Raw genomic sequence first — 72,089 nt, forward strand, 5'->3', positions numbered from 1 at the left:
GCTGCTTGATTTCCTGTATTCACTTGGGCAGAAGTAAGTCGTGGTGACGCAATATTGCCTTGACATGTTTCAGCCAATCAGCAGGCCATCATCAGGAAGGTCTAAGACCCCATTAACACCTGAGCGTTTTGTCGCTTGAAGCCTGAAGCTACAAAACGCTGGAGGGGAAAAAATCCATTATTCTCAATGGAGATGGTTCACATCTCCACTCCAAGTCGCCTGAAGCTCAAACAAGTTCCGGACCCTTTTTTGCGTGAATCGGGCTGATTTGGGCGTTTTTATTCCCATAGAAACTAATGGGGGGGCGTGGCCTGGAGCCGTTCCAAGATGGACGCATAAGAACAGAGCTCCCGCTCCACGAGGTCCGGCATTACTGATATACAGCAGCTCCGAGGGTCAGTGATGGTGAGAACCGCCCGTAATACCTCCGCCGCCCGTTCCCGATTATCGCTGGGTCCCGAATCCGCTCAAGGTAGCCGTATCCCCGCGCTCTTCGGACCGCGGCCCAGAGACAGCACGCCAGCCTCTCTGCCACAGGCCTCTCAGTCGGATCCACCTCAAAGCACACGCGCTCTCAGCCGCAGCCCATCCCGCTCAGGCGCTTGTAGATCCCTGGGAGCAGAGATGGAAGCTCCTAATCCCCCACCTGTTAGCATAGAAGATCTCTGCAGCGTAGCGGCAGACATTAAGTCCACCCTGATGGCAGCTATTACAGACATGAGAGCTGATATGGAAGCCATAGCCATCAGGGTGGAAGAGGTGGAGGACGCACAATACCGCCATGATACCGCACTGTGTCAGGTACAACAATTGACTGAATCTCATTCCATCCATCTGAGAGAGATCAATCGCCACATGGAGGATCTTGACAACCGTGGGAGAAGATGAAATCTGAGGGTAAGAGGCATCCCAGAAACCATTGATCCCACTCAATTGTCACAGTCAGTCACTGCCATATTTAGTGAGTTGCTAGAAAGACCCCTTGAAACGCCAATCTCATTTGAACGTCTCCACAGAGCCTTGCGCCCGCGTGGCAGAGACACTGACCCACCTAGAGATGCGGTCTGTTGCCTCATAGATTACCACATCAAGGAGGAAATACTCCGTAAAGCAAGAAGCCGCAACCAGATATCCTTTCAAGGGGCTTCCATTAAAATCGACCAGGATCTCTCCAGCATTACCTTGCAGCGCAGAAGAGAACTGAAGCCTCTTCTGGAAGTTCTGCGGGCCAGATCTATTGTCTATCACTGGAAATTCCCCTTTTGCTTGTCCGCAACTCATCAAGGCCGCACGGCGAACCTGAAAGTACCAGAAGATATTGACCACTTTTGCGAGCTAATGGGCATACCACCGGTTGAACTACCAGACTGGTATAGCGATTTCCGCCTACCTATACCCAGAAGAGCAGCCTCTATGGAAGGTATCCATGAGGAGGGCATCATCAATGGCGGGCGTAGAAGAACCCACCCGCCATTACCTCATACTCCACCGAAGGATCTGAGTGCGCCGAGAAATGGCAGTCCCTTTGCCTCACCAGCGCATCCCAGAGCACGTCTCCACTAACTGAACACTAGGAATCTCCTAATCCAGGGAAGTACCCACTATATGCAATATGACACTTGCCTATTGATTTCCTCTCCACCGTCTAATAGAGCAGAATCGATCTGTTTTGCCCCATATTTTATCTTTGCCCTATGACACACCGAGGCCGTATGCTGTTTTCTCCCTAGGTGGGCTTTGACTCAATTTGCCTCAGGAGTAACGACTTTGAGCTTCTCCCCCTATGGACATATCTGGGCCCTAGGGACCCGCTTTTGTTGCCCTGACAGGCTTGTTCTGCTTACCCTGAGTCCTGTAATAGGCTTCCCCTAGGCACTGGCTAACGATTAAGTCACTGGTAATTAATTAGCCCATCAGATGTATACCATTCATGCCACACTAATTTGTGGTCTCTGGTTCTCTCCTGACCAGATTCCCCTGCCAGGAACGTTTCTTTTGCTACCTGGGTTCCTCCATCATCTCTGCTCTATCTCTTCTTTTTTCTTCCACTACCTGTGCTCTTACTCTCCTGATTCCCACTTGCTTTCTACACTCAAACCCTTCTGCTCTTCCTACTTGTAAGTATGATAACGTTACCTTAAACAAGATATCTCTAGGCTCCCCTAGTCTTTGAGCCTCATTTATATATGTTTCCACATTAGTAGAGGTAACAAAACATATGATGTACTGTTGCAGTTTGTTCTGGTTTTTCTTTTGTTATTTTCCCGGTCTGGACTCGGCTGCTGGGAGGGGATTTTCTAAGCCAGTAATATCTGCCCTTTTACTTAGACAGGTCCTCTTCATTATGGAGTGAACCTCTCTACTCTATCCCGCAAGGCCCTCCCATCACCCGACTCTGCCGTCATTGAGGCTGACCGCCTAATGTTCCTGTTGTCATATTTGACACACCTCTCCACAGGTTCACACACCCTTCGGTTGCAACTTAAAATGTTATAATTATTGTTTCACCATTTATATGCCTGACCTTTTCCGTTATATACCCTAGTTTACAGGTATTTACATGGTTTCATAAATGTGCACATTATACCATTGCCCTTACTGGTTTGTGACATACTCTTATTTTTTTTTTTACTACATGACTTCAATAGTTCCTCACTGTCACGGATGTCCTTATTTGAGATCCCATGCGAGCTATCCGATCCCCTCAAACGGGATCCTGATAGATCCATATGGTTGAATTGAAAATTGCATTACCATACTAAGACCATACACGTTCTCCTAAACTGTTGCCTCCACCCTGTTATATAATCTCCCGCTATTCCCTTCCCACCCCCACCTTGTCCACTTGATTTCTCGCCATGACTGTACCCTCGAAACATACCTCTTAATAAGCTAGCCTTGGGCGCAACTCTTGGCTGGCTATTAATCAGACCAGTATATCATCCCATTCCATGAACACCTTGACCTCACAGGAACATGGAACTCACCCGTCTTGTAGGGCGTATCCTACCACTCTCCCACGAAGCGGTTTCTACGGGAACCGCTGCCTTCATCGGTACCCCAGTAATATATAGTGGGGTTACAGGCTAACCCCCACTTCCGTTTTCTCCCGTGCTTCCCATATCTGGGAAGGACTCCTTACCACTTTCCCTGTGCACCTCTTACCTCCCCTAATCCACCTCATCCTCTCCCCCCCCCCTCTTTTTTTTTTTTTGTTGGTGTGTTTGTCTCTGACTCCCTCCAGCTCCACTGCCTACAAACAACGTAATACACTCCCCGTAAGCATGACGCCTCAGGCGAATAAGACTCTAAACCAATCTCTGAAAGTACTTTCACTTAACGCCAATGGGCTGAATACACCGGAGAAACGCTCGCAGTTGTTTTCACTTTTACGCTGTAAAAAAGCTGACGTGGTTTTCCTACAAGAAACCCACTTCAGCTCCAGAAAAATTCCTAATTTAACCAACAATCTTTACCCTCACGGTTTTCATGCAACCTCTCCCATTTCTAAATCTAAAGGAGTTTCCATCCTCATTTCCAAACGAATTCCGGTGCGGATATCTGATACGCTGATTGATGAGCAAGGCAGGTTCCTTTTCCTTAAAGGCCATATTGGAAATAAACCAATTACGTTGGCAAATGTATACAGCCCAAATTCTGGCCAAGTTCCTTTCTTTCGCGATGTCTCAAGTAAATTGCTCTCCTTTCAAGAAGGAATCCTGATTTTTGGTGGAGACCTGAACGTCCCTCTTGACCCTTTACTAGACACATCTTCTGGCAGCTCCCACCTACCTTACAGGGCACTCAAACAAATCAAGAAATGCCTATGGGAATTACTGCTACATGACTCCTGGCGAACCATTAACCCTACTGTAAAGGACTACACCTACTTTTCTATTCCCCACAACAAATACTCACGGCTAGACTACCTTTTCGTAACCCAACAAGACTTACCATCTTTGTCGACAGCTACCATCGATCCAATGACTTTTTCTGACCATCACCCCGTTACTATGACACTCACATTCCCTGAAAAACTAGAAAAATCATACATCTGGAGACTCGACCCAACTATTCTCACAAATCCCGCGTTTGAACAACAAATTCGGGACTGCCTCACTAATTACTTCAAAGACAATGACACTCCTGACACGTCCAAACTTATCCAATGGGAAGCCCACAAATGTGTGATTAGGGGCAAAATGATCTCCCTATCTGCCTCCCTCAAAAAAGAAAAAAAAGCGAAACTTGTGGCCTTAGTCAAGAAATTAGCCAAACTTGAATCTTCCCATAAACACTCCCTAGCTCAGGCAACCCTTCTAGACTTGACCGAAACACGCCAACTCATACAAGATGAATTAAACAGCTCCATTAAGAAAAACTATGCACTCTCTCAAAAATTATTTTATGAGTTCGGCAATAAAAGTAGCCATCTCCTAGCACAAGCACTACGTAAAAAAAGAGCCAACAACACAATTCACCATCTACAATCCTCTACAGGTACCCAATTGACCCATAATAAAGATATAGCTACAGAATTTGAAAGATATTACTCCTCGCTGTATAACCTAAACTGTTCTGAACCTAACAAGCATCCAAATTCTCGACCGACCTTCCGCTGTAAAATCGTTCCTAGAACTCTTTGCCCCGGACAAAATCCCTGCTGAGGCGGCCACCAATCTTGATTCGCCGATCACAGAACAAGAATGGAATGACGCCCTAAAACAATCAAAAGCAGGAAAGAGCCCAGGCCCAGACGGCCTCCCTACCACTTATTATAAAACCTTCTCAGAAATTTTAAAAAATCCATTTTTACGAGCATTCAACTCCATCTCCCCCTCTAGCCCTTTCACGCAAGGTATGCTAGAAGCCCACGTTGTTGTTATCCCTAAAGAAGACAAAGACCCTACCCTTCCATGTAACTACCGCCCGATTTCGCTCCTGAATGTAGATTTAAAACTATTCTCCAAAATATTAGCCAACAGATTGCTACCTTATCTTCCCTCCCTAATATCACATGACCAAGTAGGCTTTGTCCCTGGTAGAGAGGCCAGGGTTAATACCCTTAAAGCTGTCAACCTGCACCAACTTATTTCTCGAACCAAACAGAAAAGCTTCTTCCTTTCGCTGGATGCAGAGAAGGCATTCGACAGGGTAGCATGGGACTATATGGCAGCAGTGCTAGCAGCGATAGGTCTTGGACCACGTATGACAGAAATGATTCTTTCCCTATACACGAACCCAACAGCTAAGGTAAGAGTCAACCGTACCCTGTCGAGTGCCTTCCGCATCGGTAACGGAACGAGACAAGGTTGCCCACTATCTCCCATTCTTTTTATCCTCACACTTGAGCCTCTCCTCAGACAAATAACTCTCAATTCTGACATTCAGGGCATCCAGACACCCACCAGGGAATACAAATATGCTGCTTTCGCAGATGACATTTTGCTTTTCCTAACGAATCCAATCATCTCCCTCCCTGTCCTTTTACAAACGTTTCAAAAATTCCAAGACCTGTCCAATCTCAAAATTAACTTTTCGAAGTAATTTGCCCTTAACATATCCCTCCCACAACACATTGTAGAACAATGCAAGGCTAATTTCCCCTTCCTATGGAAAAAGGAAACTATCACCTATTTAGCGATTCAACTTCCCGCGCAACTCTCAGACTTATATGCCAAAAATCACCTCCCCCTCCTATCCAAATTGGAATCTGACTTTAAATTATGGAATAAGTCCACAATCTCTTGGTTTGGTAGGGCCGCTGTTCTAAAAATGAATGCGTTACCTAGATTGTTATATATCTTGCAAACTATCCCTATAAAGATTCCCCCTTCATATTTCCGAACATACAACAACATCTGCTCCAAATTTCTCTGGGGTGGTCGTTCACCTAGAATAAAATTTCTTACGCTCACTCGTCCGAAACATCTCGGAGGCATTGGCCTTCCTAATCTCTCTAACTATAACATAGCAGTACATCTCACGAGAATTCTGGATTGGAACCTTCACTCAGCTCGAAAAGACTGGGTCAATTTGGAGGCCTCTTTTACTGACCTACACTTGAACGCCCTCCCTTGGATACCCCTGAATCGCATCCCAAGAGATATACTAGTACACCCCTTGATTGGTCCGACCTTGCAGTATTTCCACCAAACATGTCGAAAAACATTCCTGTCCTCGACCCCAGGCCCAATGACTCCAATAAAACTAAACCCTGACTTTCCTCCGGGCATGCACAATCGCTACTTGACTAACAGCTGGCCGGAAAAGTGCCCCAGAGCACATCAACTGTACCGTCGTAGCAAACTCCTTTCAGCTCATCAATTTTCTTTGACGATTGAACGCCCGCCCATCCCCCCATGGGACTATCTCCTCCTTACACAATATCTTAAATCCACAGACAAAGATGCACAATACTCAAGACCACTGACTTCTTTCGAAAGACTATGTATGCAGAGAACACCCCAAGCTCATCTTATCTCTTTCACCCACAATCTCTTATATGAAAATTTAAAAGCTAATGACGGCAAGGCCTGCAAGCAATGGGAAAGAGATCTAGCGATCCCAATCTCAGAAGAGAACTGGGAGAAGATTTTCCTGAACATCCACAAAGGCTCGAGAAATGTGTATGCACAGGAAAATGGATATAAAATCCAATCCAGGTGGTATCCCACACCGTTTCTCCTTCACAAATTTAACGTTGCCATCAGTCAAAAGGCACCCTGCTTCACATATGGTGGGAGTGCCCAGCCCTTCAGACGTTTTGGAAAGCGGTTCATCAAATTATCTCCACCGTTACCTGTCTTGACATCCCGTTCACACCGGCACAATTTCTCCTTCACCTCTCGACACTCCCTCACAAGCAGTATCATAAATCCCTAACGATGCATTTAATTAACGCGGCGAAACAATGTATACCCCTACACTGGAAATCCTCGAACCACACCATCACTCAAAGAATGGTTCACCAGGATTCAGAAAATTGCAGACATGGAAAAACTTATACACACTGCCAACGATACCCCTACCAAATTTAGCAAACAATGGGCTGGCTGGATATCCTTCCAGGCAACGACAGCATTTAACGCCCTCAGCAACCCCACCACCTAGCTCTAATAGGTCACTCAGGATAAAATAGACAGTCCACCGAACACTCGTTTATTTGGTTCCATCAGCTCCAACCAAAATATATTGATATCCTTCTCTCTGTACCCACCCCATTTTAATAGAACTCCAGACATCTGGTTCAGTCTTGTTTTCCCTTAAATTTACCGAACAAAGAATTTATCAGCTAAGAGCACTTGCAGGAGAGTCAGAGACAAACACTCCCATCTTCCCCCACTGGTCCCCTTTCCCCCTTATATATTTTTTTTTTTTCTACCACCCTCCCCTCTTCCCCCTCTTCTCACTCCTCCCCCCCCCCATTCCAACTGAACTGTCGACTCACCACTTTCCCCCCTATCCACTTTACCAAATTACTTACACACCATTTTATATGTAGAGCTTGTCACACGAGCCTTCAACGTAGCCATCTCCACTTACAACAAAACACTTTACTTCTCCAACTAGCTCTGCAGAACGCATACTCGAGGCTCTACATCACGATTATCCACAATATGAGAGACCATTTGTTTCTCGAGTCCACACCCTTCAGTTATAGGAGGTGGGCTTACTGATCAGTTTGTGCTATGTTTTATTAATTGTACTTATATAAGGCTGAACAAAACTTTTAGTCTATGTACTCGTGTCACTTTTCCACATCTGTTGTCTTTTGTATTAACTGTTTATATAAATAAAATACATTTTCTGGAAAAAAAAAAAAAGAAACTAATGGAAATGCTCGATTCAAGCGACAACGAGCGTTTCTATGGGCGTTTTGTCGCTGTATCTGCACAGGAGAAAATATCATTTACATAATTTACATAAGGAAATGACAGATGAAAAGCAGAAGCAGAAAAGGAAGCAGATGAAAAAAGAGATGAATATTTTTCCTATTGGCTGAAAAAAACCCACAGAAGTTAAAAAACGCTGCAAAACGCTGTATGCAAACGCGCGAATACGCGTGACAAAACACCGGTAAAAACGCTCAAAAATGCTACGCTGAGGTGTGAATGCAGCCTAATTCTGCCATTTTGAGTGATTTAAATATTGCAATCAGCTGTTAATACCTCCGAAGTGAGTGCAATCTAATAATTACACACGTACAACCATATATACCAATAATACTTTGATATTAAGTTAATTTGAAGAAACATTTATTTTATAATGATCTGTGTAAAGTGCATTTAAAATATTATAAGAGGACTTCTAGTGTTAATGGTTAGATTTGTGTTTTAAGGTTCCATAAACAATGGCCATCTAGTGAACAAGGGTGATTAAATGTGATAGATGACCATCTAGTGGTCAAAAATGATAATTAGATTACAATTATTGTTTATTACCTAAATAGTATTCCTAATAAAGTGAATAAATGTAATGTGCTAATAAGTGAATTAGAGATTACTATTAATTAGAGATTACAGTAGATATCGACTAACGAACGTTAAAGGTTGGCATTGACCTAAAATTGGAAGGTCAATGGATAACTAATAATCTGTTAGGAAACAGTTGAGGTCCAGTTCAACGTTCATTCCCAACAGGGTTAAAGTTTGGAGTTCAAATATCCATTTAGTTTTGTTTAGTGCTTTTTGTCTTATCATATTGGCCCCTCTCCAGTGTTTGTTGATGGTATCAATAGCATAAAAAGATTGTGCGGCTGGATCTTTATTATGTGCCAATCTGAAATGACACCATCATTTCACCCACTTACCCCACATAGCTTTCTCCTCCTAAACTCAATATACACTAAATACCAGACCTTGAATCATTCATGTATTAGGGCATACCCTTAAAGCTTGGACCTCCCTATTGTCTTTTAAATCTCCAGTACTCAGATCAATAGCTCTACCTGTGGATATCATTGAAGCCATGACACCTGATCTGAATTTAACTCCCTTACCTTACAGGACCTCGTTAAAGACGATAAACAACTACCCTTCCGTACCTTGCAAAATACATTAGCTTTGCCAGTGTATAACACGCACCCCAAGTTTAGTAGGGAATCTAAAAGACAACAACTTTTAGGAAGGAAGTTTAAGGAAAAAAACTTACATTTAAATGCCCATCAATGTAGCCTTATTGGTGTCATTTGCAGCCTTGCATTGCAGCCTTGTCAGTCATTTGCAGCCTTGTCAGTGATTTGCAGCCTTGCATTGCAGCCTTCCATTGCAGCCTTCCATTGTAGCCTTCCATTGCAGCCTTGCATTGCAGCCTTGCATTGCAGCCTTCCATTGCAGCCTTGTCAGTCATTTGCAGCCTTGTCAGTTATTTGCACGCTTGTCAGTGTCTTTGCCATTTTAAAAATGGCGCCGCCGAGATATAGAGCGGATGTCCTGTGTATCGCAGCGGTGCTCATTCTCGGGCATTCTCGGGGGTTATTGGGTATTTTCAGCCGCACTCACCGTTCTCGGCTACTTTCGGCCCTTCTCGCCTATTTTCGACCATACTCGGCCGTTCTCGGTGGCTTTCGGCTTTCCGAAAGCCACCGAGAACGGCCGTATGTGGCAAAAATAGCCAAGAACAGGTGAAAATAGCAGAGAACAGCGGAATATGCCCAAGAACGGACTAAAATACCTGAAAGCCACCGAGAGCGGAATGATATTTTGCGCAATGAGGATTTCTTTGGTTTGTTTATCTGTATGAGGCACTGCACTGCATGAGACGCCAACAACGGATCTCTGCAGGGGTATCCCCACATGCGCAAACGACCATACTAGCTATAGTTGGTCAACACTAGGGGGTGAGTTTACAACTATGTGGAGCATGCAAGTATGAGCACATCGGAGCACGGATATAACAACTTTGAGCATGAGCACTTTATATCACTAAATACTGGGACTGTTTCATATTTGTGTATATAATCTGTACCAAACCTAGCGCAGTCGACTGTTTGTGGGAGAAGGGTAGCAGCGATTAGTGCCCAGTGGAAGAAGGACAGTGGCGATCAGTCACGCTCCTGTGGAAAACTTATGGCAGCGATCAGTGGCCTTATCTTAGGAGGCTGATGCTGATGGTGCTCCTTGCTCTAGGGAAGAGCCGTGGCCATTACTTCTCCTCCCTGGCCAATCAGGTCTCAGGACCCACTTCCTGATTGGTCAGGAGGAGAATTAGGATGACAATAGCGAATATTAATTTGCTTCTGTCACACAACTGGGTGGGCTTAGGGCATAGTGCTCTGCTTCCCGAGCCCATCTTTTTTTGTTTTTTGAAGACAATTAGAGCCTCAGGCTCTAATCATGTGCTTAACCACTTTAGCCCCGGACCAATTTTCAGCCTAAGGACCAGAGGTCTTTTTACAATTTCGCACTGCACTGCCTTAACTGGTAATTGCGCGGTCATGCAATGTTGTACCCAAACGAAATTTGCGTCCTTTTCTTCCCACAAATAGAGCTTTCTTTTGATGGTATTTGATTGCCTCTGCAATTTTTATTTTTTGCGATATAAATGGAAAAAGACCGAAAATTTTGAGAAAAAAAAAGATATTTTCTACTTTTTGTTATAAGGAAAATCGAATAAACTCAATTTTAGTCATACATTTAGGGCAAATTTTATTCAGCCACATGTCTTTAGTAAAAAAAATGTCAGTAAGCGTATATTTATTGGTTTGCGCAAAAGTTATAGCGTCTACAAACTAGAGTACATTTTCTGGAATTTACACAGCTTTTAATTTATGACTGCCTATCTCATTTCCTGAGGTGCTAAAATGGCAGGGCAGTACAAACCCCCCCAAATGACCCCATTTTGGAAAGTAGACACCCCAAGGAAATTGTTGAGGGGCATGTTGAGCCCATTGAATATTTTTTTTTGTCCCAAGTGATTGAATAATGACACAAAAAAAAAGTTTACAAAGAGTTGTCACTAAATGATATATTGCTCACACATGCCATAGTTATATGTGGAATTGCACCCCAAAATATATTCTGCTGCTTCTCCTGAGTACGGGGATACCACATATGTGGGACTTTTTGGGAGTCTAGCTGCGTACGGCACTCCGAAAACCAATCACTGTCTTCCGGATTTAAATATAAAACGCTACCAAAAAAACTGTTAGCGATCGCAGGGATTAGGCCTGACTCTGCGATCACTGTATTTATGTGTTTAGTGTTTTGTAAGTGACAGTGATCGATCGATACTGCACTTGGGTGGGCTGGGCGGAGGGGCAAAAACGCAGGTGCTAGCAGGTATCTGGGCTGATCCCGCTAACAATGCGTTTTTTGGAACCCTAAACTGCTGGGGATGCTAGTATAGATCTGATAAGATCAGGTATTGATCTGTTCAGATTCTATACCACTACGGGAGGTTTATGCTTTGTGCGTGGGTGTTAGCGGTACTGGCACTAACCTAGCGCTGCCTGGGGCGACGCAGACCCTGACCCTAAAACCTAATTGATATCACCCGCCGGGTGATCAGGGGGTTAAACCTTTATTGTGTAATAAATGGTGGGTGCCCTGATGCTATAAAAAGCAAACTAACTAACCAGAGTCACCCGTAACACTTATACGGTGATCACTGGTGAAAGGGTTAACTAGGGGCAATCGGGGGGTTCAAATTTTTATCAGGTAGTATATGGGGTCCCTGGCGCTATATAAAAACCTGACAGGGAACCTAAATAACTAACTGGCTAATCAGCGTCACCAGTGACACTTATACGGTGATCGCTGGTGAAAGGGTTAACTAGGGGCAATCAGGGGGTTAAAACCATTATTGGACAGTATATGGGGGTACCTAGCGCTATAAAAACCTGGCGGTGAACCTAAAAAAATATCTAGCTACCTAGCAACACTAGTGACACTAATGCAGCGATCAGAAAAATGATCGCTTAGTAACATTGGCAAAAGGGGATGAAAGGGTTAACTAGGGGCAATCAGGGGGTTAAAACCATTATTGGGTAGTATATCGGGGTACCTAGCGCTATAAAAACCTGGCGGTGAACCTAAAAAAATAACTAGCTACCTAGCGGCATCAGTGACACTAATGCAGCGATCAGAAAAATGGGGGGGGGGGGGGTTTGTGTGCCTATGTGTGCCTACATGTCAGTGTAGTGTTGGTGCACACTTACTTTCAGTCTTCTCCTCGTAGTCCGGTCAAAAAGACCGCCCCGAGGAGAATTACATCACTTCCTCCCTGCCTGTGTTTACTAAACACAGCGGGAGGAAGCTTCTCATTCGCGAGGAGCGATCGAGAGGGGGTGGCCAGAAACCAACGGCTGTCCCCTCATTCCACCGCTCCTGAAGCGAACTGGACCGCTGCATCCAGCGGGAGGGGGTCCGATCGGACCCCCCCACCCGCTGGAAGGCAAGCACGTACATGTACGTGCTTGTGCCTGTACATGCCATTGTGATGACGTACATTGGCATGCGGCGGTCCTTAAGTGGTTAATAAAAACCCTACTGAAAACAATGCATCTAATGCCCTGTATGTAGATTAGGGGCAGGGCACATGGATTAGGGGATCGGCGTCCATGTGCCCCTAATGGATGGGTCACCGCTGACCCAGACCCTAATCTGGCATTACTCCATATAGGCATAGAGGAACTCCCCTCCAATTCTAGATCTATCACTATCCACATACTCTTTGTAGAGAAGTTAACTATTGTAAAACAACCAAAAGCCCTGGAGGACGCTGGGATTGTGGCATCATAAGGGCGGGGCCACCGTGTGACATCAACCGGTGACCCCGCCCCCTGTCCCTATATAAGTTGCCGCACACCGTGTCCCTGGCATTGCGGCCAGAGAGAGTGTCGAGTCAACATCTCAAGAAGGAAGAAGCAGAAGAATAGAAGAAGGGAAGGCGGCGGCAGAAGACCAGGCCACCGCTAGTAAAAGAGCTGGAAGAAGAAGTGGTGGCCTGCCAAGAAGAACCGAAGAGGGGGACAAGACCCCCAAAGTTGGAAGAAGGGGCAGCGGCGACGGAAGACCGGGCCTCCTCTAGTAAAAGAGCTAAAGAAAGAAAGCGGAGGCCCGGCAAGAAGAACCGAAGAGGGGGACAAGACCCCCAAAGTCGGAAGAAGACCCCCGGGTGGCGGCGAGAAGACCCCCCAAGACAGAAGACCACCGGAGCTGTGCAATAAACTATTTTTAACCCATGTGTGTTGTGTTTTATTTATTTATTTATTTATTGCACCAGGTGAATGGGTAGGGGCACATAGTACCCCAATACTCATTCACATAGGGTGGGGGGCTGGTATCTAGGGGCCCCTTCTTAAAGGGGGCTCCCGGATTCCGATAAGCCCCCCGCCCGCAGACCCCGACAACCAACGGCCAGGGTTGTTGGGAAGAGGCCCTTGTCCTCATCAACATGGGGACAAGGTGATTTGGGGTGAGGGGGCTGCAGGGCGCCCCTCTTCCCCCAAAGCCCCCCCATGTTGAGGGCATGGGGCCTGGTATGGCTCATCCCCACCCCCTTTCCTGACCGGCCAGGCTGCATGCTCAGATAGGGGTCTGGTCTGGGATTCTGGCTTTGATCGTATTGGTGAGGCTCTAGAAGCACCGGAGGGCGGCGGGAGGGGGGGTCCCCTCTTGCCTCCTGTAAGAATGATCAAGCAGTGGAAAAGCCACTATGATCATTCTTATGGTGTAGGGAATCGCTGGCTGAAAAAGCTGATATCTGAATGATTTCTGTAGCTACAGGCATCATTCAGATATCCCCGCACAAAGTCAAGGACGTCATATGATGCCCGGGGGCGGGAAGTGGTTAAAATGCTTTTTTTTTTAACACAAAGTTGTCCATTTATACAATATTTCTAACACATAGCATGTACATACCAAAAATGACACCCCAAAATAGATTCTCCCACTCCTCCTCCTTGATCGTACTGGCGAGCCAGTAGGAGCATCTGAGGACGGCGTACACCCCCGGTTTGATTCGCAACCAGAACCTGCAAATGGAGCAAAAGTTCACGCGAACTTTAGAACCCCATTAAAGTCTATGGGACTCGAACGTTCGAAATCAAAAGTGCTAATTTTAAAGGCTAATATGCAAGTTATTGTCCTAAAAAGTGTTTGGGGACCCGGGTCCTGCCCCAGAGGCTTCAAAACGCTGGGCATCCTCTTGGAGCATGTACCCAACACTGTGGTCAAATAGTTCAGGACATGATGAGGCTAGGGAAGAAGTAACTGATGCTGTTGAGCTGAGGGAAGAGGCCACATTGGCAGCTGCTTTGCCAGACAAAGTATTCTGAGCCTGGGTGAGAGAGGATGAGGAGGTTGAGGACGGCTTGGTCATCCACTCTACCAAGTCTTCGGCATGTTGCGGCTCAACGAGGCCGATGTTGTTGATGAAGATGCACCGTATATTCCGTATATATGTGTATATATATATATATATATATATATATATATATATATATATATATATATATATATATACATATCTATCTATATATCTATCTATATATATATATATATATATATATATATATATATATATATATATATATATATGTATATACACACATCCCAGATTTGTGCAGCTACATTTCCCTGCAGACCATTAATATGTCTGGAAGGACAACAAGGACTGATGATATACTGATTATACTGCAGCTAGCAGAAGCAACTGCCTGCCTGTAGTATTATTAGTATGAGAACACCAGCAATTGTCTTCAGTTAGCTTCAGTTGCACACTGTGCAGAGGACACAGTACACTGACTGAAAATACTGCAGCTCCCTGCCTGTGATATTAGTATGAGAACACCAGCAATTGTATAAGCTTTATGTGCACACTGTGCAAAGGACACTAAAATAAAATACTGCAGCTCCCTGCCTGTATTTGTATGAGAACGTCAGCAATTGTATTCAGGTAAACTTTAGGTGCACACTGTGCAAAGGACACAAAATAAAATACTGCAGCTCACTGCCTGTATTTGTATGAGAACACCAGCAATTGTATTCAGGTTAGCTTTTGGTGCACACTGTGCAAAGGACACTAAATCCAAATACTGCAGCTCCCCACCTGTATTTGAATGAATACACCAGCAATTGTATTCAGGTAAGCTTTAGGTGCACACTGTGTAAAGGACACTAAATCAAAATACTGCAGCTCCCTGCCTGTATTTGTATGAGAACGCCAGCAATTGTATTCAGGTAAGATTTAGGTGCATACTGTGTAAAGGACACTAAATCAAAATACTGCAGCTCCCTGCCTGTATGCCTGTATTTGTATGAGAACACCAGCAATTGTATTCAGGTAAGCTTTAGGTGCACACTGTGCAAAGGACACTAAATCAAAATACTGCAGCCCCCCACCTGTATTTGTATGAAAACACCAGCAATTGTATTCAGGTAAGCTTTAGGTGCACACTGTGCAAAGGACACTAAATCAAAATGCTGCAGCTCCCCGCCTGTATTTGTATGAGAACACCAGCAATTGTATTCAGGTAAGCTTTAGGTGCACACTGTGCAAAGGACACTAAATCAAAATACTGCAGCTCCCTGCCTGTATTTGTATAAGAATACCAGCAATTGTATTCAGATAAGCTTTAGGTGCAAACTGTGCAAAGGACACTAAATCAAAATACTGCAGCTCCCTGCCTGTATTTGTATAAGAATACCAGCAATTGTATTCAGATAAGATTTAGGTGCACACTGTGCAAAGGACACTAAATCAAAATGCTGCAGCTCTCCGCCTGTATTTGTATGAGAACACCAGCAATTGTATTCAGGTAAGCTTTAGGTGCACACTGTGCAAAGGACACTAAATCAAAATACTGCAGCTCCCTGCCTGTATTTGTATAAGAATACCAGCAATTGTATTCAGGTAAGCTTTAGGTGCACACTGTGTAAAGGACACTAAATCAAAATACTGCAGCTCCCCAACTGTATTTGTATGAGAACACCAGCAATTGTATTCAGGTAAGCTTTAGGTGCACACTGTACAAAGGACACAGTACACTAAGTGAAAATACTGCAGCTCCCTGCCTGTCAGTATATTATGAAGAGAATAACAGGAACAGATCTAGCTAAACTGAATACAGTGTATAAATATATATACAACACCTAGGATGCATATATATCATCTACACACTGTATCTGAAGCTAACTGACTCACCTGCCTGCTCTATCCAACTCAAATTAAATGACACTGTCTCTCTCTCTCTCTGTCTGTCTTTAACCACTGCTGCAACACACTACAGAAGGCCGCCACACAGGCGGCCTTATATAGTGTGGGGTGTGTACTAAACCCCCTGAGACATAATTGGCCAATTATTGGATAATCTTTATGAAAACAACTGCGACAGATGAATCTGCCCTTCATGCTTCACTGCCCTTCACGTAACAAGGCCGGTAGGCAGTGGAGGACTACTCTGTAGAGTTATGTGAATGGTCAGTGGATACAGGTTGAAATGATGCAGAATTAAAATATCAGTTCCAGCTGGGCTTGTCCTCAAGGATGAGTTAAGCAGAGTTGAAGCTCCTGATTCCTTGGAGAATCTCATACAACTCTCCTTCCAGTTGAACTGCAGCCTGCAGGAATAATATTTTGAGTGTACCCACTCCTTCTGAAATATGTGTGTACTTTTTGGGTTCTGCTACTCCTACTCCTGCTCATCAAACTACCAGAGTTTCTGAAGGAGAACCAATAAATCAGCCTTCTTAAATCTGCTCTAACCCCTGAAGAGATGGCATGCCAATGATAGGGCAACCTCTGCCTATACTGTGGGGCCACAGGCCACTTCTTTCACAACTGCCCTGTCCAACCAAATACGTTCAGTCTACCATAACCTATGTACCTCCAGTTACTTTATCAACTCATTTTATTCTCCCCATTTCATTACAGGTGGCTGGAAGGGAGGGCAAGCGGCAGGCATTCATTGATTGTGAAGCCTGCATTTTTTTTTTGGACATTGCCCCTGAAAAGGAATAATGCATTCCTCTTAAATTGAAAGAACAGAGACTTGACGTGCACCTAGCTGATGAAACTATCCCTATTTCAGGACCCGTTACCCAGGAAATCATCCCCTTTCTGGCAACTACCTATTAGCATTAGAAATTCCTTTGTTTTGATGTCATCAGGTCTCCTATATTTCCAGCCATCCTGGGAATACCCAGGTTGTAGGTGCATAACCAGCAAGATGGTTGGTCCAAGGGAAAAATTACCTTTACATCAAACTACTGTCTCTCCAGCACTGCTGCATTTCCAAACCCATTGAACCTCCTGTATGCCTTTCCATTCAATTAGTGCCCAATGCCAGTCAGTCTGTTCCACCTATTTACCATGACTTTTTTGATAAGAAAAAAAACAATGTACTCCCACCTCATCGGTCCTACAACTGCCCAATTGAACTTCTTTCAGAGGCAGAAATACCCGTTGGACAGATCTTCTCATTGTATGAACCTGTGCTGGAAACCCTCTGGCAGTACATAGATGAAAACTTTCCTAAGGGGTTTATCCACCCCTCTTCTTTGCCTGCTAGGGTGGGCATCTTCTTTGTTGAGAAAGAAGACCATTCACTCAGACTCTGCATTGATTACAGAGAACGTAAGAAAATTCTCCCTATGGCAGGGACCGAATACTCTGCTTCATCTGGTGGCCTTTAGTTCCCAAAAATGTAACCTAGCTGAGAGGCACTATGATGTGGGCAATAGGGAACTCTTGGCAATTAAAGCAGAATTTGAAGAATGGAGGTACCTATTGGTAGGAGCTACCCATCCAATCAGGATCTTCACGCATCATAAGAATTTGGAATATTTGAGGTTCACAAACTGCTTGAAGCCGGATGAGCTCTTCTTTTCTTTTCTCTTATGTTCTTTTCCAGATTCAACTTCCACCGAACCTATCACCCAGAATTCACAAATGAGAAAGCAGACGCTTTATCTCGTATGTTTCCTAAATCAATCAGGTCTGCATCCCCAAGCACTATCCAGTCCTCTCAACATTTTTTCTGATCCAGGCCAGTTTAATGGTATCCATTGAACAAGCCCACACTCTATGCTCGGAATCCAAACATGGCTTTCTGAGGAAGCAGGATGGAGCATTGTGGCATGAGAACAAATGCTTCATACCTCAGGAGGGCTTCATACCTCAGGAGGTAAGATTTCAAATCCCCATAACCTTCCATGACCACCAGCTGCCTGGACGCTTTGGGGTCCATAAGATAATTGAACTAGACCAACATTCTTTTTGGTGTGCCTGTGAAGAAAAGGTGATAAAGCTAGGGCCTGGGGCTGCTGAGCCTATGGCTGCTGAAACCTGTCCCAAATTGTCCCTGGGAAATGATAGCCATAGACTTTTTTGTGGATTTACCGCCCTCTTAAGCAGTGGTTTTCAACTCCTGCCCTCAGGACCCACTAACTGGCCAGATTTCAAAGATAACTGAAATACATCTGTAGCGGCCACAACCCTTGCTAGGTGGCCTTGACTTGTTGGGCTTACCAGTTACCTTCGCTTGGTCTGCTCTTCCACGTCTAGGGGTTCCCACGGTTGATACCCAATGACTTGAACACTGACACAGATAAAGTCCTTTAAGAAAGGTTTTATTTTGCAGTAGTAACATCCAATAACACAGTCTCTTGTGGGAACAGAGGGCACGGTTGAAGAACTCAGGCACCTTGAACTGCAGGTCTAGAAAAGTCTCTAATTCCACCCAGAGAGTAGCCACTCGCAGCTGGGTACTTCAAAGCTGAACAGATCTCTAGCCAGAGATCACGGCAGTCAGCACGTTGACTCAAAACTTGAAACAGTCCTGTGAATGTGGACAAGTTGTAACTAAAGGTGAACAGGAACCTTTTCCTCAGTACCTGGAACGTTTCCCATCTCCACAATGGTACTGGAAAAGTGTGAATTTGTCAATGTCCTTCCCAACTCAGTAACCAGGCACTTCCCAGGATGCCACTTGCTGGTCCTCCTCCGAAGAGTCCTTCCACGAACTGTGGTGCCTCTCCAAGCCGAGAGCACATCCGGACACCTTGAATCCTCCCTCAGCTACTGTGCCTCGGAGCAGCTGTGTCCGAGACTCGGGAACAGACAAATCCCTACCCCAGACCAGACAGGTCTACCAGGGGCCTTCAACAGGAACATGTTGAAGGATGTCGAACACCCCATGACCGGGACCCCTCACGGGGCTACCCCGGTCCTGGAACCAGAACAGACCACGCAGGTCCCACAAACTTCTCTCCCGTAAACACGTGACCCACACCTCTTAAGTACCCCTTCCCAGAATCCTGAGCGGGCCCCAGCACTCCCACTGATTGGCTCCGAGAAGGCCGATACCCAAACATCTAACCAGGCCTGGTTCTAGCCTGTCATGTACACCTCACCGTTCACATGACCAGGCAGAACTTCCAAACACAGCCCGGCCAGACTGGTGTAAAGGCCAACCTATGTAATTAACCCTCAGGACCCCTACTGCTCTGAGGCAAAAATCAAATTTACATGCGTATGACATTTTGTCCAAAATGTCATCCGCTACACATCACAGGTGATATAATTTGCTGCTCAGTGATTGCAGCATTCTAGTCTGCATCTCCCCAAGGTAATACTTAAAATCTGGCCTGTTAGTGGGTCCTGAGGACAGGAGTTTAGAACCGCTGCTCTAAAGGGATCACTACTATCCTGGTGGTGGTAGATCAGCTATCCAGGATGGCCCACTTATTACCAATGGTGGGTACTCCATCTACTGTGGAGGCTGCACATACAGTATATTCATTGAGGAAATTGTAAGACGGCATGGACTACCCAGTACCATTGTTTCAGACTGGGGACTAAAATTTACTTCCAGATTCTGGAGGGCTCTTTGCAAGGCTCTGAAGGTGGAACTTTGCTTATCATCAGCCCATCATCCTTAAAGCAACAGACAAATTTAACATACAAACCAATATCCCTGGATGCAGTTCCAGCAGACAACCCATGCTTCTTTGAGACTGGCACCTCCTATTATTACCTTCAGGGGTGCCTGGAACTTAGCCACAAGGGAAGACTTCTTAACATTGGTCAGCAACACCAGGTGCATGATACCACTAAATATATTACTAAATTAACCATCACCACCACAAATTGCTGTTTCCAGTGCTTTTCTATCAGATATTCTTAAATACTATTTTAATTAGTTATTTGCATATCATATTTTGTGGTTAACAGTTACAACGGCAGATTGCTGTAGCAAGGGCATACAGACCAGTATTTAACTGTCTCTTACCTAGCCCCCCTTCACCTATAGTTCCCCTTTAAAGCTTGGTTTGCGGTGCTCTTTAAAACAGAAGCTAAGATAAACATTGTTGTTGAATTAAATAGCTGCCCTTGTCCACACTGTTGGTAAGGACAAATATGATGTGAATAGGAAAATATAGCACTTCTGAGTTTCTGAAACACAAAAAGTAATCAACCCCTTTATTTATTTTAACAGAATTGCATTTGTGCTATTAGAGCTTTGTATTTACTGTGCTTTGTGCAAATGAATTTTACCTAAATATCTTATCATGTTTGCATTTATTCCTCTATTTGATTTAGCAAATACGTTTTTTTCTCTATAAGACTAAATCAAAGGAGCAAAGTGAACATGAAAGATTTAACTGGTTATTCCAAGTTATACATTTTATAGTAAAAAAAAGCGAAAAGAAAAACTGCACCATTCCAAGCTCTTAAAATAACCTCTTGGGAACTCCACTGATGCAGGTGCAGGTCACATGAGCTCATCTAGCTCAATACATATAACTAGATCGAAGAACAAGGCTGTACCCCATGGAAATCGCACTGGTAAGTTTTATGTGTATAGGTGAATGTAGACACAGTCCCTGCTCTTAGGCCATGCCCCTCTGACATGTTTTGCCCCTCCTAGAGGCTAATCATTGAGGTAATTTGATGGTTAAGCCTTCAGAAGGGTGAAACGTGTCAGAGGGGTGTGTCCTAAGGGCAGGGATTGTGTCTATAACCAGCTAAATACAATGAACTTGTTCTTTGATTATACATTTTATAGATTCAACTTTCTATGAAATATGCAATTTTAATTATATTAAAGTTTTAAGGACTAGAACAAGCTATATCTATGATTGCATTACAAATTAAATAATCCCTAATATTTACTACACTGTTACAATATTTTATCTAGTCTAGAACTTTCTTTTAGCATCTGTGTTTTCAACTCTCTAATTGTTCAAGTTTAGATTAATTGGCTGATACCTGCTGTATATGTTATAACACACACTTTTTTGTCCAAAATATTTGGATATGTGTTGTCTTTGGCTCTGTGTTACTAAGAAGGGGTCAATTTTTTGTTCTTTTTTTAGAAGCAAGTGATTTGAGCCTGAGGCTTCATAAAAGGGAGGAAAATCAGGAAGACAATAGCGAATATTAATTCGCTATTGTCACAAAACTGGGTGGGCTTGGGGTACAGTGCTCTGATTCTCCTCCCGGCCAATCAGAAAGTGGGTCCTGACACCCACCCCCCGATTGGCTGATAGGAGAAGCGACTCTTTTGGCCACCAAGGAGGAAGAGGGAGGAAATGCAGGGGAAGCCACTGAGGAGGAGGAGATGCAGGGTGAAGCCACCACACAGAGAAAGCGTTGCTCTCGACCTAGATGGGGTAAGTGCGGGGCTGGTGACTGACTGACCAGGGTGGGGTGCTTGCGACCCAACCAACCGAAAAAATATATGACCAGCCACCACTGGTAATGATATAACTATCGGGGAGTTTGCAGCTGTGTTCCCACCCACCTTGAAGCTATAGCAAGCATGTTCTTAGGTTTTCCTTCGACTTTTGTTAAAGCCTCCATATTCAAGCATCAGGTCCCCTCTTAAAGCTAACTTCAAGACAGATATAATCATTACAAATCAATGCAGCCATATATTCATTAACATTTTGAAATGCATCTACTGTAAGTACCTGAATTTGTCTTTCAAACATCCGCACCACAACACTCATAGTGGGAAAGGTGATGCATGAACATATGTTAAGAAGGCACATGACAGGAGAAAGCAAAACTAGTAGAGTGATGGAATTATCTGTCTGATAAGGCTTCTTCACTGTTCAGTTTGCAGGTTGGAGAGTAAGACCCCTTTCACACTGAGGCAGTTTTCAGGCGTTTAATTGCTAGAAATAGAGCCTGTAAAGTGCCTGAAAAATGCCTCCCATTCATTTCAGTGTGACTTTTCACACTGCAGCGGTGCACTTGTGGGACATTAGGAAAGGTCCCGCAAGTAGCATCTTTTGGGCGGTTTGGGAGAACTGTATACAGTGCTCCCAAAATACACTGCCCATTGAAAAGAATGGGCAGCGCTTCCAAAGCACCTGAAAATTACTTCAGAAGCACCGCAACACGACCGCTTTTAAACCCTTTAGCCACTAGCGGGGGTTAAAAGTGCCCTGCTAGTGGCTGAAAAGCTCTGCTTAAACATCGGTAAAGCACCGCTAAAACGAGCGGTGCTTTACCGCTAACACACGGCAGCCCCAGTGTGAAAGGGTTCTAAGGATGAACAAATTGGCCTGAGATAGAATTGCAGGCCATTCATTGAACTTATCATAAATTGTATAACACATTTTACATATTTATCCAAACCCAAAAAAATGCAAACCTTAACCACTTGCTTACTGGGCACTTAAACCCCCCTCAGTCCCAGACCAATTTTCAGCTTTCAGCGCTGATGCACTTTGAGTGACAATTACGCGGTCATACAACACTGTACCCAAATGAAATTTTTATCATTTTTTTCCCACAAATAGAGCTTTCTTTTGGTGGTATTTAGTTACAGCTCGGAGTTTTATTTTTTGCTAAACAAACAAAAAAAGATGCAAAAAAAAAAAAAAAAAAATCATGTTTTAATAGTTTGTTATAAAATTTTGCAAACGGGTCATTTTTCTCCTTCATTGAAGTGCGCTGATTAGGCGGCACTGATAGGCTGCATTGGTGGGCACTGATGGGCTGCATTGGTGGGCACTGATGGGCTGCATTGGTGGGCACTGATAGGCTGCACTGGTGGGCACTGATAGGCATAGTTAAGGCGGCACTAATAGGCACAGATAAGGCGGCACCGATGGGCACAGATAAGGCGGCACTGATGGGCAAAGATGGGCACAGATAAGATGGCACGGATGGGTGGCACGGATAAGTGGCACGGATGGGTGGCACGGATGGGCACTGATAGGTACCACAGATAGATGGGACTGATGGGCACTGATAGGTGGCACTGATAGGTGGCTCTGATAGGTGGCACTGCTGGGCACTGATGGGCGGCACTGCTGGGCACTGATGGGCGGCACTGCTGGGCACTGATGGGCGGCACTGGGGTGCAGCACCTTTGAGGCAGATTTTGGGTGGCACTGTGGGTGGCACTGCTGGGTGGCACTGTGGGTGGCACTGTGGGCACTGCTGGGTGGCACTGTGGGCACTGCTGGGTGGCACTGTGGGCACTATGGGCACTGCTGGGTGGCACTGACAGGGGGGCACTTACTTTATTTCAGGATGGCACTGCGGGTGGCAGGTGGGCACTGGCAGGGGGCAGGTGTCCGTTTAAATTGCTGGCCGTGATCGGGACTGATGTCCCGAACACGGCCGCCGGCGATCGGCTTTTTTTTTTTCTCCTCGCGCTGTCAGCGCGAGGAGGAATACTAGCCGATTACCGGCTCCGTTTTATCACATGATCAGCTGTCATTGGCTGACAGCTGATCACGTGATAAGGGGTCGGGATCGACCCCTTACACGGATCGGTGATCAGGCGAGTCTCACGGACTCGCCGATCACAGAGCGCGCCGCGCGCGCCCCTCAGGGGGCGCGCAGGCCGCTCGTAACCGGGACCACGTCAATAGACGTAGTCCCGGAAATGTGGGTCCGCGCTGTTGACGTCATTTTGCAATAGCGCGGATCCCAAGTGGTTAACCTAACATCACACCAATCCCCCAGAAAACGTCCTTACAAAACTAATCTGGCATCCTCATCAGCTCTTCAAAGAGATATGTCAGCATACAAGATACAAAGTTTCTTCTCTTATTTGCTATATAGATACATTTGTTATACAACTGTCTCCTGTGCAAAAACTCGGCTGACCCTTGGTCCCTCTGATCTTAGACTGTCTTACTGTGAATGACCCCTGGCCTGGCTCCCGACTCAGCTATCCATTTTGCTCCACTGGTCTGCAACTCGTGGACTTTCCAAGCAAGTCTGCCTTGCAGTATACCTTGCCTGTCCAAGAAAGCTCCAGGCAACCAGATCCAGCAATCAGGCAACCCATGCTTCTGTGGACACCACACCTCCAACCAGAGCCCTCTCAGCATCTCGGACTCCTACAAAATTCCTGACATCCTCACACTGTATTCACACCTTCCTCTGTCATCACAAAATGCTCTGTAGTTGTAGTTCCTCAATAATTGTTATGGGTATTAGAACCAGAGCTTTAATCTACTCAGTCCAGTGCTACAATAAAATCAAAAATAAATAAAAACACCCATCTCCTCCAAATTACTTTATTAAAAGCTCACAATATAGAAATCTTGACTGTCAGAATATCACTTTACCACACTGCTCTTTCTCGGAACCAAACTGTCACTTGTGTCACCTGGTACTGCAGGCTTGAACCAAACGCTGAAAGGAGAGAAACCAAGCAGTTTTTAATCAAGAAATACATCAGAGTATACACAGAGAGTGGGAAAAAGTAGGAGTGAATGTAACAGAGGTCCAAACCAAAAGGACTCTAGAGCGGTAGGAGGTAAAGTGACAGGACTTTCAGTTGAGGTATACACTATTTAACAGTGGAAAAAGCATACTCCTTACAATATCTTATGTTCACGGACTGTATTGAAAAATGAATATACATAGCGTATGCTTATTATTATATACTGTAGGAGAGACAGGTTAGAAGGTGGGTGAGGTCAAAGTGAAAGGAAATAAGGGAAAAGGAGGTAGGGGGGAAAGGTTTCAACAGGGAACTGAATTTGTTCAAAAAGTCCATAGAATTCATAGGACCATGGAACAAGAATAAAGATGTAGAAGTACAAAGATAGGTGTCTATTTTCTGCCACAAGGCTCTCCATGTGCATGATATAACTCATAGTGGTATCCCACAAGGCCGGTAATGGAATATTGAAAGATTTTCTGTTCCTGGATTTGGTAGTGCAGGCCACCTTCAGGCAATATCTGAAGATATCTCAGTTGCAGTGAGCCTGGGAGTATCAAAAGACGGTGCTACTTCTGGCGTGCTGACCTTTATGTGTTGACTGCCTTGTATTACATACTTGAAATATTTTGTCTCAGAATGACTACTTTCTTGCACAGCTCCAACAGAAGATAGTTACCACAGCGCTGGTAACACCCCCAAAAAACAACAGAGGATGACAGGAACCACTTAGAAATATTTTGTTTCATTTTTATTATAATAAGGGTTGGAGAAGAAGAGTGAATGTGTCGATATAGTATAATGTAAGCCTTGGACCAAACTTCTGCTGAGAACTGCCTTCTCAAGGCTTGTTCCCAAGCCAGGTCAAATTGAGACTTCTCTTTGTAGGACAGTGCATATAACTATAATATAATTTTGCCCTTATTAACTTTGTCCTTCTCTTCCCAGTCAAATGTACAGCTTTTAAAATCTTGTTATGGGATCATTTAAAGTGGTGGCTTTCAAAAATGACCCAATGGAACTAGATAACTGTACTAGTCCTTCAATATGAGCCTAATTCCCCGTACACACGGTCGGACTTTCCGACATAAAATGTGTGATCAGAGCTTGTTGTCGGAAATTCCAACCATGTGAAGGCTCCATCGGATAGTTTCCATCGGAAATTCCGTCATACAAAATTTTAGATCTGATTCTCAAATTTTCTGACAACAGTATCCGTTTGTGCAAATTCCGATCGTGTGTAGACATTTCCACTGCAAAAAGTGCCACGCGTGCTCAGAATAAATTACAAGAAGGAAGCGCTTGTTTTGCTGCTCATATTCACACAGAGTTCTCACAAACTTCTTTCTTTTATAATTTCTCGTGATCTCATGAATAATATACATTTTTTTTGTCAGATCTCCATTATACTTTTTTTTTTTTTGCTTTTTTAATCAAGATCTGCATTTTTTTTTCTTGTGCTCTCCATAATATTATTTCTCTTTTTGTGTGTCAAGTTACCACAACAAAATAATTATCTTGTATGTTTTTTACCTCAAGGAGGTTAGTCCGTGTCCCTTGTTAATTTGACCTTGTATTTTAGAAATGTACCTGCCTACTCACAAACTGGGGGCACACATCTATTATTTTACAGTCAAAATTGGTGGCCTGTGAAGTCCATATAATAGTGAGCACAATCCGGTCCAGGACTACAAGAGGTCAGGAACAGCAGCAGAAGACATATCTGTCCCCAGGCTGTGGTCATACAACAGCCTGCATCTTTTGTCTGACCAGACTGAACCCAGGCCATCACTCTCTGGGCTTCCTTGCAGGCTGTGGCTTTGGTGTTGGAGGTGTGGCAGGAGGTGGAGGAGGAGGAGTAGGGCCATGGTTCAACTCACAAATGTGGCTTTGGCTTGTGAGTTTTGCCCCTCAACCCCTTATTTAGGTCTTGGAAGATCACTTCCTCACATAAGAGGAGTTTAGTCCTCCTCCATTTCCAGAATTTTGCAGGCTATCATGTAGGCATAGTCCCTTTTAACATTTGGGTGGTTTCTGAGGTCCACAGTAGCCTTCAGAAATAGGCCAATTGCTGCCTCCTTCAGGCTACTCCTCTTCCTGTCACTTTTTTGTGGAAGGCCGAAGGGAGTGACCCGGGATTTGGGCAGGCTACTGGGCCCGGCCACCTGCTGGGTTACACTTACCACCACCACCTCCTGGTTGCCACTTTCCATGGCTTCCTCCTGGCTGAGGCTTTCCTGTGTATGAAAAAGGGACATAGTTTTAACTTTTGGTTCAATCAATCACACACAATTTTCTGCTCATGACTGTTGCAAATTGAATTTAATAAATAGAAAGACTATCATTCTGACCCCAGCTGTGGGGTTTCATTCTTGTCACAATCATTTGTGGCCACTACTGTCTATTGATATGTAAAACACTTTAGGAAATCACAAAATAGTTATGAAAACTAACATATATTTAACATAATTAATTTGACAACCAGAAATATTTTGGAGAATGCTATACCTGAATCAAGCTGGGCTCCTCCACACGTGGCTGCCTGGAAGGCCCAGGTTGGTCATTGGAAGCATCAGCTGGGGAGAAGGAAGCTTTGAAAGAAGACTGGAGAGTGCTGGCCTGCCAGAAAATGCAGTCTGTCATAGTACCACAGCCTGGGTACATAAATGTCATCTGCTGCAGCTCCTGATCTCAGGGAATCCAATTAGGGCCTTCAAATAGGGGATGTCTGCCGTGGGGATCACCGGCTTCACAAATTCCAGCAATTGATCCAGCGCTGCCTTCCTCTTTGGTTTATTGTTATAAAAGGGGTGGTTTACCTGCCACAGACAGGGCAGCTCCCAGTAGATATCAGTGAATATGGGGATAAAGTCTTCAGCGTTGAATAGATCCATTTTCTCTGCAAGACACAACAGAAGACAAACCTTACTGTCAAGCGAAACTCTCCTAATCTTGACCCAATATAGGCCTCAATCTATAAACAGTATAGGCCACTGATACACCAACTTAAAATTGTACCTTCGTTATAATGATCATCGCTTCTGTTACTTCACCCCCCGCTCACAGATCGCACGCGATTTTACGCTTTATATACACTGTGCATGCGTGAAACTCTGCCCACCACTGAACTTCTTTCTAGTCTATTCCCTGTCTCTTGTCTTTCAGTGCAGTGGGAGAGCACATGGCAGAGAGACAATAGCTGAATGCAGAGGAGAGCAGCAAAGACAAAAGGCCGGAGCCCTGAAACTCACAATCCCAGAGGAGACTGAAGGCCTCAATTATGACCTTTATAGAGATGGTGGAGATGCTGGACATCATCAAGAGGGCCAACTATGATGGGAAGTATGGACCTTATCCAAACCCAAATGTGAGAAAGGCCAAGATCATGCCTAAAGTTGTGAAGAGTCTGCACAGAAATTTTGGGGTACGACAATCCAAGGATCAACTGAGGAAACAATGGTCAGACCTCAAACTGAGGGAGTATGATCAGTACAGGAGAATCAAGAGAGGGCTGCATTGTGTTCTTATTCTTCTTCTTAACGTTCGTGCTGCTCCAATGTACTTTTCTTTACTGTTGTACATTTTAAAATAGAACCTTTCATGTTCATGGGCACAGTAACTGGTCGTAGGAAACATTGTTTGTTCGCCCACTTATAAGATGTTTTAGGCAGATACAGGTTAACTACATTTGTTCATGCCTATTTGTATTAAAATATGTTTGTTGTCTAGATGGGTTTGTAACTAGAATGAAATACAAACTTGATTCAGTGTAAGGAGAGGACACTCAGTAGCTGTTTACACATCTGGACGTAGGAGCACCTGTGTGGGACACCAGAATCAAACTTTTTTTGTTTTGAAACATGCCTGTTTAACCAAAAAAGGCTATTTGTAATTAATGTGACAAAAAATAATGTTATACACCAAAGATGTTGGTTGGTTCAAAAACACTTTTCTAAACACACACGTGAATGTGCTTTGAGTAAAAAATGTTCTACTCAACAGTGTGTGGCTTCTTTCAATGATCAAAAGCAGTTTTTGGAGTAAAAGTTGGTGTTTACAGTGGCAATGGGGGTTATTTACTAAAGGCAAATCCACTTTGCCCAACATGTGCACTTTCATGTGCACTTTTAAGTGCACTTGGAGTGCAAAGTGGATTTTCCTTTAGTAAATAACACCCACAGTGCTTTCTAATTTGCCTCAATTATGCCATTTTCATGACTCAACTAAATGAATTCATGGTGCTGAAAATGATGAATATTTTTGTCAGTAATGCATTACTTCCATTAGCAACAAAAACAAGGTGTGTGTAGCAGACCCAATATATAATATTTTGCTGAAGAACAGATTATCTCTTCATGTATCAAATAAATTACATTTGCACTGTTGAATAAAATGTCCAAAAAGAAAAGCCCATTGGAGAACCTAGGAGACAGCTAAAAATAAACCCAGGCAGTAAATCAAAGGACATCTTTTTTCTGTTTAAGTTCAACAATTTAGGATAAAATGTTTTTTAATCAGTTTGTGGCATATCAATGCCCCCCCTACCTGCAAAGTAATCGACATACTTCTATCTTACTTCGCGGGCACTTTGGGGGTGGCAAGCCAGGACAATCAGCTTCAAGCGCCATCAGGGTTTCTTCTTGAAGTCCGGCCTCATAGTTCATTGAATTTCTCCTTGAAGAGTTGTGTAGAGTGCAGCGTGCAAGGATTAAATGGTTAGGTTTATATTCCGCCATGTTGATTGGCATAAGGAATAGGCAGAACCAGCTGGCCATTATCCCCAAAGCGTTCTCCACCACTCTTCTGGCCAGATGGTAGTTATAAACCCTCTGTTTCGGGGTGAAGGTCCTCATGGCTTCAAAACGGTCGGCTCATCAGAACAAACTAACAGAGAGCACTGAAAAACAGAAAGGCTGGAGCTAAAAATCAGATACGAGCAGACAAAAACGCACTGAAAATCAAATACGTAATAGAAATACGAACCCACAACCACAAACTGAAGAGCAGTAACGATCATAAAAGCAGGAGGCTGAAAAGCGCGAACCGTCTGTCTCTACTAACACGAGATTAGCGGAAGGAGCCCAAAGGGTGGTGCACTTGGTATTGAACTTCCTCTTTCTAGTGCCATCGTACGTGTTGTACGGCAACGTGTTCTTGACGTTCGGAAATTCCGAAAGCTTTGTGTGACCATGTGTATGCAAGTCAAGTTTGAGCCAACATCCTTCTGAAAAAATCCAAGGATCATGTGTACTGGGCATACGACTTAAGATTGGGTTACGATTTACTTGAACTTGGAAGAAAGACATAATGCACTTATAGATTTGAAATTCAAGTTGAGTTCTGAAATAATGCTATAATAAGGATTGTAATGTATTGGAGTTAGAGGGCAAGGTCTCAAGATCAGTTAATACAATGATAACATGGCGTCCTATTGGTGTAACAGAAAATGAATCAACAATGGATGCTAATCAACACTTAGGACACTTAGCTGGACTTAACCACAGGTAAGGATGAGCCGAACACCCCCCGGTTCGGTTCGCACCAGAACCTGCGAACAGACCTAAACTTTGTGTGAACTTTAGAACCCTATTAAAATCTATGGGACTCAAATGTTCAAAATCTAAAATGATAATTTTAAAGGCTAATATGCAAGTTACTGTCCTAAAAAGTGTTTGGGGACCTGGGTCCTGCCCCAGGGGACATGGCTCAATGAAAAAGTTTTTACTAGTAACACAGGTTTCCATTACATCAGAGGGGGGCCGGGTCACCCATACGTCATTGGGGAAGCCGGCTTCCCCCACTAGAGTCAGAGGGGGGCGGGATCAGGTGACGGGTGGCCCCGCCCTCCTCATATAAGAAACGTCAGGCCGCCGGGATCCCGCAGTGTCTCCAACAGTGGAGACAGAGGATGCATGGATGGACTGCGCTGGAGGGAGAGATCACCCGTCGCTGGATCAGATCAGCCATCGCTGGACCCCGGAGAGATGATCATCCGTCGCTGGATAGCAAGAGTGGATTACCACCGCTGGAATCTTTTTTTTATTTTTTTAAATAAAGGAATTTTTCAAAAGTGTGTTTGTCTTATTTAACTATTTTTTAGACTTTTTTGTGAAATGGTAGGGGTACTTTTGTACCCCCTTACCATTTCAAACAGGGGGGCTCGGATCTGGGGGTCCCCTTGTTAAAGGGGGCTTCCAGATTCTGATAAGCCCTCCGCCCACAGACCCCCACAACCACCGGCCAGGGTAGTGGGGATGAGGCCCTTGTGCCCATCAACATGGGGACATGGTGCTTTGGGGGGGACCCCAAAGCATCCTCCCAATGTTGAGGGCATGTGGCCTGGTATGGTTCAGGAGGGGGCGCTCTCTCGTCCCCCCCTCTTTTCCTGCGGCCTGCCAGGTTGCGTGCTCGGATAAAGGGTCTGGTATGTATTTTTAGGGGGACCCCACGTAAATTTTTTTAAAATTTGATGCAGGGTTCCCCTTAATATCCATACCATACCTGAAGGGTCTAGTATGGATATTTAGGGGGAACCCCACTTACATTTTTTTTAATTTGACACAGGGTTCCCCTTAATATCCATACCAGACCTGAAGGGCCTGGTAATTGAATTTGGGGGAACCCCACACTTTTTTTTTATCAATGACTTTCAATGAGTGTTCTTTGTATTACGGGAGCCGACAATTCATTATAGCCGCGAGTGATTTTAAATGACTTTTTTTTCTGCAGAAATTACACCTTTTGCAGGGACAGTTCTAAGCACGGGAAACATGCGCCCCTTCACAGGCATACTATAGACACCCCCCAGGTACGAAATTTAAAGGAATATTACACTTTTATTGTTTCACTTTAATCATTATTAAAATCACTGCTTCCGAAAAAACGTCAGTTTTTAAAACTTTTTTGCATTGATCCATGTCCCCTGGGGCAGGACCCAGGTCCCCAAACACTTTTTAGGACAGTAACTTGCATATTAGAATTAAAATGAGCACTTTAGATTTCTCCCATAGACCTGTACAGCGGCTTTTCGAATTTGCCGCGAACACCCCAAATTGTTCACTGTTCGCCGAACAGGTGAACAGGCAATGTTCGAGCTGAACATGAGTTCGACTCGAACTTGAAGCTCATCCCTAACCACGGGTAAGCTATGAGTGGAAAGGGGCCAATGACCTTTTTTTTTATAATACTTCCTTTTTGTTTGTGTCGGGGGTGGAAAAAATCTAACAATCTTGTGCTATGGTAAAGCACAAAATCTGGTAATATGAGGAAACTAAAAAATTTAGATTTGGTGGGAGTTGTTACCTTAACGTGTAGTGAACCATGGCCCCAGGTGAACTTTATGTATGCTGAGAAAAGGCATTGAAAATAAGAGTGTGGTAGTTGGATGGGAATTATTTAAAACCAACATTTAAAGCATGCATGGGAGAATGTCTATTTTGAGGATGTTGAGTCTGACCGAACAAGAAATTGGCAGCGAATGTGTCAATCTAATAGATCAGGGAAAATGTTTTCAGTAGGCTCTCTGTAGGGATGAGAGTATCTAGGTAAGAGATGGCCGTAGACCAGTGATGGCGAACCTTGGCACCCCAGATGTTTTGGAACTACATTTCCCATGGTGCTCATGCATAATGGAAAATGTAGTTACAAAATATCTGGAGTACAAAGGTTCGCCATCCCTGCCGTAGACTGTCATTTTGAACGGGAAAGCTGTTTTTAGGTGGGTTGATGCTGTCTAGGGTAGTGAGATGTTTAAAACATTAAATTTTGAAGTATTTATCGTGAACAAATTGAGTGACCCATTTAGGATAATTACCTGCAGGATGTTAGGCATACTAGTTCTTGGGAAAAAACGAAATAAAAGTAAAGTAAATAAAAGATCATCTGCATATGGAGCGAGTTTATGATGACGTGTGCCCAGATGGAGGCCCTAAAGAGGGGCTATTCTATAATACATTTGCTATGTGTTGCATTGTGAGGATTTACAACAGCGGGGATGGGGGACAAGTAAGTCGAGTCCCCTTACAGATAATACAGCAGTGATGACATTGGAACATTAACCCATACCCTCACAGAATGATTTGAGTAGAGGGCCATAACGTTGGACACAAAAGTACCACCCATGACATAAATTAATGAGAATAGAATTCAAATAGTACCAGTGAACTCTACCAAAGGCCTTCTTTGCATTTACCAAGAGAAGGCATAGAAGTAATGTGTGGCTATGAGAAGCAGAAATGAGAATAATAGTTTGTGTGGTATTGTCACTAACATGATTATTTGAGATAGCCAGTCTAGTCTGTCTAGTCTAGTCAGTCTAGCCAGTCTAGTCTGACTGAATTAGGCTTGGTAGTGAAGGTCATAATCTGGTGGGCAATATTTCAGCATAAAGCTTGATATCTACATTAATTAGTGAGATGATCCAGAAGATAACACAGTATGGACAGCAGTCTGAAATAGAAATACTAGTTTGTGTCATAAAGGGGCCATAAAGGGAAAACTTTTAAAGTTTTGTAGAACCTTACACTGAAGCTGTCAAGGCCAGGGCTTTACTGTCATTGAATGCAGAGACCCTCATTGTTATATAAATATTTATAAAAAGACTTACAAATATGCAGGATTGTTGCTGGGGAGTGTGTCAATATGCCCAATATGCTTCTGTGAATTTTGATACAAAGAATATATATAATCACCTTCCTAGGATAAATAGGTTATGGACAGATGGCAGCCACATATGTTGCCAGATTCAAAATGATATTTACAAAGCTCGTCTATCAAGACTTTATGATCTATAGCAGGGGTGCTCAACCTGTGGCTCTCCAGCTGTTGTGAAACTACAAGTCCCATCATGCCTCTGCTTTTGGGAGTCATGCTTGTACTTTTCAGCCTTGCCATGCCTCATGGGACTTGTAGTTCCGCAACAGCTGGAGAGCCACAGGTTGAGCACCCCTGATCTATAGGGTCATGTCCTTTATTTCTGACCGCCATGAGCTCAGTGAAAAATACATCTAATTGGAGGTTTTGTTGGCCATTTCAGGGTCCTGCAGCATAGAATTTATTCATAATTGATATAGAGGATGGGATACATAGCTCAATCTCAGTTTTTACGGATGACACAAAAATAAGCATGGCAATAACTTTACATCAGGATATAGGAATTTTACAGAAAGACCTGAACAAAATAACGGAGAGGGAAACTACATGGCAGATGTGGTTTAATGTGGAGAAATGTAAGGTATTGCACTTGGGGGCTAAAAACACAAACACAAACTACTCATTAGGGTGACAAGCTCTGGGGGAATTAAGGATGGACAAAGATCTTGGGTTCTAGTAGAAGACAGACTGAGCAATAGACATGTGCATTCTTTTTCGTCAGAATGCATTTTCGTCCGAATTTCAGGTATTTTCGTTATTGTTTTAACAAACGATAACGAAAGTGCAGAATCCGAAAAACGAAAGATCCGACATAAATAAATGCTTTATTTTCATTTTCACTGTGACAACAGTTCAATATAGATAGGAGATTCGACATGACACTGACAATAACAATTTGTGTCTATCTAACCTGTGGTCAAATGTGCCTAACCTTGACTCTATTAGTCCAGGATTATTCTACATAGAGAGAAAAGATTTGACAGAGAGAAAAGATTTAACAGAGAGAGAAAAGATTTGACAGAGAGAGAAAAGATTCGACAGAGAGAGAAAAGATCACTGCTGGAATTGGGTGGGGGAAGTAAAATAAAAATAATGATGAGGGCCTGGACCCAGGCTAATCTGACCCGTATTTGCGACTTGGTGGCTGGTGGTACTATTAAAACGTTCCCACCCTCCAAGCCCAAGCACAACTCCCACATAAGGAGTGTTTTCATTACCTCCAAATATCTCACTTAGTACAAATGGTCATAGGCTCTAATGTGGAGTTAGGCACGCTATCGCTATTTGAGGGAACATGTGACTCGGACCCGCACGCTCCAGGTATTATATCCCGACTTTATACACACCTTACTTCACCCGCAGCAATCCCACCTTATGCACAACACTGGGTCAAGGACCTGTCCTTAGAACTAGACATGGAAGACTGGGCTAGTATATGGAACAACACAAAATCACATTGCAAAATATTGTTGCTCTTGAAGCAAGCTATAAGGTTCTTATGAGATGGTACTTGGTTCCGGATAGGATAGCAACGTTTCTACCATCATACTCGCCAAGTTTTTTTCGTAACTGCGGGGAAAAGGACACCCATAAACATATATGGTGGACCTGCCTGACGGTACAGCTCTTCTTGGCAGCAATATTTCAAATGGTCTCTACATTGACCCGGGAACCGCTAGACCGGCCTCCCTTCCTCTCTTTTTTCTTTTTCTTTTTCTCCTCCCCTTCCCTCTACTCTCTTCTTTCTCTTCTCCCTCTCAGCTCTCCCACCTCCCTCTCTGCTGTGTTTTTACTCTCATATACCTTTTCCCTGTTCTTGATTAGGGATGAGCTTCGTGTTCGAGTCGAACGTACGTTCGACTCGAACATTGGCTGTTCGTCCGTTCGGCGAAATCCGAACACTTGGACCGTCCGCGTCAAAATTTGCTTGGCGCTCACGGCCCACAATGCACTGCGATGGCGCAGTGCATTGCTGGCTCATGATTGGCCAAGCATGCACTGTGACCCCGCATGCTTGGCCAATCGCAGCGCCAGCAGCGAGGAGAGCCATGATTGGCCACAGGCAGGATGCCTGTGGACAATCATAGCTCAGGCTGTGTAGTGCACGCCCCACACTATATAAGGCCGCCATTAAGGCGGCCTTGTGTAGTGTGTTGGCATCTGAAGCAGTGGGTGTTCTGTGTACCTTCAACACAGTACACACCGATCGTTTTTGGCTGATTTCCTATCTTGCTGTTGTGTAGTGGTTATTGTCTGTGCCCTGACCGCAGTATACACCACTATATTCACCTCACCTATATAGCTAGTGATCTATCTTTAATAATAGAGCTTGCAGTCAGTAGTGTTAGGAGATAGTGCGTGCTGTCTGCGTGCTCTGTACCCAGTACATACCGCTATAATCCACCTACATAGCTGTTCTCTATTTGAGCCCAATTGCCATCTGCAGGAGTTATTGGAAGTTGTGTGTGCCTCCAGCACAGCACAGTATACATCTGTATATACCCCTTTATCTCTGCTGTTTTCTGGTTATTGTCTGCGTGCCCTGACCGCAGTATACACCGCGATATTCACCTCACCTATATAGCTAGTGATCTATCTTTAATAATAGAGCTTGCAGTCAGTAGTGTTAGGAGATAGTGCGTGCTGTCTGCGTGCTCTGTACCCAGTACATACCGCTATAATCCACCTACATAGCTGTTCTCTATTTGAGCCCAATTGCCATCTGCAGGAGTTATTGGAAGTTGTGTGTGCCTCCAGCACAATATAAACTACCCAACTGCTGTTTTACCCAACTCCCTTCAGGCCATTACCATGTCTGGAAGGCCAGCAAGGAGAGGCAGACAGGCGCGAGCCGATAAAAGAGGGCAAGCAGGCTCTGTGTCTAGAGACAACAGTGCTGGTCGTGGACGCGGTGCATTGTCATCAGCACGAGGCCATGGGACATGCTTGTCCTTCTTTTCGGCAGCTGGACATGTTGAACCGCAACATGCCAACGACTTGGTAGAGTGGATGACCAAGCCCTCTTCATCCTCCTCATCCTCTCTCACCCAGTCTCAGGGTAGTCGCAAAGCAGCTGCCAACGCATCGTCTTCCCTCCTCTCAATGTCATCATCAGTGACTCCTTCCCTAGACCCACCACGTCCTCCTGAGGAGTCTCCTGAACTCTTTGAGCACAGTGTTGGGTACATGCTCCAGGAGGATGCCCAGTGTTTGGTGGGCTCTGATGATGACACTCAGCTAGAGGAAGGCAGTAGCGTGAGCGCAGAGAGAGGGGATGCTCAAGAAGGACAGCAATCTGGCAGTCATGTTCCACAAGCTGCAGCATACTGCCAGGTTTGCTACAGCGATGAAGAGGGAGGGGATGATGAGGGCACTGACTCCACGTGGGTGCCTGGTAGGAGAGAGGAGGAGGAGGAGGAGGCACATGTCCAACGAGGCAGGATGCCCTCCGGGGGCCAGCTTAGGGGCAGCACACCGACTGAATCACACCACAGAGCTCCGCCTGTGCAGAGCGCTGCCTCTGCGCGTTATTCTAAAAGTTCTTTGGTGTGGGCCTTTTTTGAGACGAGTGCATCAGATCGCACCGCTGCTATTTGCAACATATGTCTCAAGCATATCTCACGTGGCCAAAACATCAGCCGCTTGGGCACCACATGCTTGACCAGACATATGTTGACCTGCCATGCAGCTCGTTGGCAAGCGTACCTCAAAGACCCACACCAAAGAACAAAGCGGACCTCTCCTTGCTCCTCATCAGCTGGCATCTCCAACCCCACTAGACCTTCAGTCCTCTCTGAAACCTGCTCTGAGAGGAATGAAGGTGTAGAATTAGGTGTGTCACAGCCAAGTGCTTCCGGGAACTCACATTTTATATTTTGGTTATTCTTTTTTGGCTGAATTTTTATTTTTATTTTTTTCCTAAACATCTCCTTTTTTGACAGTTTGCTTATCTTTCCATTTTTTGGGGTGTGTTTTGGGTTTCAACTTACCACAACAACATTATTATATTTTTTAGATTTTGTTTTTCTTTTTTAATCTACAGGAGGTTGTTTAGTACTGTTACCCCTTGTTATTCATTTCACTTTGTATTTTTGAAATGTACCTGCCTGCTCACAAATAAACTGGCCTTTTGGAAGTAAAACACATACGCAAGTATTTCTTCAAACAAAAAAAACCTTTATTTAGGTCTCAATAAACTTAAAAGAGGAAGGCAGCGCTGGAGAAACTTGTTACTTTGGCGCAGCCTTTGGCCCCCAGGGCAGACATGAACTAAATAGAAAAAGAAAAATTGGTGGCCTGAGGAGTACATATCTCAGGGAGAGAAGTCTGGTCCAGAAGTCCTAGAGATCAGGAAAATCAGATGCCATCTATGTCCCCAGAATGTGTTTCTTCAAGAGGCTGCATCTTCTTTCAGACCAGACTGAACCCAGGCCATCACTCTCTCGTCTTCCTTAGGCACTTCCCACCAGGCATCCTTCGAGGCTGTGGCTGGGCTCCTGTCGTTGTGGCAGGAGGAGGAGAAGGAGGGCGTTGGTTGACCTCCTGGCTGCCACTTGCCACAGCCTCCCCCCGACTGAGGTCTTCCTGTGTATGAAAATGGTACATAGTTTTAGTTTTTTGCTCATCAATAACACCATTTTTAGCTCATGACTTTTGCAAATTGAATGTTACCAAATAGAACAGACTATCATTCTGAGCCCAGCATTTTTCATTCCCATCCCAATCATTTTTGGTCACTACTGTCTGTTGATATGTAAACCACTTTGTTAAATCACAACTTACTGATCAATAATAACATCTAGTTAACATCATTAAATGTACCAAAAGAAATATGTTCAACAATGCTATACTTGTCTCAAGCTGGGCCCCACCACATGTTGCTGCCTGGAAGGCCCAGGTTGGACGTTGGAAACCTCAGCTGGGGGTGAAGGAAGCCTTGAAGGAAGACTGAAGAGTGGTGGCCTGGGTACCCCCTGGTCTACCAGAAAATGCAGCCTTTGGAAGTAAACCATCCTGGGGTAATAAACGGCATCTGAATCTCCTGATCTCAATGACTCCAGGTGCTTCTTTCTTTCCCTGAGATATGTACTCTTCATTACACCAATTTTCCTAGTCACATAGGCCGTGTCTGCCGTGGGGACCATGATCCGCACCAAAGAAAGAAGTTTCTCCAGCGCTGCGTTCCTCTTTCTTCTGTCGTAATAAAACTGGTTGTTGATTTGCCACAGGCAGGGCATCTCCCTGTACAGTTCCAGGAATAGACCCATAAAATTGGGGTTTTTGAATGGATCCATCTTCTCTGCAAGACACAACAAAAGACAAACCCTAAAATACTAATAATGCCATGAAAAACCCTCCTAATCTTGTCCCAACATCAGCCTAGATAGAAGCAGTCTAGTCTAGTGATGTACCAAGTTCAAAATGTTACCTTCGTTTGCACGATCGTCACGTCAGTTCCTCACTCTGTTCCCAGATCGTACGGACGACACACGCATGTTGCGTTTTATATACAGTGCGCATGCGTGAAACTCTGCCCGCCCCTGACGTTCTTTCTAGACTATTCCCCGCCCCTTCGCTTTCGGCGCAGTGGGGAGAGCACATGGCGGAGAGAACGCAGGTGCGCAATCACAGTTCCACTAACGAGGAGGAGGGTGAGGAAAGCCCGGAGCCTGAAACGTCCCGATCCAGGAAGAGAAGATTTAAGGCCTCAATTATGTCTTTTGGAAAGATGTTGTAGATGGTGGACATATTGAACAGGACCGACTATGATGGGAAGTATGGACCTTACCCAAACCCAAATATCAGAAAGGCCAAGATCATGACTAAAGTTGTGAAGAGTCTTCAAAAGAATTTTGGGGTACGCCGATCCAAGGATCAACGGAGAAAACGCTGGTCAGACCTGAAACTGAGGGAGCACGATCAGTACAGAAGGATCAAGCGTGTTCTTCAAAAAAGTAAGTAGTTGTCGTGTGTTCATATCATTATTCTTGCTTGTATACTGCTCCATGTGCTTTGATTTCATGTTGGGAATTTTAAAATGGCCACTTTCAAGTTCATGGTTTCATTCGTTCGTAAGAAACATTGTTCTGCAGGTAAGTATTCCAGCTTAACAAAGTGTCCACAATAATGTTCTCGGCCTTGGAACCCGGCCAAAAAACACAATTGTACAACACTTCCAAGCAATTTTTCATATTCCTAATTTTGCCCTCTGTGTGCTAATTATTCTTTTTTTACATTCTCATAGGGGAGAGAAGACTCGGCAAGTATGAGGACACCAGGGACCACACCCATCCCAAAGAAGCCAAAATTCCAAAACCAGAAGCAGAGGAGCAGGAGGAGGAGGAGGACAAAGGAGAGATATTGAAGTTGGACAAATTGTCACCACAACAGGTGAGTGTTGGAGAACACAGCTTCGGGTAAGCTCATCAATGTATGTCACCATATTTTTAATACATGGTGTGTTTTTTTGCTTTGTTTTGTAGGTGATATGGAAGAAGAATCACATTTTACCAGTGAAAGTGCTCAGATCCTGATTGGGGAGATAATGGGGTGCAATCGAGATTTAGAAAATATACAGCAAAACATCAATGATGTTAAAAATAAAATGAAGAACATCATTGATGTTTTGGGGAGAGTGTGAAACAGCCCAAACTAGCTAGGGTTTTGTTTTTTGGCTTTTAATCAACAACTTTTGTATTGTTTGAAAATCCAAATTTGGAAGATGCACAGAGTGTGTCAACATGCGCTATCTCCCATCATGGGGGATCAATGTACGTGTTTTGTGGAAAGTGGCTGAGATGAAGGGGTTGCAGCCCCAAAACATGTACATTGATCCCCCATGATGGGAGATAGCACATGTTAACACACTGTGTGCATCTTCCAAATTTGGATTTTCCAGGGGTGACACCCCATGTGATGAAGGCAATATCAGCCCAGTTTGTACATAATCATGTCTGATATTGTCTTCACTTTTCAAAATTTAACTTTGTAAGTTCCTGAGTTCTGTATGTTACGCTTTGATACATGCCTGTTTACACAAAAACACCAAGTAAACAAAAATTACCGTATTTATCGGGGTATAACACACACCGGCGTATAACATGCACCCCAAGTTTAGGAGGGCATTTTAAGGAAAAAAGTTTTTGGAGGGAAGTTTAAGGAAAAAAAACTTACATTTAAATGCCAGTCAATGCAGCCTTATCAGTGTGCATCTGCAGCCTTGTCCATCATTGCAGAATGAACAGTGTCATTTACAGCTTGCCCCATTCTGTTTGCAGCTTTGCAGTGTCATTTGTAGCTTTGCAGTGTCATTTGCAGCTTGGCCATGTTTAAATTTCCCGCCGCCGAGACAGACCGAGCGAGCGCCGCCGAAAAAGACCGAGCCGACTTGCTCGGCTCCGCTCGTAGTCCCGCCTCCCTGCTGTTTCTCTAGCGAGCGCTGCCGAAAAAGACTGAGCCGTCTGTACTGTGTATTCGGCTGGGCTCCGCTCGCAGTCCCGCCCAGTATGGGCGGGACTGCAAGCCGAGCCGAGCCGAGTACACAGTACAGTCGGCTCGGTCTTTTTCGGCAGCGCTCGCTAGAGAAACAGCAGGGAGGCGGGACTACGAGTGGAGCCGAGCAATCGGCTCTGTATTTTTTGGTGGCGCTTGGTATTTTTCGGCGGCACTCAGTGTTTTTCAGCCACGCTCACTATTTTTGACTCGCAGACAGTGGGGATCGGCGTATAACAGGCACCCACGACTGATTTTAAGGGGGAAAAGGTGCGTGTTATACGCCGATAAATACGGTACCTGAAAGAATGTTTTTGATACACCCAATTTGTTGGTTTGTTGTAAAACCCTTTTCTAAACGCACATGTGAGTGTGCTTTGATTAAAAATTAAAATTATGAACAATGTGTGGCTTCCTTTTTCATTGCGCAAATGATGTATTTGGAGTAAAATTGTTGTTTTCGGTGAGAATGGGTGTTATTTACTAAAGGTAACTTCCCTTTGCACTCCAAGTGCAGTTTCAGGTGCACTTTTGCAGTGCACTTGTAGTGCATAGTGGATGTGCCTTTAGTAAATAACACCCACAGTGATGTGTTAATTTTCACAATCATGCCATTTTCCTGCCATGGTGCTGAAAATTAGCACGATTTTGGTCAGTAATGCACTACATACATTAGTTACCAAAAACAAGGTGTGTGTGTAGCAGACCTACAACATAATAAGCTTATCTGAAGAAGAGACTGTCCCCTCATCTCGCTCAGAACTTGGGTTTGCACTGTTGGTGAAAAAAGCACAACAAGAAAAAACATAAATTTACATAGGAGACACCTAAAAGCAAGCCAAGCAGTAAGTGAAGGAGTTTCAAAGAAAAATGTATTCTGAAAATGCCGCTCAGACATTGTCTGGCATATCAATGGCCCCCCTACCCACAAAGTAGTCCATGTATTGGGTTCTAACCTCACAGGTGCTTTGGGGGGGGAAAGCCAGGATGAGCAGGTTCAAGGCCCGTGAGGTTATAATTTTCCAGCAAGTCTGCTTCTTGTTGGACAACTGAGACCGCATAGTTCGCAGAATGTCTTTTTAGAAAATTGTGAAGAACACAGCAGGCCAGCACAATGTGATTTAGTTTGTATTCCGCCATGTGGATCGGCGTTAAAAAAAGACGTAACCGGCTGGCCAGTATTCCAAAGGTGTTCTCCTCCACTCTTCGGGCTCTGGACAGGCAGAAATTAAAAATCCTCTGGTCCGTGGTGAGGGTCCTCATCGGGAAAGGCCGCATCAGATGGTTCGCCAGGGCAAACGCCTCATCCGGGACGAAGAGGAACGGGAGTCCTTCCTGATTCTCCTCTGGGGGTGGCAAGCCTAGACGGCCACTCTGGAGACGCCAGTAGAACTCCGTCCGGGCGAACACTCCACCATCCGACATCCGTCCATTTTGCCCCACGTCCACATACAAAAACTCATAGGTTGCAGACACCACCGCCAACATCACGATACTATGAAACCCCTTGTAGTTAAAATAGTACGACCCCGAGTTGGGTGGTGGGACGATGCGGATGTGCTTCCCATCAATTGCTCCTCCACAATTGGGAAAGTCCCAACGACTGGCAAAGTGGGAAGCCACAGTCTGCCATTCCTGTGGCATTGAAGGACACTGTGGAGTGAAACAAGACCAAAAATTTGTAATTTTAAAAATCAACATTGCAAGCAGATTAGACACCAACATTTTTGGCCAAGATTAGTATAACATTTTGGGAACTGAGTATTTAAAGCCTAAAGTATAAGGTCCCCTTATCAGAGTCATCACCCCCCCCATCCCCCCCATCTGATGGGCCCTTGCTAAAAAATGAGAGGGGGGTGTTTTGGACAGGTAACCCTCTCCACTTGATTGAGAGATGAATGCCTAAATAATGTGTGATACTTTGGGAAGCCCATCTTTACTTACACTATTGGCAGCCCACCGGACAGGTAATAAGTGTCATAAGAACAAAAAGAAAACAAACTAGAAGCACATTTTGACATTCTGCTATTACCTATCAAGATAATAATATAATAATAAAAATTTAAAAATATAGCATTTGAAAGTATTGAGGCAGGCCCTTGCACTACATGCTTAGGTGAATTCATCCATAAATGTGACCATCAAAAAGGTAGATATAGTGTGTATTGTGTTTGGTAAAGTCAGCAGATAGAGGATTGCTATCAGTTGAGCTAGCAGTTGGGGGGAGAGGGGTTCCTAATGAGTTTGGCACAACCAAAAAAAAAGAAAGTCACTGTACATGAATTGAAGCACACACATAACATTTGTAGACATTTTAGGGGGTGTTTAGGGGAAAGCAATACTATGGAGCTGACAAAAGACATTGGTAAGTGACTAGACTATAGTTTTATGGGCCAAGAAGAGCATGGTGGGGAAGTTAGTGAGCCAAATATGCCTGAGGATAAAGGGGCAGAGCATATGAATTAGAGCATATTGCAATGATGGTAATTAGGGAATGAGGAAAGAAATGCAAGACATTAGCAATCATGAAATACATAGAATGTGATGTTAAAGGATGAAACTTACCTTCATATAGTCCTTCTGCAGGACCTGAATGATGGCAGAACAGATCTCTGGAATAATGATCCCCAGAGCCTGGGGGGAGATGCCTGTAGAGAACTTGAGGTCATGAAGGCTTCTCCCAGTCGCCAAGTAGCGCAACGTGGCGATAAGCCTCTGCTCCGGAGTGATGTCTTGCCGCATGCAGGTATCCTGCCTGGTGATATAAGGGGTCAGCAAAGCCAGCAGACGGTGAAAAACGGGGGCCGGCATCCGGAGATAATTCCTGAAATCATCAGGATTATTCTCCCGGATCTCATGGAGCAAAGCATCTTGCGAGAACTGGTCATGCTGGCACAACCAATTCTTGATCCACAAATGCCTCCCCTCCCTGTTCATGGACCGGGCTTGTGTCAAAGTAAGAACCCCAACACGAAGCCCCTGCACAGTACAAACTCTACGACGAGTACGTAGACGAAACATGGTTTGAAAACGGTCGGCTGGTCAGAACGGACAACAGAAAGCCCCGATAAACAGCAATGCCTGAAAGAACGAACTGTATAGCAGAAGCAAGCAGACAATAAGAAATGCAAATCAAAGCATACTATACCAAGATATAGGCCACAATGAGAAACAAATATTTACTGACTACATGCACTGATTATCAGATACGCTAAGACAAGCAGAAACTGAAGAGCAGTAGCGATGTGAATCACTAATCTGAAAAGCGCGAATCGTCTCTCACCAAACTTCTACTAACACGCAATACACACAAGATCAGCAGAAGGAGCCCCAAGGGTGCCGGACGTGGTGCTGAACTTCCCTTTTCTAGTCCCGCCGTACGCGGCTTACGTCACCGCGTTCTTGGCAACTGAAAATTCCGACAACTTGGTCCGACCGTGTGTATGCAACATCACTTCCGGACCTCGTCCGGAATTAATCCGTCGGAATAACTTTGACGGATTTGGTTGTCGGAATAACTCCGACGGATTTGGTCGTCGGAATCTCCGACCGTGTGTACAAGGGCTTAGAGGACACAGTGTCACACAATGAGATTTGAGGAGAAGAGGTTTAACCTAAAGCTGCGCAGGGGGTTTCTCATTGTCAGGTCAATAAGGAGGTGGAATTCTATTCCCCAATTAGTGATGTCAGTGGGGAGTATTGATATTTTTAAAAGACTCTTTGATGTGCATCTTAGTGAACACAATATACAGGGATATGGGAAATGATTATCAACACTGACACACATACACCAACATAGGTTGAACTTGATGGACTATCATCTGGATGTAGATCCATTATCAACCGTGATGCCCGCCACTAGGGATGAGCTGAACACCCCCGGTTCGGTTCGCACCAGAACCTGTGAACGGACCGAAAGTTCGCACGAACGCTAGAACCCTATTAATTACAATTGACGTGAACTTTCGAAATCTAAAGTGCTAATTATAACGGCCAATATGCATGTTATTGTCCTAAAAAGAGTTTGGGGACCCAGGGTCTTGCCCCAGGGGACATGTATTAATGCAAAAAGAAGTTTTAAAAACTGAAGTTTTTTCTGGAGTAGTCATTTTAATGATGCATAAAGTGAAAAAAAAAGTGAAATATTCCTTTAAATATCATACTTGGGGGGTGTCTAAAGTATGCCTGTGAAGTGGCATGTGTTTCCCATGTTTAGAACAGTCCCTGCACAAAATAACATTTGTAAAGGAAAAAAAGCCATTTAAAACTGCTTGCAGCTTTAATGTAATGTCTTGTCCTGGCAATATGGATGAAAATCTTTGAGAAAAATGGCATGGCTACCCCATCACCCCCCCACCCTAGCCCATTACCAGCCCCTTTAGGTCTTGTGTGGATATTAAGGGGAATCCCGCACCCAAAATATGTTATGTTAATGTTAGGCAGATGCCTGTGTTGCACAAATGAACTACACAACACCAGCAACGAGGGGGTAGATTCAGGTGTATGCTGTGCAGGAGGCACACTACACTGACTGAATATTAGGCAGATGCCTGTGTTGCACAAATCAACTACACAACACCAGCAACGAGGGGGTAGATTCAGGTGTATGCTATGCAGGAAGCACAGTAAACTGACTGAATATTAGGCAGATGCCTGTGTTGCACAAATCAACTACACAACACCAGCAATGGGGGGGGGGGGGGGGGTAGATTCAGGTGTATGCTGTGCAGGAGGCACACTACACCCACTGTAACAGCGCTAGGTTAGGAAGCAAAGCAAATCTGACACTGTTCCTGCCTATCCTGCTCTCTCCCTGAACACTACACTCACTGTAACAGAGCTATCTAAAGAAGTAAAGCACAGCTGACACTGTCTCTGCCTATCCTTCTCTCTATGAATGTCGCAACACACTACACAATGCCGCTGCGCTGGCGGCCTTATATAGTGTGGGGCGTGTACTAAATCCCCTGAGCTATAATTGGCCACAGACATTCAACCTGTGGCCAAATATGGCTCTCCTCGCTGCTGGCACTGGGATTGGCCAAGCATACGGGGTCACAGTGCATGCTTGGCCAATCATCAGCCAGCAATGCACTGCGACTGGCGCAGTGCATATCACACGAATTTGATGCAAACGGCCCACAAAGTTCTGGTTTCAATGAACGGACGAATGGACGATGTTCGATTTGAACGTGGGTTCGAATCATACACCGGGCTCATCCCTACCCGCCACCCCGCCAGAACTGAAAAAAGAAAAAAAAAAGCTATGAAGGCTGACTGACAGTTCTTAAATAGGTAAGGGGCAGAGCCACCTGGCAATGTCACCTGATGGCACCACCCTATATGACATCACGATCAAGAAAAGTACCCCGCCTATGTTAAGGGCATGTGGCCTGGTATGGCTATATTTAAAGGAATTTTTCTTTTTTGAAAACATTTTTTTGCATTGATACATGTCCCCCAGGGCAGTACCTGGGCTCCAATACCCTTTTTATGTCCAATAACTTGCATATAAGCCTTAAAAATGGGGTATTTTGAGTTTCCAAGTTTTCCATGTTTGGGAGTTCTGGTGCAAACAAGAACTGAGAGGTGTTTGGTCCAACTCTACACACTGTTAGTGTATCTATGATTCATTGTAAATATAAATAGAAGTTTCAGCATGCAAAACCAGCATTAGCACCTAGCTATCCATGCTGCAGTCTGTTATCTTTCCCTATCTACCACATATGTGCGTCAAAACACTGAACAAAGGTTTCTGGGAACTTTGACTTTTAGAAAACTCCCATAATTGACCCTTCTTAGCTGCCATGACCACAGTTCAGTGGACAGAAAGTGCAATGTTGTCTGCTGTGGGCATAAATGGGCCGCATTAGCTTACCATATTCTCTAACAGCAAATTACTTGGGCTCAAGTAGACCCAAACCTGAAGCTCATCCTTACAGACCAGCAGCACTGACAGTTAATGCTTCTGGTGGTAGACCAGCAGTGGTGGCAGGAGATGGTAATAGTTACAGGAAAGCAGAGGTGGCAGGAGATGGTAATTTTAGCAGGCCAGCAGAGGGAGAAGGAAATAGTAATGGTGGATGATCAGCAGTGGTGGCATGAGATGGTTATAGAAGCAGGAGTGGCAGGAGATGATAATGGCAGAAGGCTAGCAGGGATGAGCTGGTAATGGTGGCAGGCAGAAGAAGATAGTAATTACGACAAGACAGAAGCAATGGGAGAAGCTGGTAATCATTTCAGAAGATTGTAGTGCTGGGATGCTAGCAGAAGTGACAGGAGTGGTAATAGTGGCAGGCCAGAGACAATGGCAGATGTTACCAGATTTAAAGCAAAAATTTATTATTTATAATCAGTTTTGTAATTAGTGCTGATCCAAAACGAATTCATTTTTATAAAAGTTTCTCAGACAACTGTGTCAGGATTTGTTTCTCTGTCTCAAAACTACCCCCTGTATTGAATGTCCCCTATAATCTTACACTGGCCTCATGGAAAGCCAAAAGCTCCATTGTGTACTGTGCAAGCTCTCGCAGTGGTCAAGCCTTGAGACTCAAAATTCCATAGGGTCTATAGTTCAAAGGTTGTCCGCATCCAGCCCTGGATCTCAGATTTAGTTTAGCTTTAATTTTCATAACTCTGCATATCTGACAATACAAATACAACAAGATCTCATTGCCAGAACCTTTGGTAGACATAACAAATTAATTCTCTAGCAGCTACCAAAACCTGAAATCTCAGTGTTGGGTAGACTGACCATTCAAAATAATGTTAACATATTTATTTCATAACTTGGATGGCTCAATCAACCTTGTAATACATTGCTGTGGACTTTCAGAGTAACTGTTCATTAACTAAACGTCCTGTACTGTGCAAGAAGAGTTATATGGTGATTATATTCAGTACTTCAAAAGATAAACACTAATAGTTAGACCGTTTTTCAATCAAATAAGCTGTACTTGCGAGCAATGTTCCAAAGCCATTTTACAATTGTCATTAAAATAGAGGCACTCTGTTTCAACTGGATTTTCTTGATTTGATCAAGAGAGATTAAATAAATCAGTGAACAATAATAGGAAGCCATTACCACAACTTTTCTGCTCAAGTGGTTTGGCAGCCTTTATCTGCTTCTTCAAACTTCAACAATTACTGACTTCAAAATTAATTATACAGTTTAATATTTCAGAGTGCATAATAGTTGGCATCTATCACTAAAAACAGAAATTGTTCAAGAGTATCCATTATATAAATTACTTGTGTACAGAATGAAACTGTTCATCTAGCCTATAAAACAACACAAAAAGTCTGTACATATCAACATATTTTAGGATGTTGAATGTGTGTGCTTAAATTTGAAATTCAAAATAGAATATATTAATACAAATGTAAACACAAAAGTGTTTTTTTTTATTTTTATTCAGGTAATCATGTAATATTGGAAATGTAAATGTTATATTAACTACTTGCATCCTCTATGTAATTGGCCAGTTCAGGAGAACTGTGAAAAAAATGTTTTGCAACTTTTATGCTTGAGACCATATTAGGGATGACCTTTTGTTTGGACCAAACACAGTTTGGCTAAATCTGCGGGAAACTGTCACCTGACAGCAAGATACATCCCAATCAGCTGTGACAGTGTATTTCCCCACCAGGAAGCCACATGTACCAAGGGGGCAGGGATGTCTGTGACATCATAAAAAGGAAGATGCAGCACTACAAATAACACAAAACATAAAATATAAACAGTTTGTAAATCAATTTAAAAATCAATATAAAAAACAATCCCAAGTGTCTTCAGTGATGGACAAAATAATTGCATGCAGGTAACTTTGTGGACTAATCACACCTCCACCACTGGTATAGATGGCAGCTCACCACACTGAATGGACCCTTTAATTACAGAGGGCCTGAAACACCTTCCCCTTTCCTAGGAGGTGATGTTACCTGCAGCCACAGCTGTCTTTGTACATGCTGACATACCGGGCACTTGGTCATTAGTGTATTTTTTTTATTATTTTAATAAATGTTATGTACATACAGAGAGCAATATGTGGTGCTTTTTAATTTCATGACACGTGTGACATTGGATTGGAGTTTGCAAGCTTACTTTACCCACTTATGAGGATTTCTTTTGGATACCATTGTGGATGATTACCTGATACCCTAGGAAAGGGGGAAGGTGTTTCAGGCCCTCTGTAATTAAAAGGTCCATTCAGTGAGTTGAGCTGCCATCTATACCAGTGGTGGAGGTGTGATTAGTCCACAAAGTCACCTGCATGCAATTATTTTGTCCATCACTGAAGACACTTGGCATTGTTTTTTATATTGATTTTTAAATTGATTTACGGACTGTTTATATTGTATGTTCTGTGTTATTTTTAGAGCTATATCTTCCTTTTTATGTTTTCTGCTCAGGGATTTGAATGACACTTGGTGTTCAGCAGCTATATATTGCTAGAGTTCTTTTTTATATTATTGTGCTGATTTGTTTTCATATATATGTCTGTGACATCATTGACCTAATATGGCAGCAAATTCTATATTTTTACAACATTCAATGACACTGAACTTTATCTCATACTGTACATAGACCTAGGTAGCAGGCACTATCTATCCCGCCCCTAGAATAGATGGCAATGTCTTGGCTAGTTTATTCACACAATATAACCTAATTGGACTAATATAGGGTTTTATTGTTTTTAATCAGAGAAGCTTTTTATTTATTTTTATTTTTAGCTAAGCAATAGCAGAAACCATAGGGAGATTTTTTTTCATATCCAGCTGACATTACTTTGACATAGGCCAGGTTACCCTGATTAGAGTAGAACTTCCTTTTTACTTTAATGATTGCGAGGGTGTGGGGCAGGGGGGTGGAAAATAAGTCAGTTCAATCAATTTATATAAAATATTAATTCATTTGATTTTACACACAAATTCTAGTAATGCACATTAAAACTGTATATTGTTTTAGAATAAACCTAAATCAGAGCCACCAGCCTATTGTAGCCATCTACTGACTACACTTTCTTACTCTGGTGTTGACTGCACATCATTGCTCGGGACTTGATAGCAACAGCAGTGGAACATCATTTGTCAGTGTGACTGTTTCTAATCTTAATTAGGTGGACATTGTGAGAGTTGATACCCCTTAACAGGAAGTGGGTTTAGGTCTACTTTAATGGGAATGTATGTTTTATTATTAGGATTAATCTTTAGTAGGTATGGGCCGAACACTCACCGGTTCAGTTCGCACCAGAACACCTCCAACAGGCAAAAAGTTCTAGCGAACATGCAAACCCTATTAAAGTCTATGGGACGTGAACATGAAAAATCAAAAGTCTTCATTTCAAAGGCTTATATGCAAGTTATTGCTATATTAAGTGTATAGGGGACATGTATCAATGCAAAAAAAGTTTTTAAAATTATTGTTTTTTCAGGAGCAGTGATTTTAATGATGCTTAAAGTGAAACAATGAAAATGAAATAATCCTTTAAATATGGTGCCTGGGGGGTTCCTCTTAGTTTGCCTGTAGAGTGGCGCATTTGTGCGATGTGTAGAGGATTTTTTATTTTTCCCTTTTTAATAAAAACTGTCAAAAACTGTCTCTTGAGGTTGTTACTTTTTGTCACTTTTGCTGGTGAATGGGTAGGGGTACAATGTACCTGATACCCATTCACATAGGAGGAGCAGGATCTGGCGGCCCCCTTGTTAAAGGGGACTTCCAGATTTGGATAAGACCCCCACCTGCAGACCCTGACAACCACCGGCCAGGGTTGTCAGGAAGAGGCCCTTGTCTCCATTACCATTACCAGGGGGCAAGGGACTTTGGGGACACCCCAAATCATCCTCCCCATGTTGAGGGCAAGTGGCCAGGTATTGTTCGGGAGGGGGCACTTGCTCTTTTTCCTGGCCTGCCAGGCTGCATGCTTGGATAAGGGTCTGGTATGGATTTTGGGGGGACCCCACACCATTGTATTTTAATTTTGGCATGGAGTTTCCCTTAAAATCTATGCCAGACCCAAAGGGCCTAGTATGGATTTTGGGGGCCCCACGCCATTTTTTTTACATTTTAGCATGGAATTCCCCTTAACATCAATACTAGATCCAAAGGCCCTGGTATGGATTTGGGGGGGGGGGGGGGGGGGAACCGCATGCCATTTTTTTTACATTTTGGCATGGAATTCCCCTTAAGATCTATACCAGACTCAAAGGGCCTGGTATGGATTTTGGGGGTAACCCATGCAATTTTTTACTTAATTCTGACATAGGTTTCCCCTAAACAACTTCAATACACTGTATTATATACTCTGCGCTGCACTATATACTCTGCACTATATTATATACACTACACTGTTGGCACTATATACTTTGTACTGTTTTATATATACTACACTGACTGCACTATATACTCTGAATTGTATTATATATACTACACTGACTGCACCATATACTCTGAACTGTGTTATATATACAACACTGACTGCAATATATACTCTGAACTGTATTATATATACTATACTGACTGCACTATATACTCTTAACTATATTATTTATTCTACACTGACTGATTGCATACTACACTAACTACCCTGCCTAATCTCCATTAAATATGGCCAACATGTGGGCAGCAGTCTTACATTGTGTGGGGCGTGAACTTGACCCCTGAGCCATGATTGGATGATTGGCTAAAGGAAACCTGCCCTTGGCCAATCATGGCTCTCACAGAACATTGCACTGTGATTGGCCAAGGCATACAAGTCAGGTGTATGCTCTGGCCAATCAGAAGCTGTCAATGCACTGCGATCTCGCAGTGCATTTTGGGGCACTCTGTGGTGGGTGAATGTCCCGCGAGCACCCTGTATGTTTGTTTGTTCTACAGGACCATGCCTAATTTTTAGTAAATTAAATTGAAAATATATAGTTTTCAGCCAGCAAGCAGTTAAGTCACAGTCTATGTGTTTACAAGGCTAATCTCATTTACTCTTCTGAGAAAAATCACTTGTTTACTGTGCTCAATGGATCAAACTTAAACTACGGACAGAGCTGAATGGCTTCAATGATCAGCACACCTCCCTACTTGGATGTTTTGTCTTTTATTGGTCTAGAATTTAATCACAGGGGATTTATTTATTTGTTTTACACTGACCAATGAAAATAGAAACTATAATGACAAAGTAAAAACAGATCTCTGCAAAGGGATTTAAATGCAGATGAAACCACCTACGTAAAACTTTTGGGCAATCTCACTATCAAATATAAAAAAGAGAAAATAGTTCATTTAGGGACTACAAAGGATATATTAAATCAAAAAGAAGCAAAGTATCTTACCCCTGAGTCATGCAGAATTTCAGTGATCTATACCATCCCCAAAATTCATAAGGACAAATAAAACCTACCAGGAAGACCCATTCTAAATGGGATAGACTCCTTAACAACAGACAAAAGCTTATCTCAAAGATACAAATCATGTGCTGCAATTATCAGACACTATACCAGTATCAGAGGGAAGAACCCTACTGGCTACTGCCCATGTATATGCCTTATACACTATAGTGCAGCACCATCAAGCCTGTGCAGCAACTAAATGGCTCTTAAGATAAGACAGTTCATTGATATGTAAACAAAGAAAATATATCATTAAGTGTATTGAATTCTACCTTAAATATAATTATTTCTGGCAGCACCAAGCCTATTACAAGCAAGTTACCGGTATAGTAATGGGTGCAAAATTTGCACCCAGTGTGGCCAATGCCTTTATGGCACAATAGAAAGAGGAAGCAGTTTATAAAGATTCACCAGCAAAATTGACCTTATACAAAAGGTTTATTGATGACCTTATTATTGTATGGAATGGAAGTAGGGATACATCAGAAAGTTTTCTGTTGAAGCTTAATAACAATGATAAGAATATACACCTTACATGGAATATTGATGAAACATCTATCAACTTCTTGGATCTGGACATCAGTCTAGAAGAAAATAAACTGGTCAGCAAGACTAATTTTAAAAACGTGGATACCAATAGCTATTTATCTATGTATAGCTGTCATTTTAAACCATGGTTATACAATATTTCAAAAGGACAGCTCATCAGAATCAAGAGAAACTGCACAAAAGATGAAGACTTCATGACTCAGGCAACACTAATTGGAACCAGATTTAAGGATAAAGGATATGCTCAATCTTTTATAGAGAATCAATTTGATTACATTAGCAAAATGGACAGAATATCAATGCTACAAACATACAATAAAAAGTCATATAAACTAGAAGCCCCATGTCTGATATTGAACTTCAATATTCAACATAAGGAGATGGAGAGGCTGGTGAAACGCCAATGGCACACCCTGAAAAGTGACAAAAATTTAAATAGCATCCTTTCGGACAAACCAAATATTATCTATAAAAGAGCTCTGACACTGAGAGACATTATTGTAAAAGCGTTAGTGAAGCCTCCCCCCAAAGTGGGCTACACATTTTTCACAGAAAAGGGATTTTATCCTTACAAAAAATGCCTGTCGATATTTTAAGAATCATCACAAGGAAAGGATGGATTTTACAGTCACTACAACAGGACAAACCTAACCAATTAGGGATTTTATTTGTTGCAACTAGGGATGAGCCAAACACCCCCGGTTCGGTTCACAGCAGAACATAGGAACTGGCAAAAAATGTGTGTGAACACGTGAATACTGTTAAAGTTTATGGTACACAAACATGAAAAATCAAAAGTGCTAATTTTAAAGGCTTATATGCAAGTTATAGCCAAAAAAAGAGTTTGAAGACCTGGGTCCTACCCCAGAGGACATGTATCAATGCAAAAAAAGTTTTAAAAATGGAAATTTTTTCAGGAGCCGGGATTTTAATAATGCTTAAAGTGAAACAATAACAATTAAATATTCCTTTAAATATTGTGGCTGGGGGTGTCCTTAGTATGCCTGTAAAGTAGCGCATCTTTCCCATGTTTATAACAGAAAAATACCAAAATAAATGGCATCAATGTCCCCCCAAAAATCCATACCAGACCTGTCTGTAATAGATATTAGGGGAAACCCCACACCCAAATTTTTCGGTCCCCCAGGTCCCCAGGAACTGGGTTTCCCAGGTCCCTAGGAGCTATATACGCTATATACAGCAGTATATATACTATATGGCCTGCCCTATATACTCTGCAGAAAATTGGGCCTCAGGTGTTGGTGGTACCAGATCGCTGTAAGCCCTCACAGTTACTCTTGTTGGGTGCAGGAACGGCCCTGCTGTGAAATATTATATCAAAAATTGTAATTAAATGCCCCTGTTAAACAGTGGCAGAAAAATTGGGCTTTGGGCGGTGATGGTGGTGGCACAACACTGTAAGCCCTCAGAGATACTGGTGTAGGGTGCAGTAACGGGCTCTGCATTGAAATATTATATCAAAAATTGTAATTACATGCCCCTGTTAAACAAGGGCAGAAAAATTGAGCCTTGGGTGATGGTGCCCAAAACCTAAAATATTTTTGGAAGCGAGCATCATCAAGATTGAGGAGGAATAGGATAGTCAACATAGGCAGTCTTCAAGGGATCCCACATCCATAGGAAATTCAATCAGTCACATCAGCATCAGATTGTCAGGGCTGGGCTCAGCCCTTCCTTCTCTGAGCTGGCCATTCAGCTGTTGTCTAATCGCCAGCTCCTATCTCTCCACAGTTACTCAACTGTTGATGATATCCTGCTCGTCAGTCCTGCCTACTTAAGCCATCCAGTCCAGAGGACCTCTGCCTTCGCCTTGGTCAACATCACAAAAAATCTCCTGCGATCTTGTTCAAGACTTGCTTTGCTGACATCCCTTCTGGCTCCAGATCCTGCTTGCTTTTCCACTACATTGATCCCTGACTTCTGGCTTGGCTGACTATCTGTTCGACGAGACAGAAATACAGTTCAAGGGGTTGTAAAGGTTTGTTTTTCTATTTTCTAAATAGGTTTTCTAAATAGGTTCCTTTAAGTTTTTTTATTTTCTAAATAGGTTCCTTTAAATGTTTTATTCTTTGTCTGAAATTCTCACTTTCTGTAAGCTTGCCCCCATCACCTGAGCCGTTCTGGCTCGGATAATGCAGCATGCCTGCCCCCTCCCTTGGGACTACTGAATGTTCACAGCATCTCCCCGCAGGATGTAATCTCACAGTGTCTTCCCGCAGGGATGTAGTCCCAAGGGAAGGGGCGAGTACGCTGACTAACCCCCAGCCAGAACGGCTCGGATGATGGGGGCAAGCTTACTGGAAGTGAAAAATTCAGACAAAGAAAAAAAACATTTAGAAGGGAAATCAAAGGAAAAGGTAAGTAAACCAACAATGCACTAGCTTGAAGGAACCTATTTAGAAAATAGAAAAACAAACCTTTACAACCTCTTTAACTGTATTTCTTTCTCGTCCTGATTTCATGGTTTCTGACACAGGTGCTTGATAGCTACTGATCCTAGACTGATTCATTTTTATGAATGTGGGTCTATTGATAGAGTCTGTGGATGGGCACACTCTTGGATCCATTAAAAACCCTCCAGCAGCACTGAATATGCGTTCAGAAAGCATGCTGGATGCAGGACAGGCCAGTAGCTCAATTGCTTATTGAGCAAGTTCTGGCCAGTGGTCCATCCTCAAGGCCCAGTAACCCAGTGGATGTTATGTTTCGAAGTCTGCTCTTGCCACTAGATATTCCTGCACCATATAATGCAGACGCTGGTGTTGGTTGCTTGAACCGATCAGACCTTGGCATAAGGACTGAAAAATTGTTTAAAGGCATCGGTCAGACGGCCACCTTCTCCACCGCTCTTCCTAACACTGGAATGGTAACCTCCCAGGGTCTGGAAATGCATTGCACAAACCTTTCTTTAAGGCCTCCCAAAGATCATCCTCTGCTCCCTCTGCAAAGGCAGGATGAGTTCTGCAACCTGACCCTTGTAACATGGATCAAGAAGGGTTGTTAGCCAGTAATGATCCCTCTCCTTGATACCATGAATCCTGAGGTCCTTTCGCAGGCTTTGCAGAATCAGAAAGCGTAAGTTTGCAGGGACATTCAATTCTGGGTCACTAAGGATCACATGATCCGTAAATATCTCCTCCCAGCCACGTACAAATCCTTGGGTTTCTGGGAACTAAAAACCATCCCTTGAAGACTGCTGCTGAGTGTCATCCTCGACATCCATGCTGACACAATCCTCCTCTTCCTCCTCTTCTTCCTGTGTGTTTGGCGGGCCCACAGGAATGCTATCTGGATAAAAGGGGCCTTGAGAGGAAAGGAAGTCCTCCTCTTCCTCCTGCTGTTCTGCCTCAAATGCCCTGTCCATTATTCCAGGAAGTATGTGCTCCAACAGGAAGACTAGGGAGACAGTGTCACTGATGCATGCATTGTCACTGATCACCATCCTTGTGGCCTCCTCAAATGGTGAAAGCACAGTGCATGCATTTATCAATAGCCACTGGCATGGTGAAAAGAAGCCAAGCTTCCCTGACCCTGTCCTGGTACCATAATCACACAGATTGTCCTCTGCTGTGTGTGCAGCCACTGCAGCATTGGCAATGTTGAGTTCCACCTGGTGGGCATGTCACAAATGTGGTGGTTGGTGTGCAGGTTGCATTCCCTTTGAATGTCAGCCAGCCGAGCACTGCCATTGTATGACTGTCAGAAATGACCACAGACTTTTCTGGCCTGCCTAAGGAGATCATGTAAGCCTGGGTACCTGCTCAAGAACCACTGTCCCACCAAATTCAGGACATGTGCCAAACATGGAACATGGGTCAAGTGTCCCGGTTAGAATGCAGAGAAAAGGTTGGTGCCAATGTTGCATACCATCATTCCTGGCTGAAGCTGGTGTGGTGTCAACCACCTCTGAGCCTGCCCCTGCAGAGCTCACAGATTCTCTGCCCCAGTATGGCTCCTGTCCCCTAGGCAGAACAACTCAAGCACCGCATGACATCTTTTAGCCTGACTGCTTGCTTAGCCCCTTGAACGCTTACAGCTGGTTCAGAGGAAAAATCTACAGAAGAGGTAATAGAGGAAGAAGAAGAGGATGGGGTGGAGGAGAGAGCTGTGGCAGAATCACCACTAGCATTTTGGCGGCGTGGTGGTTGAACAAGCTCAGACATCACTGAACCCGGTCCTGCATCCTTCCCAGCTGCTAGCAGAGTTGCCCAGTGCACTGTCAAGGAAAGGTAATGTGCCTGCCTATGCCTGCTGGACGTTGAGTCAATGGTAATATGAACCTTACTGCTGACTGCCCAATGAGGCCAAAACATTGCCTACCACATGCCGGTAGAGAGAAGCAATGGCCTTCTGTGAAAAGAAATGGCATTTTGGAACCTGCCACTGAGGTACAGCACATTCCAAAAATTCACGAAAGAGGGCAGAGTCTGCCAGCTGAAAAGGCAGCAGTTGCAGTGCTAGCAATTTGTCCAAGCTAGCATTTAGAGGCTGAGCATGTGGATGGCTGGGACTGAATTTCTTTTTACAGTTCCGCAACTGGGATAGGGAAATTTGACTGCTATAATCAATTGGTGGTGTACTGCTAGCAGATTGGCTGCAAGTACTTGTGACACCTATTGCTATACTGTCATTCCTCTCAGTGCAGGTTTTTCAGAGGACAGGAGGTAAAGTAGGGTTGGAGATCCCAGATGAGGAGCAAAGAGAAGTCTGCCTTTTTCTTTAATGTGGGGCTTTCAAGTGCTGTTGCCAAGTCAGTGGGAATTCAGCAAAGCCCCACACCTGCGGAGCTCTGCGGTGTGATGAAATAGGGTGGCTGCCCTTAAGCTGCCCCTAGAGGACATCCTGCCTCATTGGAGCTGTTCCTCCTCCTTCTCACTTTCCTCCACTCTTCTCTCAGGCACCCAAGTACAGTCAGTGACCTCATCATCCCCTCCCTCCCCATCACTGGAGCAAACTTGGCAGTATGTTGCAGCTGGGGGAACTTGACTGCCAGTTTCTTGTCCTTTTGTGGCACCCCCTCTCTCTAGGCTCAAGTTATTCCCTTCCTCAACCTGTGAACCAACATTGGAGCCTTAAAAAATCACTGCACATCCTCCAGCAGCATATAACCGACACTGTGGTCGAATAATTATGAGGAGTCCTCCGTTCATAATGGTGGGGCTATGGAAGGAGTGACTGTGGACAAGGTGCTGGTTGCTTTCCAACGCAGCTGTCAAAACAGCCTTTGGCAGCTGCGTTGGAAGGCAAACTACTCAGAGCCTGGGTGACAGAGGATGAAGAGGATGAGGACAGCTTTGTTATCCACTCCACCAACTCTTCTGCATGTTGTGGTTCAATAACACAGCCAGCAGCATAAAAAAAGGACAAGCGTGCCCCACTGTTACATGAAGAGGATACACCATGTCCACGACCACCACTGTTGACTGTAGACACAGAGGCTGCTTGCCCTCTTTTAGAGCCCTGTGAGCATCTGCCTTTCCTTGGTGGCCTTCCAGACATGTCGTATTTTTTGTTTTGCAACACCACACTACACTGTATTGGATACTGTGTACACCGCCTGAAGTGTATTAGAAAGTGTACAATGGCTGCACTGTATTATATACTGTGCACACCACCAAAAGTGTAGCAGAAACTGTACACACTGTATTAGATACTGTGTACACTGCCTGCACTGTATTAGCAACTGCACAATAGCTGCACTGTATCATATACTCTGTAAACCACCAGAAGTGTAGTAGAAACTGTATACCCTGTATTAGATACTGTGTACACCGCATGCACTATATTAGCAACTTTACAATGGCTGCACTGTATTGTATACTGTGTACACCACCAGAAGTGTAGTAGAAACTGCACATACTGTATTAGATACTGTGTACACCGTCTGTACTGTATTAGAAACTGTACAATGGCTGCACTGTATTGTATACTGTGTACACCACCAGAAGTGTAGTAGAAACTGTACACACAGTATTAGATACTGTGTACACTGCCTGGACTGTATTGTATACTGTGTACACCAACAGAAGTGCAGTAGAAACTGTGTACACTGTGTATACCGCCTGCACTGTATTAGCAAATGTACAATGGCTGCACTGTATTGTGTACAGTGTACACCCTACCAGAAGTGCTGTAAAAACTGTACACACTGTATTAGATAATGCATACACAGCCTGCACTTTATTAGGAACTGTACAATGGCTGCACTGTATTGTATACTGTGTACACTACCAGAAGTGTAGTAGAAACTGCACACACTGTATTAGATACTGTGTACAACGTCTGCACTGTATTAGCAACTATACAATGGCTGCACTGTATTGTGTACTGTGTACTCCACCAGAAGTGTAGTAGAAACTGTACACGCTGTATTAGATACTGTGTACAATGCCTGCACTGTATTAGCAACTGTACAATGGCTGCACTGTATTGTATACTGTGTACACCACCAGAAGTGTAGTATAAACTGTACAGACTGTATTAGATATTGTGTACACTGCCTGAACTGTATTAGCAACTGTACAATGGCTGCACTGTATTGTATACTGTGTACACCACCAGAAGTGTAGTAGAAACTGTACACACTGTATTAGATACTTTGCTAATACGGTGCAGGCAGTGTACAACTGTACAACGGCTGCACTGTATTGTATACTGTGTACACCACCAGAAGTGTAGTAGAAACTGTACACATTGTATTAGATACTGTGTACACCACCTGAAGTGTAATAGAAATAGTACAACACAGAATCCACTGTAGATATAGGCTACACTGAATGCGGAGTATATACAGTATTTCACAAAAGTGATTACACCCCTCACATTTTTGTAATTTTTTTTATATCTTTTCATGTATCACTGAAGAAATCACACTTTGCTACAATGTAAAGTAGTGAGTGTACAGCTTGTATAACAGAGTAAATTTTCTGTCCCCTCAAAATAACTCAACTCAAAACCTTTAATGTCTAAACCACTAGCAACAAAAGTGAGTACACCTCTAAGTGAAAATGTCCAAATTGGGGGCAAAGTGTCAATATTTTGTGTGGCCACCATTATTTTCCAGCACTGCCTTCACCCTCTTGGGCATGGAGTTCACCAGTGCTTCACAGGTTGGCACTGGAGTCCTCTTCAACTCCTCCATGATGACATCACGGAGCTGGTGGATGTTAGAGACCTTGCACTCCTCCACCTTCTGTTTTAGGATGCCCCACAGATGCTCAATAGTGTTTAGGTCTGGAGACATGCTTGGCCAGTCCATCACCTTGACCCTAAGCTTCTTTAGCAAGACAGTGGTCATCTTGGAGGTGTGTTTTGGGTCATTATCATGTTGGAAAACTGCCCTGCGGCACAGTCTCTGTAGGGAGGGGATCATGCTCTGCTTCAGTGTGTCACTGTACATGTTGGCATTCATGGTTACCTAAATAACAAAAAATAGGTGAAAAAAGTTGCGCTACTAGTGACACAAGAAAAATTACTAAAAATCAGCAGCTAGCATCAACAAGGTGACAAATTGTGTATAGAATGGATATTAAAAAAATGCAGCGCTAAGGGAATACCAACGACCCCAAGGGTCACCTTAGGGGTGAGTATTCAACTGGTGTCTAATAAGTGATAGGAAATATTAAAATTTTACAAAAAATACATGAACAATGATGGGTGAACTTATGTGTACATGGCACAAACAAATACTTAGAGTACATTGGCTCCCACTGCTGTCAATCAAATCCAATGATGCAATGCCAGGGGCGGGGAAAGGGCCGAGTCCTGCATTCTGTTCGAATGGACACAGATGCGGGACTCGGGAGCATGCCTGCGCAGGAGTCCACCAAGGAGAACGCTTCTCCAATGTGGACACTTGATGCGGAAAGGAGCCACCAGCTCCGCTGAGGGACCCCAGAAGAGGAGGACTGGGGCCACTCTGTGCAAAACAAACTGCACAGTGGAGGTGAGTATGACATGTTTGTTTTTTTTGTTTGTTTTAAATGAGGGTTTACAACCCCTTTAATCTAAATCAAGCTATTTCTCTGATTATGCCAACAAGACTACACACGGCTGCCCTGTAAGCAGCCTTTTATAGTGTGGGGCATGGACTTAGTCCCCCTCCGCCATGATTGGCCAAATGCACCCTGCCTTTGGCCAATTATGGCTATCTCAGCAGAGCACGCTGTGATTGGCCAAAGCATGCAGGTCAGGTGCATGCTCTGGCCAATCATAATACAGCAATGCACTGCAAATTTCCCAGTTTGTTTTAGAACAAATGAACACCCAATGTTTAAGTTAAACTTACGTTCAACTCGAATCGCTAGCTCATCCCTAGTTTATGTTCTTCAATGTAGCTGCAACTTACAATATGTGCGAACAACAAAGAGAGCCTTAAAGATCAGAATAAAGGATATACATCAAAATATAGTAAATGGTTTTCCCAAACACAATATATCAAGACACTTTGCATTTGTAGTCAGAGTCTTCAAGCGGGAAATGCGATACTCCTAAGAACCAAGGCCTGAGGTGTGCCTTGGCCTAGCTGGTCAGTATGCCTGAAAAGGGGGCAAAAAGACACAAAATTTAGGTGAAGAAAGGAAGGTAATGAGCCATCAGGGATAAAGGTGTGCTCTCGGACGGCAACAGTACGTATCCAGCAAGTAACTGGAAAGTGTTCGCTGTGGCAAAAGAACACACCGACTCCTGACTTGGTAATGAGAAGGAACCCCCTATCGAACCTGTGACACTACCCTGAACCCAACTGAACATCCCCTGAAAGATTGAATTGAGCCTGATGCCTGCGACACCCAGACCCGAGAATGAACTGCTTGTGAAATGAGAGGATACGTGAGGGGAAAGGAACAAGGCCTGGCCCGAGGAACCCCTGGAAATGATGGCGAAATACCTCAATGAACACCAGTGAAATAGCCCAGAGACATACCCGCCCAAGAGGGTGAGTGGCAAAAAGACCACTAGCAGGAGTGCGAAAAGCTGGATACTTGATGGATGTGATGGAGTAAGCAGATAAGGCCCATGCACCATGGCAATAATATTGTCAACATGGAGAAATCATGCCGAACGCAGGACCCAGGTCCCACTGGATACGATCGGGTCATGCTACAGTCTGAACCTAACAGCTGGGTCAGAATCCTGAACCAAGGAGGGCCAAACTCCCTCCCGGGGAAATAGTCCCATGGCATGATACAGACATACCCAAGCCCCCCCCCCCCTACTTGGAACAAGCTGGGGATCGGAAAAGACGACTGGACTGATGTCCCTGAGTAGAACTCCAGGCAATAAGTTTAAACAAGATCAGAGCCAAGAGTGGAATCCAAAACCATTATGACATCTGCCCAACCTATCCCCCAAGGACCGTCACGGGGACGTGGCTTAGCAAACACCCTGAGAGAGACTATACATCCCTGGACGGTAACCAGGGCCTCAACACAACAGGACATCAACTGAAGGAAAATTTGCGACTGCTTCTGACCCAAGGGTGAGCCCAGTGGTGAAATGACATCAGCACCAATCAACTAGCCCCCAACAACGGCCGGGCTGATGGAAGTGATAGCAAGCATGGTTGATATCGGTATGGATGCCAAGACAGCCCAACCTGAAACACAAACTAGAGAAATGACAGACAACCAGACATGAGAACAACAATACCCCCCTGCCTAACTAAGAATGAAACATGAGCAGAAAAGTCAAGACCACTGCGTGTAAAAGAACCTGACGGACGGACCCCCCACCCACATGTAAGTGGTAAGTGAGCCTGAGTAACCTGCAGTGCAGAGACAGGTAATTAACTGAAAACTCAGGGCTAGTGTACCCACAGGCAAAGGTGGGTAGTCGTAGAGATGTGGTGAATGAACATGCAATGTATGACGTATGGTATACGGGCCAGAAGATTGTGGACAACAGTCAATTGACAAACGAAACCTCAGCCCGTATGGATCTATAGACATGACAGATCCTGACATGTGAGCCCTAGCTACCTGACCCAGGTACAAAACATGACACAGACACAATGGGACATGACAATCAACAAAGACGAAAGACTATCAGAGTATGCCATGAGTGAACGACGCCCCTCTGAGAAACTCTGAGACTGAACACCAAGGCTGAAATACTATGACAGACATGCTGGCAGCAACACAAAGACAGAAACGCTGAGACAGAAACGCTGAGACAGAAACACAACACGCCATGATGAAAAACACCATGACAGAAAACGCTGAAACTTAATGCTGATGCAGAAACGTAGTGACAGAACCAGAGGCAAAACGCAATGACAGCAACAACCAAGACTGAAACTCTGAGGCATAAATGAAATGCCAGAAATCCTGGGGCAGAAATGCTATAACAGAAAAACTTAGACAGCGACGCAACAGCAGAATCCTGGCCAGAAATGCAAAGCCCGAAAACACGCTGAGACTGAACGCTGAGACAAAAATGCAAAGACAGAAATTCTGAGGCAGAAACGCTATGACCGGAATGCTAAGACTGAATGCCGAGCCAGAACACTGAGACTAAACGCTGAGCCAGAAAAAAACTGGTGCAGAACACTATGACAGAAACATTGGGGTAGAGACGCAAAGACAGAAAACCTTGGGCATAACGCTATGACAGAAATGCTGGGAAGGACCCCTGTGACAGAAATGCTGGGAAGGACCCCTGTGACAGAAATGCTGGGCGGACTACTGTGACAGAAATCCTGGGGGTGAAACACTGACAGAAATCCCGGGGCAGAACACTGTGACAAGTCCTGGGGCAGAACGCCATGACAGAAATCCTGGTTCAGAATGCCATGACAGAAATCCTGGTTCAGAACGCCATGACAGAAATCCTGGTTCAGAACACCATGACAGAAATCCTGGTTCAGAATGCCATGACAGAAATCCTGGTTCAGAACGCTATGACAGCAGTCCAGGGGCAGAACGCTATGACAGCAGTCCAGGGGCAGAACGCTATGACAGCAGTCCAGGGGCAGAACACTATGACAGAAGTCCAGGGGCAGAACGCTATGACAGAAGTCCTGGGGCAGAAAACTATGACAGACATGCCGGGGCAGAACGCTATGACAGGCATCCAGGGGCAGAAACGCTATGCCAGACATGCTGGACAGACCGCTATGACAGTAATGCTGGACAGACCGCTATGACAGTAATGCTGGACAGACCGTTATGACAGGAAAAACTGGACAGAACGCTATGACAGGAAAAACTGGACAGAACGCTGTGATGGAAATGCTGCACAGAACGCTATGACGGAAATGCTGGACAGAACGCTATGACGGAAAAGCTGGACAGAATGGTATGACGGAAAAGCTGGACAGAACGCTATGACGGAAAAGCTGGACAGAACGCTATGACAGAACACTATGACAGAACTGCTGGACAGAACGCTGTGACAGAAATGCTGGACAGAACGCTGTGACAGAAATGCTGGACAGAACGCCGTGACAGAAATGCTGGATAGAACGCGGTGACAGAAATGCTGGAGAAAATGCCGTGACAGAAATGCTGGACAGAACGCCGTGACAGAAATGCTAGACTGAGCGCTATGACAGAAATGCTGGAGGACTGATCGCTATGACAGAAATGCTGGACTAAGCGCTGTGACAGAAATGCTGGACTGAGCCCTGTGACAGAAATGCTGGACAGAACGCTGCGACAGAAATGCTGGACTGAGCACTATGACAGAAATGCTGGACCGAACGCAATGACGGAGAAAGCTGGACAGAACGCTATGACGGAAAATGTTGACTGAAAAAAAGTATAGATTTAATTTGCTGATTGCGCGTTTGTACACTTACTCTAGGCGTCTTAGGGGGAAATCCCAACAACCTCGGACATACTCCCCCCTGCGTTTATCTCTCCATACCCCTTTGGAAGGTTCCTCTCTTAACCATACCATCCAATAAGGTAGAATATGCAAGTTATTAAAACCAAATATCAACCTAATAATTCGTTTAGACAGAACCCTCCATAGACATCCATGAAACTGTGTTTTTTTTCCTCCCTGGGGGGGGACTGAGCCCAGGAAGTAGGTGCGCGGAGGTGGATGACCACCCCCCCATGAGCGCCGGGTGGCTACACACTGGCCACCTGGAGCTGAGGGGAGATCTTAAGGAGGAGGATGACCGCTCGCCCCCCCTCCCTGCAGGAGAGCTGAGGGGAGGCTGTGGGCGGCAGGCACGGCCAGGCTGGAACACGTGTGAGGGAAGAGGGGGAGCCGGCGGCGGCCGATCACCTCCCCCTCCCCCCCACCAGGAGAATCGGCCGGTACTCTGCACATGTGAGGGGGGAAAGGGAGCCGGCGGCGGCCGATCACCTCCCCCTCCCCCCACCAGGAGAATCGGCCGGTACTCTGCACATGTGAGGGGAGAGGGGAAGCTGGCGGCGGCCGATCACCTCCCCCTCGCCCCCGCCAGGAGAATTCGGCGGGCGCTCTGCATGTGCGAGGGGAGAGGGGGAGCCGGCGGTGGCCGATCACCTCCTCCCCCCGCCAGGAGAAACGGTGGGCGCTCCGAAACCTCCGGGGAAAGAAGGGGAGCCGGCGGCGGCTGACTACCTCCCCCTCCCCTCACCAGGAAAATCGGTGGGCAGAGCAAAAGCACAATTGGGAGGGAGAGGAGCTGGAACCAGCCGACCCCCCTCCCCCCACAACGGGAGAAAACCACGTGGAGCCATGAAAAATTGGAGAGGGGGGGCGGGATGAGAAAGAGGAGCCATGACAGGTAGACAGCACAATGCACATGAGGGAGAGAGGAGCAGGGGGTGGCCGATCAAACCCCCTCTCCACCCACAGCGGCAGATACGGCGGGCGGATGGAGCTATACACATGGAAGAGAGAGGAGCTGGGGGCAGCCGATCACCCCCTCCCCTCCTCCCATAACGGAAGAATCGCCCCCACACTGGAAGCCGACATGGACGCAGAGAATAGAGTGGTGGAGGATAGATAGACCGCCCTCCCCCCATGAGCCCCAGCTGCCTCCACCCAGAAATCCTAACAACACTGGCCTTGACAGAGGAGGAGGTTTAAATAGCCCTCTCAGGCTCCTCCTACAAATACAGGCTGGCCTACGGCCAGCCTTTCAGCTAGTCCACAACAAAAATCCCACACATCTGCAGTTTTGGGGCATAGAAAAGTACAAAAGATTGTGGAGAGAGAGTCATAAGGTGAGAACAATTAGTCAGAAAGAGTCTAAATGCATGCATACATTAAGACATTTTACAGCTGAAGGTTTGAACATAGAATTCAACTTCAACTGTTAAGTAATTTGTAATGAATATATTTATTTATGTATTATTAACTTGATTTGTCACGTCTTGCACTTTATTTCTGGTGTGTGACAACTCTGAGATTGAGCTAAACATGATTCCTGTGCAATAGTAGCTTGAATTATCACACACTATTTAAATTTTTTATTTCATTTTTATGTATGAGGTGGAGTATTCCGTCATTGAACTCCAAGAAAATGGCCTACAGATTTAGCAGAAATTATATGAAATTGACCATATCGTTTTTCCATTTGAATACCTATTATACTACATAACTTCTGTAAAATTGTTTTGTTTATTTTCAGCATAGGGACAGCTGTTTCTTTTGTTTCTATTACACTGCCTAACCACTTAGAAAATGGCTGCTATCATTAATTCAGGAATCAGCTACAAGAAAATGGCTGCTGAAACACTTCCTGCCCCTAGTGTATAAATACAATCAGTGAATAGCCAACCCAGTTTCCCTGATGAAGTCTTGTGTTGTGATGTAACACATTGGGCATGGCCGGATAGAGTTGCGGACCAGAAGTGACATGAGAAGGCATTTAAATGCTGTGATTTTACCTTATTGCGCTTTTTATAATATTTTGATGTAAGAACCCATTTGTCTTAAATAAATTACTGTTTGGTTTTAACATACTACACTATGGAGGGAATGTTTATTCATTTGATTTACATGCTAACTGGAGCCTACAGCAATATGGTAAAAGTTTGAAGCCTGCTGTCTGGAGCTTGATATTGGATATCGATGTGACCATATGTGCCTTGAGAAACTGATAACACATTACCTGTGGCGATACATTGTATCCTGTAGCTTGGAGCCTAAAGGCTGGATATTCCCATATCTTTGAGGCTGGATATACATTGTTTGGAGGTGACAGTTCTGGGAGCACATAACAGTTATGTGAAGACACTGAATGAATATTATTTATTAGAGATAGTTTAATTATCAAGAATATTTTTGCACATCATTTGGACTTTATTTTGGTGCATTACCATTGCACGTATTTTATTGTATGTGACGGTTCATTACTGCGGGAGATCACTTTAAATTTGCAGTTGGTTATTATCATTGATTGTCACCTTTTTGCACACTTTATTTTTTACATTGATCCAATAGGTAGCGCGAAGGGCCTTCACAATCACAATTTAGGAGTGTTATTTAAGGGAAGAGTATATGTATGCATTTTTCTTGTAAAAAATTGAAACAGTTTTACGGATATTTGTTTTTAGTTTTACATGAAAACATTTGATTTCTTTTGATTAGTGTAAAACAACAACCACAAAACATTAATCCACTTGTTTAAAAGTACAGTTACTATTTTCTCTTTAGTCAATTTATTTAGAAACAATACACACAGCCTTTAAGTTCAGCATCTCATACTATACTCTAGTTTTGGTTCAGAGAGAGGTAAAATAAAATCCTTTTATGCCGTAACTAGTTTTGAAACTGAGAGAAAACATCTTTATCTTCTGCCTCCCCCACAGTAGTGTCCTTTGTGCCCTTAAAGAGGAAGTAAACCCTGATGGGTTTACTTCCTCTTTTTTTCCCTGCAAAGGTAAAGCATAATGGACTACTATGCATCGCATAGTAGCTCATTATGTGTCACTTACCTGACACAGGAGCCAGCGAAGTCGCCGCTGATCCCTGTAGTCCGCCGCGTCCATCTTGCTGGTGGCGCCTCGCAGCTCCGACCAATGACAGCGGCGAAGCCGCGATGACGTCACTCCCGCGCATGCGCACGGGAGTCGCGTCTCGCAGCTCCGACGCTACCATTCGGCGAAGCCGTGATGACGTCACTCCCGCGCATGCGCACGGGAGTCGACAAATTAGGCAAATCCATTCTTGGACTTGCCGCATTTACTGCACCTGCGCGCCGCTGTCTACGGCGCATGCGCCGTAGACAGCGGTGCCCATTTTCGGGCAAATATCTCCTAAACCATATAGGTTTAGGAGATATTGCTTGGACCTACAGGTAAGCCTTAATCTAGGCTTACCTGTAGGTCAAAGTGGTTTGAAGGGGTTTACTTCCTCTTTAAGCAGTGTCCTTTGTCCCTTCAAGCAGTGTCCTCTGTGTCCTCTGTTCCCTCAAGCAGTGTCCTCTGTCCCCTTCATATCACACCCCACATACATGTGCTAGCTCCTAGATTCATTCTCCTACCTTACACAGGTGTTGAGTAGAGTGGGGAGTGGGAGACAACACAGTTCAGGACAGAGGGTAGGAGTGGGAGCTGCCGGAGTTAATGTTGCAGTTTAACAAGCTGGTGATTGATTGCTATGACAGTCCTGCATCCTAGCAACCAATCATTTGCTGGTTAATTTGAAATATTAACTAGGGCAGCTTCTGGTCCCATTCGCTATCTAAAACTGTGCTGCCTCCTGCTCTCTGTTCTGATGTTAGTATGAGAGAGCAGAGGCCGAGGGTAAGGACTGGAGCGTGATTGACGGGTTGCAGACTCCGCCCTAGAGTCTTAAAAAAATAACATACCAAACCTCAATGATGTCATAAAGAACTAAAAAGTCACTTCTCCACAGATTTACCTATATCCTTGAAACCATTTTCCTCTGGATTCTTGTCATTTTTCCAGTGTAAATAGAGGCCTATGCTATAAATCATATACTTTGACTTAGTAGTATCAGCTGTAGTTTGCTTTTTATTATTATAATTTTTTTTTTTTTTTTTTTTTAAGAATAAATCAGGAAACATTACACTGTATACCATTGTAGAGAAAACAATGGCACAGGTTATACCCTACAGGTAAAATCTTAGTGGTATAGAGACTTTTTAGCTTCATTCTGGTCAATAGTGGTAGTATTGGGAACAAAGCTAAGGTACTATGCCCATACAAATCATAGAGGAATTATTGAAGCATGGGTTAGGTGATTCAAGATGTCGTTTGGCGTTAAGAATTTTGATTTTATCTTAAGGGGATGGGCTTGGGAGTAGTTACTAGCTATTATTGAAAAAGTGTGAAGAAATGTATTTATTATTGTTATTATAATACATTAAAACAAAAATAATACATCACAATATGTACTATGTGTATGATATTCACTGCTTGTATACCCCAGCTCAAGGCTAGGACAGTCTCTAACATTAAAGTTCAATTATGCATGTCAAAGGTTTTTTGTCCTGATAAAATATTTGTATTGATTGTATTTTTTCACATTTACCAAAAATCCAATAGCCCTTCTAAAATATACAGTAGCATATTCATTGTCAGACAATGGCAGACAATGCAATAACTAGCTTCTGACAGGTGAAATTTGTATGAATTAGCTTCCTCGCATAATAAATAGCTCTGTGAATCTCATGACAAAAGGAAGGAAATATATTTTAGTATGTTTTGCTAAGAAACAAACCCTCTGCCATTTAAACTCTCTATAAGTCAGTATTTTTTTTTTTTAACACACAATAGTCTTTCATACATATTATCAAATTTTATTTTATACCCACTGAGATTGATTGACTAAAGGGGTAGAGTCTGTTGACTTAGCAAGCTGAATGCATACTTTGATATGTGTATGTTCATAATAAAAAAGTGACCTTACAAAGTCTCTAAAATTTTAGCAAATCAACCCTAATGTCACCATACATGGCTCAGTTTTCTCTTGTTCAGCCTTCTAACAGTGTAGATGGAGGATTCTGCACCCCTTGGCTGCCTGAATACAAGTACTGCTGATCAGCAGTGTCTGCATCTGCTAGGCCACTGTTTGGCCAATACATTTCCACCTGGCTCAGTCAGTAGTTTTAAATCAACTGTTGATGAGCTGGAGGGGTGCTTGCAGGGCCACCCACAGCCTGTTATATAGAACACATAAAAGGTATACATATCTCTTGTGAGTGGGCAAGACACAAGTAATTTACGTACATTTGCAGGAGAGGTGCAATTGCAACACTAAATGTGTAGGCAAATCTGTATCTGGTTCATTACCATGTATGTTTGAAAATTTATCAGCAGCATGATATGTCCCAGTACCTCTACTGAAGTAAATGTAAACAATATGTCACAAATGCTTGGCATGAAACAAATATCTTTAAATCTATATTCTTAGTTTCCTTCCCTTATGATAACAGCACAACCAAATCAATGCATTTTTTTTCCATTTGGTAAATAAAAATTCACTTTTTATTATTTGTTTCTGAACGTGTCTTGAAACAATTTAAACACATTTGTAGTAGTGTTTTGTGTGTCACTGAGCAGTATGGACTTTTTTTTTTATCCACAGACTAATAAAGTCAGTAATGAATATATGCCATTTATAGTTATCATACAAATAAAGAAAAAAACAAGAGTAAAAGATCTGCCAAGCACTTTTCTTGCATCGCCTTCTCAGTCTGCACTCTCCCTGAAGGCCGTACACATTCAAATAAATTATGAATGACAAGTATTTGAACCAAAAAAGAGGGCACCATATTTTATATGCAGTAAATTTAATTCCAGATTGTGTTTCACCTCAGCAGGGTGACATGTTTATTGCCAGTGAAAGATGAAAGCTTCAGGAGTTGAAGACAAGCGTCAGCAGTTCTAGTGGGCACTAGTAAAATGAGGATTTGACAGACTGGTTGTTGAGCCCTTGAAATTAAATGCCAAATCTAATTTTACCCATAAGAGGTCATGTGTACTGTCAAGCTACCCCCATACATACACGCACGCCCACACAGCACACACTTACACATGCACACACACCTTACTTCCACCTTCAAATATCAATAGGACTTGCATAAACAACTGTAAGTTATAAGAAAAAAAATGCATGGTTTAAAAATATGTTTTATAAGGTTTAATAAGTTTTTTTTTAAAAAACAAGCAAGGGTTTTTAAGGCATTAATAGGTATAAAATATTCCTAAAATGTATAGCACAGCTAAATATAGCAAAAAAGGCATTTTGAATAGCAAATTAAAAATCATAACTAAAGTCATTTAGAGGAGCTCCAGACAACATTTAGTTGTTTTTGGCACTTTTACATTTCTCTTTGAGACAATGTTTTTAGACTAACAGAATTTCTGTTTGTAAGATGTATTAAATATAATAACAAATAGTATATCATTAAATATAAAATAAAATATAAGAGATATGTAGTGCATTAATTATGCATTTGTATGACATCTGCTTAAGTTAACATTTTATTGTTTAAAAATGTTTTATGTATTCTTTTTATAATACATTTTCAAAGAACTTAAAAAAAATAAAAATACAGACCACACATTTATTTTATTTTTTTAATAATCAGTTAGTCAAGTATAATGCTAATCAAATGATTGAGAAGAGCATGAATTTCACTGGTTTTATACAGACATAAAGAGACATCCATTTTCTGTAAAACACAGCTTTTTAAGACAGATACCTGGGAATGATTGTTATCATCAGGGACTCTCAGGACAGCACAAGAATGGCGTGATGATCAATGCCAAGCACTGTTTGATTACTAAGATGCATTTAGAAGACAATCTCCACGACAGTGCATGGACTTTCAGCATAAGCAGTTATTTTTATAGACAATCACTGTCAAACAGATTGTTTGACGAGTCATCATCATAGTTAATATTCAGAAGCAAACACATTCTGTTTTATTTCCTTTATTACATGACAGGGTATTCAATGAATACATTTTAAATGGCTCAGTCAATTCTATATTATCTATCTATCTATCTATTGGGCTGATCTACTAAAAGCAAATAGACTGTTCACTTTACTCAGGATCTTTTCCTTTGCTCGGTGAATGTGGTGAATATTCACTTTGCAACAAATTTAAATATTTTTTGTATGCACAAGATTGGGTGATGGAAGTCAGCAGACCTTCACCTCATTCACTAAAATAAGGAATAATTCCCTTGCAAAGTAAAAATTCCATTGAAAAATGAAAGCCCATTTTCCTTATAGTAAATCCATCTATCTATCTGTAATTTCTGTAGAACACTGCAGTATAGCCTTATTTAATGAGGACAAACGCTTTTAATGGTGTCTTTACATGGTATCTATTTTGAAAAAAATCACTTTGTTAGTGTCTCAACCATCGTGCAAGAGTAATGAATAATGCCCTTAGTATTTGTAATAGCAGGGCACTCTGATTCCTCTTGTA

This window comes from Lithobates pipiens, unplaced genomic scaffold (genome assembly GCF_037356315.1).
Source record: "Lithobates pipiens isolate NorthernLeopardFrog02 unplaced genomic scaffold, aLitPip1_a1.2 Scaffold_18, whole genome shotgun sequence".
Taxonomy (NCBI): Eukaryota; Metazoa; Chordata; class Amphibia; order Anura; family Ranidae; genus Lithobates; species Lithobates pipiens.